Source organism: Drosophila montana, unplaced genomic scaffold, assembly GCF_035044405.1.
Source record: "Drosophila montana isolate Dmon_TW-CO22-7 unplaced genomic scaffold, ASM3504440v1 contig_1624_1, whole genome shotgun sequence".
In the NCBI taxonomy this organism is placed as follows: Eukaryota; Metazoa; Arthropoda; class Insecta; order Diptera; family Drosophilidae; genus Drosophila; species Drosophila montana.
The window spans coordinates 4,215,381-4,266,960 of record NW_026996559.1 but is presented as its reverse complement, the minus strand read 5'-3'; the positions used below and the strand labels follow the sequence as shown (position 1 = coordinate 4,266,960).

Here is a 51,580-nt window from a genome sequence, read left to right as displayed (position 1 = left end):
ATTGCCGGCCAGCAAAATTCTGTGCAGTCGATCCATTGAATGAGGGCCAGACATCTGCACCCATTAGGCCAATGCTGCAGCTTTGCATGAAATTTTCGTTTCATTTGAAATGAACGAAAATAATGAAAATAAATAATATCCGTTGCATTGATATGCAAATGTATCGGTCGCGGCAAGGTGAAGACGCGCACCACGGAAATGAAATGTATTGAAAGCAAGAGCGAAAGGTGGGGCAAGGTAAGCAGACATAGGTAAGAAAAGGGAAATCAACCCTCAGGCAATTCAGATTATGATTATGCAAATTCTCTACAACTGGCGGCTGCAAGATCCTCAAATCGTCAGTTTGTCGCAACGATCTCAACAGAACGCGGAAAGGGTTGCTTCAGTCAGCCTGAAAGGGTTTATCTTTAACCCAAATTTGCCAAAAATTGAATCGATTGTGCGCTTTGTGCGATTTGCGACATTTGAAGTGGCATTTGCGGTAATTGATAGGAGTTGTGAATCTCTCTCTCTCTCTCTCTCCCCATATATAAGTATATATACATATATCAGTGACTCGCATCGATTTGCCAGCGATCGATTGCAGTGGCTCTAATAAAAGGCATTTTCGCCCATTGTCCTTGCCAGCGATTTGTGCGAAAATATGCCAGGCAAAATAATGCAAAGTTGGCAAAACAACGAAATTTCAATACTCTCGCTTGGCGAAAGGGGTGAAAGTTGAGCCCTGTCGCGAGGTCAAATTGCAACTGCAAACTCGCACGTGCTTTACCAAAAGAAAGGATCAAAGAAAGGATTCAACTCTTCCTTATACATGCTTTGTTTGCATCTGTTAACGCTTCTTAAGCTTATTGTTCATATATTGTTCACAGCAAGAGATCGGGGCATATATACAATAATTAGAGGTTGACCGCGACTAAGGAGGAGGGCACAGTGAAAAATATGGTATATTCGATTAATTTATATTAGTATCTGTATTCCTACCCCTATCTATATGTATATCTATATCTATATCTATATCTATATCTATATCTATATCTATATCTATATCTATATCTATATCTATATCTATATCTATATCTATATCTATATCTATATCTATATCTATATCTATATCTATATCTATATCTATATCTATATCTATATCTATATCTATATCTATATCTATATCTATATCTATATCTATATCTATATCTATATCTATATCTATATCTATATCTATATCTATATCTACATCTATATCTATATCTATATCTATATCTATATCTATATCTATATCTATATCTATATCTATATCTATATCTATATCTATATCTATATCTATATCTATATCTATATCTATATCTATATCTATATCTATATCTATATCTATATCTATATCTATATCTATATCTATATCTATATCTATATCTATATCTATATCTATATCTATATCTATATCTATATCTATATCTATATCTATATCTATATCTATATCTATATCTATATCTATATCTATATCTATATCTATATCTATATCTATATCTATATCTATATCTATATCTATATCTATATCTATATCTATATCTATATCTATATCTATATCTATATCTATATCTATATCTATATCTATATCTATATCTATATCTATATCTATATCTATATCTATATCTATATCTATATCTATATCTATATCTATATCTATATCTATATCTATATCTATATCTATATCTATATCTATATCTATATCTATATCTATATCTATATCTATATCTATATCTATATCTATATCTATATCTATATCTATATCTATATCTATATCTATATCTATATCTATATCTATATCTATATCTATATCTATATCTATATCTATATCTATATCTATATCTATATCTATATCTATATCTATATCTATATCTATATCTATATCTATATCTATATCTATATCTATATCTATATCTATATCTATATCTATATCTATATCTATATCTATAATTATTAAAAACTATTGGTATATTTAAAATTCCGAGTTTTTCTATAATACGTGAGCTATTTCATATTAATGCGAGCAGCCGATGTACTAATTTAAGTCACCCCAAAACGTAAGTCTGCATAAAAAACCGCCACCAAGTCATTTAGTTGCCACACTTGACCACGTCAAGTCAGCAGAAGGCTAATACAAACACACGCTAGCATACACACACCTCTGCTTATATAAAATGCTAATTTATAACTAAAACCGATCTATTAACTTGAATGTCAAAATAAACGCAAGCAACCCTCGTGAACGAAATTCATGGCCAGTTGCCAGTTGGTAGTTGGTAATAGCCAAGAGTCCAGTGAGAGTTCCAGGCAATTGGCGGGTTGGCTGTGTGTGTGTATATGCCACCATTGGGTGTCATTTGATTAGCATAATGCAACTATAAACGTGCCATAGCTTATTTTTACCAATAGCGAGCCTATGTGAGAGGCATGGGGCAGGGGCTCGCGACTTCGGCTGGGGGCAGCGGGCGGTATAAGGCGACTCGCTTCAGTTGGCAGTTGACATTGCCTGATATACACATTAAGCGTATTTTATTAGTGTAAATGTTGACGTTCGGTTATTTGTTTGAGCCATGAACTGGCCGCTCGGCCGGGCCGAGCCGGGTCAGGCCAGAGCCAGGTGAAAATGCCAATAGAAATTGAAATGGAAATGGATATGGAAATGGAAATGGGCAATGGAAATGGCTGCCGGCGACGTCACTCGCACGGCGCATAAAGAACTATAATTTGAATATTTATTACATTATTAGAGCACGTTCTGTTTTTTTTTTTACATACACATATGTAGTATTAGGGCGGATTTTCATTAATGTAAAAACCTGCGAGCTCAAAAACCAATCCCAATTCCTTGTAGACATGGTCATGCCCATTGGCTTTATTGAGCCCCGTATTAGGCGCTAGTCATTAAGGCCAAAAACAACTTGGCCGTTAATTGCGGCCCAGGGCTTGGCTTGACTGTTTGGCTCCCCCCCCCAACACACACACACGTACCCCAGGCAGCCCCTCAGTTACCCTCAGCTGCCTACCCCCGCCGACTGGCTTATCACTCGTTTTGCATCTTTGTCATCTTTTCAGCTGCGTCTGCGACAGTTGCTGCTGTTGTTATAGTTGTTGTTGTTGTTGTTGTTTTTGTCATCAGATCATTTGTTGTGCTCTTCTAGAGAAATTTATTGGCTGCTCGACTGCTCGACTGGCTTGTTCGCCAGCTACGTGATCACCCATAAAGGTGTAATAATTTTTATTAAGTTCACTTTACTGTCCTCTCTCTCTCTCTCGCTCCCTCCCCTCGAATACTATGCCACATTCAGTCCCTGCTCGGACCCCTTATGACTTATGCGTGCGCTGCATTCGTACAGATGACGATGGGAATCTTTACGCAGAATTTCTGTCTTTTCTGACTTCAACTTCAACTTCAATTTCAGCTTTAGCTGATGCTGTTGCTGTTGCTGCTGCTGTTGGTGGTTCACGAGCTTTGGCGATGATACAAGTCAAGACGTTGGCACGTGTCGGCATTTTGTTGGCCTTTGTAAACGTCTCGATCCACACAATTGTTTGGCTATCGATTTGACTCCATGTGCCCAGCCAAGTTGCGATCAACGTGCCGCCGATAACGTCAACTTGCTCAACTTTTGCTCCACAAGCAACACAATAATCATTTGTATACTCTGTAATGCCTTGAGTAACTGGGCATGTTCGTTGTAAGCACTTAAGTTAGCCTAGCGTATGTACGGGACTCGGAAAGTTGCCAAAATCTCCGTATCGCATACAATTTCCAAACACACTTTCAAACAATCTTGCCACGCCCATTACGGCCACATATATATTTATATTTTTTCTAACACAATATTAAAGGTAATGTCAAATATAATTGATTGACTAATTCATTGATTGATTGATTGGCGTTCATTGACAGTTAGAAGCTTGTTTTTTGTTTTTAACTGAAATGTAGCCAAAATGGATATCAATTGTTCTTGCTTACATATATATATACTAGCGGGTATAACCCGGCCTTGCCCGTGGCATGTATGTTATAAAATCAATGTTTTTAAAAAGCTTTGAAAATGATTTTGAAACTGATCGGACTTAAAATTCACCAAAAAAATCTTTGAAATGCATTTTCCACCGAAGGAGTTTAGATTTTGCGAAAAACACGTCGTTTGAAACACGTCTCAAATGCTTTTTCTTATGGATCTTTGGAAATTAATTTGAACACAAAACGTCATCCACCATCTTCGACCCCCATTTGCACCAAGAAGGCACGGATTTTTCAAAAAGTGTGATACACCCCTCAAATGAATTTGAACATAGATCTTTGAAAATAAGTTTGGGGCCGATCGGATGGTAAGCAAAAAACTTTTATACAACCGTTTTCCGCCAATTTACCACTGTTGCGGGTAGAATTTCCCAAATCGCTGATATACGTATTCATTAAGTTCTTATGTAGAGCTTTGAAAATAAGTTTGAAGCAAATCGGACACAACCAAAAACTTCGCACAAAAAATTATTAAGTCGCATTCCACCCGAAAAAGTTTGGATTCTGCGAAAAGTGTGAAAGACGTCTCAAATGATTTTTTTTATAGATCTTTGGAAACGAATTTGAGCACGAAACGTCCTCACCAAATCTTTGACCTCCATTTCCACCAAGGAGGAACGGATTTTTCGAAAAGTGTGAAACACCCCTCAAATGAATTTGAACAAAGATCTTTGATCGTAAACAAAAAACTTTCATACAACCGTTTTCCGCCAATTTACCACTGTTTCGGGTGGAATTTCCCAAATCGCTGAAATACGTATTCAATAAGTTCTTATGTAGAGCTTTGAAAATAAGTTTGAAGCAAATCGGACAAGGAGGAATGGATTTTCCTAAAAGTGTGAAACACCCCTCAAATGAATTTGAACAAAGATCTATGAAAATAAGTTTGAGGCCGATCCGATGGTAAACAAAAAAGTTACATACAAAAGTTTTTCGCGATTTTTCCACACTTGCGGGTGGAATTTACCGAAAACCCGTCTTAACGTGCACCTACATCACATAAGGTAGCTACAGTGAAAATATCAGCTTCCTAGCTCTTACGGTTTGGGCTGTGCGTTGATCACCAATCAGTCAGTCAGTCAGTCAGTCAGGACAAACAGTTTTATATATAGAGATATATATATATAGCTCAAGTCTTGGGTCACTAGAATTCTGGTGCATATGTATTAAAAATCCAAGTGTATATATATATATATGCACCAGTATTCTAGTGACCTAAGACTTGAGCTATATATATATATATATATATATGTAAGAAAGAACAATTGATATCCATTTTTATATGTATTTACACTTGGATTTATAATATATGTATATGCACCAGTATTCTAGTGACCCAAGACTTGAGCTTCAAGAGTCGCCAAAAATTGTATTCATACGGACTATAGATTTATGGAAGGAGTTTAAGTTTTTGCAAGAAAGAAAATTTGTATTTCCTACGTTTCATAGTTCCAATAGTTTCTTTCACAGTGCATTCAAGCTTTAATTGCAGGGATTTATTGACCTATTTTTTATATTTATACAAGCTTTTATGACTTGCTGGCTCCAGGTCTTGGATATCTTGTGATTTTATTGAAATATAATATATCACATAATTATACAATATATTTCGACTCATCTCGAGAATCATTAGAGGGGAACATAGCGTTCGCTTTGTGTGGTGTTTGAAACAAAAAACCCAAGACTTATGGCTATATGAATAAAAGATCTTTTATAAAATCTCGCACATTCTTCAAGCAAGTGTCTCTAAAGTTGGCGAGTAAGCGACTCTTAATCACAGGTAACAATCGAGCCAAGTCAAAATTTCCTATATCAAATGTTTAAATCGTACACATGTTTTAGGCTGTCTGTCTAACTATTTTAGATACCCTATGAACTAAAGCTATTCTATTTGTTATGTATTCGCTTTTATAGCCAAATGTGATCCGGGTTTTTGGTGTTAATATCAAATACACCCCCTTACACCTCAGCACGCATTCAAGGCACTAAATAGATAAAGTTAACTGGCATTCAAAATTCTTGACATGAGTCGAACAGCAACAGCAACAGCAACAGCAATAAACACCAATTGGCAACATGAACAACGCACCTTTAAGTTAACCCCATTTAACACTTGTGGCCAGCACACAGCACACCCCGCCCCGGCCCGACGGCCTGGGCAAAAGGGGGTTGCTTGTTATCACCTTTCAATACCAAAAGGCACATGACCAATTGGTGGTAACGGCCAGCGTGGAGTTGGCCAAGTCAAGTAGATGGCCAAACGAGCGCTAGAAAAATGACTTCAATTAACTGTTCGGCTGACCAGTGACTAACCAAAATGGTTGGCAGCTCGAACGGGACACGGGACACGCACACAGAGGTCGCCGGTCGTGACCGGGGGTTGAAGGGTTGATCGCTCGAAGGGTTGACACACGAAGCGGAATCGAAGCGAGGGCGCCATCTAGCGGCCGCTCAAGCAACTAGGGTGTACTAAAACTAAATACTCACACGACAAGCGCTGTGTGTGTGTGGTGTGTGTGCGGTTGGTGTGTGTGTGGTGTGTGTGTGTGTGGTGTGTGTGTGTGTGGTGTGTGTGTGTGTGTGGTGTGTGTGTGGCCTTATCGATTCGCATAAATTAATTTTCATTTAAAACGAATACGAATGCGAATACAACGAATAAAGTCAACGACGGCTGTGCGGCATTTTTATACTAACAATAACAACAACAAATGCTAACGATAATGGGCAGGTACATAGTTACACACACACACACACGCACACTCACACACACACGCACACACATATGTTTGCATACAGCGCCAATATATGACGAAAGCGCCGCCGTTGCCGCTGCCCGTCGCACATTGCATGTGAAAACTCATTCGTTACCTTTGTTAAAAAGGCCAAATTTAGCGGCGACGGGCAACGACAACGACAACAACAAGAAGAAGAACGGCAGCAACAACAACGACAACAACCACAGCGGCAACGTTAGCGAAGCTGCTTGCCACAGTGGCGCATCCATCGACAACAAACTGCAGAAAAACTATCTTGAAATTACGTGAAGTAGAAGCTGAGCAACGGTTGAAAGTGTTATCGATATGACTATCGATTATTTCGGTGGCTGTGCTGTTAATGTCGACAATAGCTAAAAATAGTTTGGAGATGAACATAAACAAAGTAATCGATTGCGTTGCGATAATCATCAATGATATCGATAATTAACGATAACAGCTCTCAAATAACCCATATGCAGGATGTGTGGAATTGTTCGTAGGAGGATAGCCTATGATTGGATAACTTCTTTTCTATTGATCAACATTGGAAATTGATGAGTAAGATTTTCTAGAGAGAAGTTTATAAATAGCATTCACGATGCGAGCAGTTAATCGATTATGTATCAATAGTATGTATGTTAACTTAGCAGAAGTATGAAATTAAATAATATCCCATGGCCAATCAATAATGTTTTCGATTGTATAATAATAATAAGGTAACCAACATCCAAATTAAAGTTATTTAATTAACGATGAAAGTCTAAAGTTAGTCGGTTGAACTTCCTAATATGGCAAGCATAGATTGTCATATGCGTTTTTTCTCTTAAACTCTCAAATGAATTGGGTTATTGATATTCTTATACCAACCGATTGATACTCTCACATATCTTAACGAGATACACATCAATTGTTGCTGATCATTTTTCATTGATAAACATCGTAATTTGCCCACTGTGAGACGCTGGGCAACGGCATGTGAAACGCATACAATTCATATGCAAAGCTACACAGACACTCATGGGACACACATATACATACATATGTATGTATAACTTTGTATATGGTATAAACTTGACTAAAAGGACTCGAGGGAGATATTAATCTACTTTTTTTTCCTTCGGTACGCGCCAGCAAACAGCCAAAGCCAAAGCCAAAAACGTTTCATTCGCTTCGTTCATTATTATTACCAACTATTCGCGGTTTTTGTTGTTGTTGTTGTCGTTTTAACCTGATACCGAAACCGAAAACTGAACGGAACCCAAACCCACACACATGCGCACACACACATACACACACACACCAGTCGCCAGCCGTCGTCATTTTCACTAGTTTTCAGCTGCTTTTCATTTTCATGGCACGAGCTTTTCTCAGTTTAGCCTTTTGTTTTCAGGCAGCGCTCTTAACTTTTATTGTTAACATGCAATTCATTTATTAATAATATTCATATGTCAGTGGTGCATGTGTACAGCCACTACGACCACCGATAGCACCACCCGACCCAACACCTCCCTATTGTTTCGTAACAAATAAGTATACAGAAGTGTGTGCATTCTAGGGGTTGCCGTTGACCACCTTTGTAAGAAGTTATAGGAAAATGCCATGGCTTAATAAGTACAATACTATGTGCATATAATAGGAAACAGGCATAATCTTTGTCATGCGAACATGTTTTATAGCGTTTCTTTCTGATATATGCATAAGACTCACTCACACTCTTCTGTACATGCGTACCCAAGAAACTCATCCTCCACCTGCAGAGCATGCGATATGCATTTTTAGAATAACTTCGATATGATACGAGACACATACTACCACATACCCAATTTGGAGTCTCTGGCTCATATAATTCTCGAGACATGATCGATATGATATTTGTTTATATTATTGAATAAAATACAAGGTCTAAAGGTCTCTAGCTCCTATAGTCCCTGAGATCATATAGGCTGACAGACATACTCACATAGCTAGATCAACTTGACTGACCAAGAATACTATATATAAACCTCAAAAATATTTCTGTATGAACACATCTTCTGATTTATTCGTTGTGCCAAAAAATCGGACAAATGCCATTTAAACTTTTTGTTAAGGTTTTTAAGATTTGATTATAAGTACAAAGTTTCGGACTCTTGGTCCGTGTGAACAAATATAATATTTTGTAATAAACGTGTACTGAGATTTAATTAACTTCACACGTTATATATGCAATGGCCCCAAAAAAGCGCAGACCCTATAGAGAAGTCAGCCCCCACCCCCCGTGCTGGCCATAGCTGTGAACGGTGGTTGGGCTGTCGCCGTCCCGCTTCAACACACAACATTAATAATTTAACGAGTTTAATTTGAAAAACCTTTAAAGGTAATTAACGTATATTTTTGGCAGTTTTATTGCATGTATTGTTGTTATTTTTGTATTTGCCGTCTCTCTCCCTCTCTGTGTTTTCTTGCCTTGCATTGGTTGAGTAATAAGACAGGTAAGTACATACAAGTACACGTGTGTGTGTGTGGGGGGTATATAGACGTGTACATAAGATTCATATTTAGCGGCTGTATTTGCTTTATTTCGTGTGTTGCCAAGCGTTAGTCAGTCAGCCAGCTCGAAGAGTATTTAAAAAATTACTTAATTGTTGTCTTAAACTGTCGACGACGACGACGACGACGAGCAAGTTAAAGCTAAAGCGGCTAAGCGCACTTACTACAGTCCGTACAAAAAGTAAGCAGTCAGGGAAAAAAAATGCATATACAAATATATCCAACAGAAGTTTGTTGAAATTAAATGCCAATGTGGTGAAAATTGAAAACAATGTTAGCTCAGGAAACTAGAATAAAAAACCCAGAAGATGCCCAAAAAAAAAAAATCACCAGTACTCCATCATATGATATCTTATCATGAAAGCCCAGATAAAGTTTTAGAAAATATATGAATATATTCACATTTATTTTTGCCTCATATTCCTATAATTTCTTAAGGTTTAATAAAATTTGAAAACTTGTCCGAAATCTTCTGACATAGACTGTAATTTTTGGATTATACATTTTAGTTCAAAACTCAGGCGCACAGAGAAAGAAACATAAACAAAGAAGAAGAAGAAGAAGGAAAAAACCAAAAACAAACAACATCAACTCCAAAGTTGACAGCTAACAAAACAGTAATCATAATAATAACTGAAAACTGGTTGTTAATAATAATATTTTATTATTATTGCATTACTTGGTAATGATTAATTTTAAGACTTGCTTCAGTTTCACACACTCACACAGAGCCTCAGACAAGGGGGACAAGAGTAAAAGAGAAGGCACCGCTTATCGTTTGTATATTAAAACTAAGCACTATAAATTTCGGGATGATAAACATGTATACTTACTTGGATGAATGTACAGACGAGCTTTCTCCCTTCGAACATAAGAGCTTGTGCATGTTTTTAGGCGAAAAGGAAGTTGCAGGTTCAAACTCAAAAGCTTTAAAGCGAGCACTTTTAGTGAATATATAAGTCTGTACAATATATTACATAGATGTACATATGTTTTAAAATTTATTTTGACTATAAAATGTGGTGGTATTTTTCTATACAATTTTGAAGCTTATTTTCTGATTTAAAAAATGGTTTTTCGAATATTCTAGACAAATATGGGGGTACGATCTTTTGAAGGTTGCACAAACCTTAAAAGCAAATTGCATTATGTTAGAGAATTGATAGCTATCGATAGGTTTTTATATTTTTGTAGCTGATAACTAATCAAAGATAATTTTCTAGTTTAATTCGTATATCAAAGATCATTTTCTAGTTTCTAATTCCCATTCATATGGCTTGTGGCTTGGCTTTAGTTACGCTTCATTAGATCAAGTCTTAACCTAGTTTCTTTTTCTGGATGCTTTGTCTGATAATACTTATCATGCCACATTGTTCATTTGTGCCACTGCACAACATTCAGCGTAGTTTCAATTAGTTGCTGCCGTTGCAGGAATGCGGGATTCTGGATGCAGTTAGTCGCGTTATTTTTGTGTCGTTTTATTGTATATTTATATATTTTCTGTTAAATAGGGGGCACAGGGGGTGGGTTGGGCACTTTAAATTGCATCATAAATTCAATTCAAATGAAGTTGAATTCACATACACTTACTCAGCCAGCTGGTCGAGTCGTGCTTGGGCTGATCTTAATTGAAATTTTGTGATCTTGCCTTTCAAAAATTATTATCGTATGTGTATTCGACACAATTCCGTGCGGTTCAGTTCTGTTTGTTTTGCGTTTTAATCAGGAAGTTTTTAATTGCGTCGTATATTTCAACTGGCAGCTAACCATATCATCAAGACTACAATCCGCCTCGCCGCCCCTCCGCCCCTCCACCCCTGGCAAAACCCCCAACCCACCCCACCATCGACACAAATGGCAAAACCCGAAACCCGAGAGGAAACCCATTCCGTTTCGTTCCGACCTCTGCGTGTGGCGTCATTTAATTGAATTATTTCGAACGACTATAATAATAACGACAACAACAACAACAACAGCGACAACAACAACAAAAGGCAATGGAAAAAAGTCGTCAAAAAATCAAAAGATTTTTTGCTCAGTGTTTGTTTTTGTTGTATTGTTGCTGCCTGTCGTGTATATAATTAATTTTTAATTTGACTCGCAGAAATTGGGTAATAAAAATTGTAAATTGTAGCAGCAGCCCGCCCCCACCCCCCTCCCATGCCCTCGCAGACCTACCCCTCCACCAAGTCGATTCCCTGGTCAGCCACAAGGCAAAGAAAGCACACTCACACAAGCAAAAAGAACTAAGAAAAAGAGAAAAAGGCAAGAAAAAAATAAACAGTTGCCGTCTTTGTTTGATTTGTCTTTTGCACCCTTTTCTCCTTCGCTGCTCTGCATTGCGGCGCTCTTACTCGCACACACAAACACACAGATTGTAACTCCTTCTGTTCAATTTTACCGTTTCGCCTTCTTCGATTTCTTTGCCTTGGCAATTTTTCTTTTGTCGCCGTTTTGCATTATTAAAAAAAGTAAACAAGGCAATGCCCCGCCTCCCGCCTTTAGAGCTTTGGACAAACGCCAGCTGCTGCTGTCCAGCACGCAAAAATTATTATAATTTCCCTTTGGCTGTTACCCGGTTCGAATCCGGGCTCGGCTTCGGCTACATATGTATATGTATGTACATATATTTTTTTCGCGTTCGGCTCGTCTTGTTGCTTACGCCTTTGGCTTTGCTGGGTAATCGCCTTCGATATGCCTCGACTTCGACTTCGACTTTGGCGGAAACGGAAACGTAGCCAAAATGCGACGCCCTGCAGCCGTCATCGCCGCCGTTGACTGCCTCTGCTCCTGCCTCTGCCTCTCGGGCCGGGCCCTGTCTCTGCGCCAGTCCTCAAGCTGTTGTTATTTTTCTGGTGTAACAATAAAATTGTTGTATCCTTTTTTTTCTTTTCTGCAAGACGTAACGAAAATCAAAGGCTGCAACATGCCGCCCAACAATGTTGACGCCGTCGTCCGATACACCCTTTCCCTTCCACCCCCACCCCTGCCTTGCGACTGTTGCTGTTGTTAAAAACTGCGGCCGCAGCCAAACACCGGCAACCATTTACTGTAATTCCTTTTATTGTTGCTGGCTCGTGTTTTTATTTTCATAAACTTTCAATAATTTTTTACTTTTACCCATTGGCTGTGGCGCTACAATATTAAACGCACGGCATATGCGTTCGCATGAAAGAATTTCTCTGAGCTTCTTTGTGTTTGCTTTTGATTACTTGTTCTCGTGAATTTTTTAGTCTTTGTTCTACGATTTGGAAATATTGATAATAAGATCCATTTATCTAGCAGATTTTCAAAACTATGGGATTTTTCTATGACCAAGCCAAAGTCTGCAAGGATTGCCAGTTCGATGTATTTTAACTATTGGGAAAATATTGAAAAGAGCGGGCTGATTTGATTGATTACTATATTCAAAATTATCTTAAATAATAAACCCCGAAAGTAATTATTCTTCGACGATTTGTTTTCATAATTAAGCCGACTTTTAACCCTTTAAACATAGTTTTCTCATGAGCTAAGCTTGTTTGGGGATATGGTCCTTAAAGGTCTTTTACTCGGTAAACAGACAAAAATGTCATCTATATTTTATTAAGTCTAAACAATTTTTCCTATTTTGTTGATCTTACCTTCTGATTGTAGGGCTCTACGAAGTCGCCTTAATCTTTGTTTAATGTTGTCTTAGATTTGCTTATTCACGTATTCGCATTTTTTTCTTTATTAATTTTGGTGCAATTTTTCGCCCCTTTCGCTGGCTTTCTTCGGGACTTTTGCTGCTGCTGCTGCTGCTGCTGCTGCTGCTGCTGCCACCACTTGCCCCTTGGTCCAAGCCAACTGACGCCATTGTGGTCCGCCTTCTTTGTTGTTGTTGTTGTTGTTTATTACTGTTGCTGCCTGCAGCTTATCGTAATTCATTTGGCGTTTTTCCTTTCTTATTTGATTTTTCCTTTGCATATCTGTGGGGCCTGCATTAATTTCTATATTGAATCCTTTTATAGACTTCTTAAGAGACACTTTGAAGACGGCTGAAGAATGCCTACTTTTTTTGAAAAAAAAAACAAACAAATTTAACAGAAAAATCTTAATTGTTATTGAAACATTTAGTTAAAGTCATTGTTTAACACTGCTTATTCTATGTGCTTATAACAAATGAAACAAAGCCTTGTCTGAATTGTTCTTCTATCTTGAGGTTAAATGTTCAAGTTCTAATTTTTGTTCCAAAAGGAAGCTTTAAAAAAAATTACAGCTTCGTAGCTCTTGCTCCAGTCCAATCTGTCAGTCAGGACCAACTTTTTTGTATATATCTACATCTATATAAATCTACAAGTATTTATTCATTTTATTTTCTGCGATGTCTGGTTGGATTAAGGGTGGAGGGGGGGGGGGGGGGGGCAGAGGAAGAGGTCGTTGCAACTCGAAGCCGGCTGCATTGCGTGATGGCTTTTTTAGCTTTGTTTTCTTTAAGTGTTTTCCGCTGCTGGTTCCTCTAAAATTGTCAGTTAAGCAACACACGAATTACTCGCACAATACAAAAACGAACTTCGGTTCCCAGAAACAAACTGCAACCTTAAAAAAAAAAAACAAAATAAAGTGCTGAAAAGTAATTATATGCCACACATATTGAATCTTTCTATCGTGCCCTTTTCTTCATACCCTCTGCCATAGCATATATTGAACAAATCACAGATCCGTAGGCTACAGAAAGAAAGAAGAAATGCTCCGGAAGTTGACATTAAACGGACTGAAAAACTGAAAAGAAAAACCAAAAAGAAAACAATGCTCGACAAACAAACGACAAGAGGCGGCCAAAGTGGCGAGAAAATAAGTTAAATACATGAAAATTACAACAGCAGCAACAAATAAATAAATAAAATTAAATAAATTGAGTAAAATAAGAAAGCAAGGGCATGAAGACGAAGAAGAAGCAAGAGAAATGTGACGAAGATAAAATGCTCTCATAGGAACAATGCAAATATATAATGTATATGTAAATAATATAATTATATATGTGATGTAATATGTAATGTAATGCATTTAATAATAAATAATATTATGTGATATATTATATGATAAAGTAGCTGGATGTGGATAAGCTTTTGTCAATTTTGGTTTTGGCTATGATATTTCGATTAAAGTAAGAGTTTCTTAGCCAATAATTCCGTACTTTCGCATATACATATGTATACTAACTGCACATCGATATATATTATACTGCCTGACGATAGTCTATAGAGATAGAAGGAGGAACGACCCAAATGTTAATACTGACCAAGAATATATATATTCATATACGATATACGTGTTACACATTACATCACGAAGCCTTCACATACTCTGAAAGAGTATCACAAATATAAGACGCATTCATTGCACCATCTCAAGAGTATAGTATTCTGCTCGGAGTCCATGTCAAGCTCGGCATACCAAACCATATCGGAGCAGAGCTCACGCCTTTTTAATTGTGATACAAATGGTGTTATGATGGGCTAAGTTTGGATACCGAAAACCCAGTTGTCCATGTTGGCTTCGGCTGCGTCTACAACATTGGGCATTCGGAAGTGGGCATTTTTTACATAGTATTTTATACTATTATTGTTATTATTTTAGTGCTGTCGCCGCTGCGGCGGCGGTCTTAAACAAACAGAAAGTTGCACGTTTGAACAGTAATGGGGCAAGCAGGGCGAAGAGCGGCGAGGGGGAGGGACGTAAGACTTCTGTGGGCATGCCAAAGGTAGCTTGGGGCCACCTTTCTACGCAACCACATCCGGCATTTGTGTGAGTGCAAGATTTACGCTCCCACACACGAAAATGCTTTTAAAAAAAATAGTAGCAGACTTTGACTCTGACTAGGGCCGAGGCACTAACCGAGGCTGAGAGAGCGCGAGAAAGTTCAGTGGGTCAACTTGGTAGCTGTGGGCTCGGCTCCAGCTCCAGCTTCAGCTTCAGCTCCAGCTCTGGCTGTCCTGTGCTTGCGTTGATGTTCATCTGTCAAAAGCTGAAAGGGTTCCAGCTCAAGTAGCTGAAAATAATAAGGAAACTTGCAACATTCACTTGCCACTTACCGCTGCGTGGGCTGCACAAAATTTGAATCAAAAAACCATTGGCCACATAGACCTTTCTTGGGTCTCCAATTCTTCCCATCCGTGTTCACCTGTCATAGTCATCCAGCGACGATTGCTCCACTCACGTGTTTTTCATATGACTTTTCATGCGATTTAGTACCACGTATCAATGCTCGTCGTCCTCCATGGCCACTTTTTGTATTCCTGCCGCAAGACCCACATGTCTGCATTTTTTTCTTCTGGGGTAGCTTTCACATTTCCTCACCCAATTTCTGTTGTTACTGTTAAAATTTGCATGTCGTCGAATTTGACGTGCGCCTGTCAGGTCCTGGAAATTACTTTTTATTTTCATTTGGCTCTTAGTTGAATTAGTCGGTCCTAATAATAATACAACAACACATTTTTATTCGCCTCGCTTGCATAACATTTACGTATCAGTTTTTTCAGAATTTTTTTCTTTTTGGCTGCGTTTTTTTAATATTTTTTTTTTGTTAGCACCTTGGCGAAAGCGAGTTCGAGGGTCACGCTGGCTGCCCACCGGTACAGGGTACATTGAACAGGGCAGGGCGCCGAGGGTTGAGGGAGCAACTGTGACTTGGTCTTAAGACCATCAATCATCAGTCACATTCCGAGCAGCGCTGCCAGCGTCGCGCACTCAACGTAACATTCAAATCAATCAAAATGACGACGAGCCAGCGACGACGACTTCTAACTGCTAAAACGAATTGGCAGCCCAACCAGCCGATGGGACTGCCCATTCCACATATGCAAAGCAAAACAACAGAAAAACATAGAAAAAAAGCCAAACGTATAAATAATTTTTCATCGAATATGTGAAAATAGCGAAAATGTGGTGCATGCTGATGAAGTTGTTCGGGCTCAAACTTCCCCCTCTGCAGCTCTCCACCCAGCTGTTGTATGATGAATAATGTGCAGGATCGCTGCCGCTCGCAGGGGGTGGGCAGTGGGGAGTGGGGCTGGCGAAATAATGTTCATATGGCGTGCCAGCAGGCACGAACAATTCCGCACTGGCCCATATGGCTGAAACTCCACTAAATGATCAATAATAAATTTCTGAATCTCGTTTAATTGGATTATATAGAGAGCATAACAAACATATGGAATATGTAGAACAAGCGGAAATTTAATGAGTTTGCCTTGGCTAATTGTTTTCATACACATTTTCCAAGACCTTAAGCTGTTCCCTACGGAATGCTTAGGTAAAGAGTTTACAGCCAATCAGGGGCAAAAACAGATACTTTTGACCGTTCAATCCTATTCATTTAACCCTATTTTTACACATATTTTCCAGCCAGAAAGCTTTCAAAAATACGTTTTTTTTTGTTTACCACCCATGTTTCACGCATAACCGTGAAACCTAATGTCTTCCATCATTCAGTTAATCAATCAATCAGCATATAGAAATAATTTATATAGTAGGCCATGCGAGTCTCCAGATAGTATCTAAAATTTGTACTTTCTGTTCAATGCAGCAGGCCTTGGATTTAGATTTTAGCAGGCCATGGAATTCGAAAAGTTTTCCTTTTGAGTAGACCCAGACATATTTTCAGTTCGTCTGCTACACTTAGTATGAATCGCAACTCCGCATTTCAACGTGTATAATTTATTTATTAGTTTTTGTGTTCGTGTTTGTGTTTTTTTTTTCTTTCGAAATTTGATGTGCATTCTTTTTATTCATTGATCGTGCTGAGTTGAGCTACAAAATTTCACTTGGTTTCAAAATGATATCGGTCATGAAATTTCTGCAGTCCTGGGTGCAACCAATGCGTCTTACTTACAAGGCCGCGACATGTATTTCCGTGCGTCGGTACAGTGACGATGAAGCACCGTCCAGAAAGTCGAAGACCTCGGCATCAGCACAGCTGGCCCAGGCCATGGAGTGCGATACCATGCTGGAGTCGCCGGAACCAGTGCAGCGCATGGTCGAACTGGACAATGTGCGCTCGAGGATAAACGAGTTGGATCAACGGAAGCTGCGCCACAAGGAATATGTACAGATGCTGAAGCAGCTGATCATCAAGCCGACGAACTACGCCCTCGAGCCGAAGTTGCCCTTCAAGCAGCCAGTGCCAGCCAATAACATGCGCCAGTCACTCCGCAACTGCTCCAGCATGGAGGAGGTACTGCAGCTGACAAACAATCCCGAGCAGCTGGCCAGCGAGCTGGTCCGGCTGTCCTGGGAGCTGGCCACCGAGAAGCGCAAAAACGATGTCGTTTTGGAAAGCTATCTGGAACTGAAGCAAGAAATGCTCAACACCAAGGTCAAGGCCAACTAGGACCGCGGGGTATTATATATTGATCCATACCATAGGCAATCTATTAATCCAATCGCATTTCACAGGTGTAATTTGGCAAATTAGACGGGCTCGACTTGTAACATCACTCAATTCCCGGCGATCATCATTCATGGACTCGTCTGTTCAAATGTTATATATAATGTTGATTTCTTTTTTGGCAAATATGTAAGTTATGTGGAAATTAGAATTGAGATTGTTTTCTTTGTAAAGTGGGAACAGAGTCCAAAATTGGAATGCGGTTCGTAGTAATTCTATAGTTGCAGGTTTCCGAGAAAGCCCTCGAATAGTAATTTTGCATTACGTCGTGTCTAGCTGAAATTTCTTTTATTTATTTTCACTCGGCTTTGCCAATCAGCGCATATCCAATTCTAGACCAATCTGTGAGTAGCCTCCAGCTGGACTTTACTTGTAACAGGATGTCATCAATAAGGCATAAGATCAGCACAATAACGAGCTCTGCTGCATTCTCATCATCACGATCATCATGATCATTATTATCATGATAGAGCGCCGTGTGCGATTTTTTCATATATTTTTTTTTATTTTTATTCTGTGTAAGCAATAAAATTTAGTTTTATTAAAGAAAAACGAAACAGATTCTAAAGAATTTTTCGCGAGTTGTTTCGGTGTCGGCGACAACGACGACATAAATTTAAAACCACCTACACATAAATTTTTGTACGAGCAACAAAAAAAAATACAAAAAATGAACTGCAATAATCACAACAACCACAAGAGCAACAGCAACAAGCAGCAAGTGCAACTGTCAACTATTAAATGACATTTAACATGCCTACGAGGGAGCTGCACGGACTGAAGGAGGCGTAGGACGCCAGAGGGGGCACATGGCAGCGTCGTCTGTCGTCGAGCTATGGCTGCATTAGTTTCTTAAAATATCATTTCAAATTTCAAATCAAGTCATCAGCAGTGCGCCAGGCGGCAACGGATCCAGCCCAAGACACCAGATCGTCGGACCAAGAGACCGGCAGATCGGGAGCTCGGGAGATCGGCAGACCGAGTGACTAGAGGAGAACATTCTCTCTGTATCTCTGACGGAATTTTATTTATCAGCTGTTGTTGTTTTTGTTGTAGCTGAGATTGCATGCACAAGTACACGTATATGGATATTTTCAATTATAATTTATATGCGATCATATTCGTATTTTTAGACAAATTAAATCTGTTGTGAGCGCGTCTTGACTATACTTAAGAGCAGCCAGTTTTGCCAAGTGCCAAGTGATTGCAACTAGCTCGAATCGATATAGATTTATATATTTATATATTTATCTCAGATCCTGAACAAGAAGCAGGTCTACAACAATTTATTTCAGTTTATTTCAAGAATTTTTCATTAAATGTATTCATTTTATCACTTTTTCATTTTTTTTGTTTAACAATTTTTATATAATTAAGTTTATATATTTGACTTCACAGACAACAAAAAATTTCCATCAACGAAAGGAAATTCTTTATAATCCATTTATGTTTGGAAATGTAATTTTAAAAGAAATAATTTATCAAGCTATTGAAATTAGCTGAAATCTATATACATATATTATATACTAGCGGGTATAACCCGGCCTTGCCCGTGGCACGTATGTTATAAAATCAAAAAAGCTTTGAAAATGATTTTAAAACTGATCGGACGGGATTCAAACAACTTTTATGCAAATCGAAAAACTCTTAAAATTCACCAAAAAAATCTTTGAAATGCATTTTCCACCGAAGGAGTTTAGATTTTGCGAGAAATGTGAAACACGTCTCTAATGAAAATAAATTTGAACACAAAACGTCATCCACCAAATCTTCGACCCCCATTTGCACCAAGAAGGGATGGATTTTTCAAAAAGTGTGAAACACCCCTCAAATGAATTTGAATATAGATCTTTGAAAATTAGTTTGGGGCCGATCGGATGGTAAACAAAAAACTTTCATACAACCGTTTTGCGCCAATTTACCACTGTTACGGGTGGAATTTTCCAAATCGTCGAAATACGTATTCATTAAGTTCTTATTGAGAGCTTTGAAAATAAGTTTGAAGCAAATCGGACACAACTTAAAACTTTGCAGAAAAAATCTTTAAATCGCATTCCCTACGAAGAAGTTTGAATTCTGCGAAAAGTGTGAAACACGTCTCAAATGATTTTTCTAATAGATCTCTGGAAATGAATTTGAGTGCGAAAAGTCACCCACAAAATCTTTGACCTCCATTTCCACCAAGGAGGAATGGATTTTTCAAAAAGTGTGAAACACCCCATAAATGAATTTAAACATAGATCTTGAAATATGAATTTGGGGCCGATCGGATGGTAAACAAAAAACTTTCATACAACCTTTTTCCGCCAATTTACCACTGTTGCGGGTAGAATTTTCCAAATCGCTGAAATACGTACTTATTAAGTTCTTATAAAGAGCTTTAAAAATAAGTTTGAAGCAAATCGGACACAACTTAAAACGCCGCCCAAAAAATCTTTAAATCGCATTCCCCCCGAAGAAGTTTGAATTCTGCGAAAAGTGAGAAACACGTCTCAAATGATTTTTCATATAGATCTCTGGAAATGAATTTGAGTGCGAAACGTCACCCACCAAATCTTTGACCTCCATTTCCACCAAGGAGGAATGGGTTTTCCGAAAAGTGCGAAACACCCCTCAAATGAATTTGAACAAAGATCTTTGAAAATAAGTTTGAGGCCGATCGGATGGTAAACAAAAAAGTTACATACAAACGTTTTTCGCGATTTTTCCACACTTGCGAGTGGAATTTCCCGAAACCCCGTCTTAACGTGCACCTTCATCACATAAGGTAACTACAGTGAAAATTTCAGCTTCCTAGCTCTTACGGTTTGGGCTGTGCGTTGATCACCAATCAGTCAGTCAGTCAGTCAGTCAGTCAGTCAGTCAGGACAAACAGTTTTATATATATAGATATATATATATTTTAGATCCTTCATATAGGTATAATTTCAATATAATTTCAAAAATTTCTTTTACAAAATAAAATAATTTCTAGAAACTAAGTTAAAAATTGCCTTAAAAGAATTAATAATTCTTCGGAGAGAATTTTGTTTAATCCGAAAAGCAGATCTGCCATGTCTTAACAATGGAATTGTATGCGTAAAAGAATTAATTCATTATTATAAAGTTAAAAAAATATATTTAAAAAGTTTTTTCTAGCATTAATATTGCTTGTTTTATGAACATTTTACAGATATATCGCAACATATAATTAAAATGCAATTCAATTTAGCTGGTAGCTTGTGGGAAAATACTTTTAGCATTCCTTTAACTTGGTTTGAGCTGAGCTGGTAGCACGCTGTTGCCACGCTGCTGGTCACACTGTTTTCTGGCTTTTTTCTGAACTGGCAGCGCCTGCGCATGCAAATGACTTTGCGAATTTTCCATTTTGCTGGCAGCTCTTGAACTCGATCTTTGACTTTTGGCTTTCTGCTGCGGCGCTCTTTAGAAAGTTTTGGCAAATCATAAACGCGACTATCAAAAATGGCGCCAGCAACGCCAGAGACACCGCCGGCGCCGCCGCCGCCGCCTCCGCCACCGCCTCCGCTACCGCATCATGGTCATGGATCACAGCACAGCCCGGCGCAGAGTTCGGTTTACTTGGGCTGAAGTGAGTTTGGCTTCGAATTTAAATATGCCAAACGAAGTCGTCGTACAGTTGCCTCGATGTCGGATAAGCTGACTCAGTCAGACATTCAGTCAGCCAGTCAGTCAGCCAGCCAAGCGCGTAGGGCTTTACACCCGCTCCCCCTTGCTCTGGATAGTGTGTCCCGGCCACGCATTAGGTGCGCACAAGTCTTGGGTTTTTGGGTCTTATCTAGGTGGCGATGGTGCGGCTCGCAAGTCTCCAGCCCGGGTCCGCATTCCACCTGCTTTTGGGCACCAGACGGTGCGCCATTTTGGAATTTCGTTTTCTGGACGAATGCCCCTAATATGAATTAACAAAAATATATATCTACGCGTATAAAAATAAGCATAAAAATTTCAAATTTCAAATTTCAAACGTTATGCTCATTGTTAAATTTTGGGTGTACGCAAGTTATTCCAATGCTTTTTGGGTTTTTGTATTTGGCTAATTAGCGTGGCTCATGGGAAACACATGGGGAAATGGCTCTTGGTTCAGGCTCGTTTCCACCCGCGGCCCATAACCTAAATTTCTTTTGAAGCATTTATAATACGAACTTGCTTATTCATATTAGGTTTTTTATTCGTTTAATTTCGTTTTCTGATTATTACTATTCATTTTTTTAAATATTTTTTTGCATAAATTAAACCTTTTTTGTACATCAGCAGACATGCGTTTTGGGCTTGGAGTCCAACCAAAAGTTGAAGCCGCTTAAGAGCTAAATAATTAGGGATCTGAAAGTATGCAAAAATACTTTTAAAGCGTATCAAATTATCAAATAAGAAGAAATTAATTAAATAAGCATTTTTTTTTTAATTTATGCCGTAAAAAATAGCTTAAATATGGGACTCAGTTGACAGTTACAAAATACATTATAATATAATATAAAAAAATTTAAAATAATATTATATAAGAAAATATAAAATAATTTTGACATTTGTATAAATTTATTCAGGTCTGTGAAAAATTCTTAAAAATATATTATAAATAGTTTCTTGATATATTTCCAAAGATATTCTAATTCAAATATTGTTTAATTATCTGTCACATATGTATTATATGACAAACTATATATACATATATATTTATATTTGTTTTTTTGTTTATATCAAATTGCAAATTATGTCGCAGATAGGTTCCAAAATATTGAAATTATTGGAATATGAAACCAAAAATGATCAATAGTATGATTAATTATTATTAAATTATTTTATATATTACAAAAAGTGTTCGACCAGTTATTCAAACCTATAAATAAATATATAATTTAAATTACTTTCATTTATATATACTTATTTTCATTTTAATTTATCTATGGATATCAAATAATTCGATATGTAACACACCGCTGGAAATGTGTTGCAATATGCCCCAGAGAAAAGCGTGTAGCGCTTATGGCAAAGTTATTAAAGCGTAAATTCGAGACTATTATGATTATGTAGATCTCCCAGTACCCTATGCGTATATTGTTTTAAGCTTTGGTGCGAGGTTCACACAATAACAAAAAAATTAGTAATGTCTGCTGCTGCTGTTGTTGTTGTTGTTGTTGTTTATAGTGTTGCTCGCATTTAGTTTATTGTTGCTATTTCGCCAGCTGGCTGAGTTCAATGACTAATTTATGAAAGTTAGCCTGACTTGGCTTTTATTGGGCATGAGCCGGAAATTCCAAACGCGCCTCTCCGCCTCTCTCAGACACCGCACCACGCAGGGCACCACGCTCGAGGAGAGCGCTTGGGCAAATATCAAATAGTTAGCATCAATTGCCGGTTATCTGAAAATTGTAACAAGAAGTTGCAACTGCTCGGCTGCAAGAAATTCAAAAGCAGCCGACAAGGACTTTTCCGGGAAAGGCGGACGATGGCTTATCTGCGGTCGGATTTTCATGTTGACATGTGAAATTTCGCACGCACTTGTTGCGCGTTGCACGTTGCACGTTGCCTGCGGCTCACCAGGACGCTAATCAGCCCGAAACTAGGTGCCGCCTGTGCCGTTGGCTTTGGGCGTGTGCCGACACAAGCCGTGCCCAGGATATCCTGTGCTTCTGCACCTTATCCAAAACCCGAATGCCGCCTAATGTCTCGCCCACTCCTCACCCTTCTGCTGCCCGCCGAAGTCGTGTGGCAATTGAACGCCCCTAATTGAGCCATAATGTCCGCATCCCAAAAATGATATAGATGTCTATTTGCTGCTCTGCTTTGGCATTTGCCGACTCGTCCGACTCGCCGACTAAATCAATTTTTATGTCGCACTTTGCAGTTAATGTGGAGCGCCGACACCGGTCACATGCGCCACACTTTGGGGCAGGCAACAGCCAACAGCCAACAGGCAACAGCTTCGACTCGTCCACGTACATTAAATATGCATCAAAAATTGATGATGATGCATTTTTAACGATTCGACAAAGATTTTTATGTTGTGCATTTGACAAGATTCGACAGTCGCACAATGCGACCGGACTGACGGATTGCCGCGATGATCCATGAATGCCCATACACGATCCATGCCAGCCCCTGCCCCTGGTTGTTATTGTTTTTGTTGCTGTTGTTGCTTGTCTGGAGCCTCAATTGGATTTTGATGGCCTTTTGATAAATTCCCTTTATCGTCTTGAATTATTCGATTGTTAAAGGTTTCTGTTTTATTCTGATTTGTTTTCAATGAGAACGCCCCCACAACAAGAACAACACACACACACACACACACACACACACACCCACACACACACACACAAACACACACACACACAGACAGACAGTTGTGTGTGTGTGCTTAGTACATGTCAACGCCGCTGGATGGCGCTATACAAGCAGTTAGCCGCGTCGCGATGGCTCACACGCTGCGCGTCGCCATGGACAGGTCGTAATTATTTTTGTGGCCAAATTGAATTGAATTAAATTGTGAATGTGAAGCAGAAGCAGTTGCAGAAGAGGAAGAAACAGCAGCAGCAGCAGTAGATGAAGCCAAAGCAGCGCACAAATGAACAACGAACTTTTTGGCCACAGTTGAGCGATTCTTGGGTGTCGTTGTCGTAGTTGTTGTTGTTGTTGTTGTTGTTACTGTTTTGTGCTCATCGTCACTAGCCAGTGACGCCGCGGCTCACTTGCACCTGCACAATGACGACGATGACGCTCCACACCGAGACGTCGTCGCCTAAGTATCTTTCCCAGTTGCTGTTGTTGCTCTTGCTGTTGCTGCTTGGTGTTGCTGCTTGCCATGCCCAACTACACACTTCCAGCCAACAGGCAAGAGCCATCAGCATTCGTGGCCACTGTCACTGTCAAGCGTAATCATAATTTATTGTAATTATTTTGTATTATTTTTTAAAATTGTTTTAATGAGTCGTCGCCATCGTCGACTTCTCCTTCGCCTTCGCCTGCGCCGATGCCAGCGTCTCCGTTGACGCTTCTTCGACTGTCGCTGCGATCGTTTTGGATTTTTACCTGATTTTTTGTATATTTTTTTTTTTTATTTCAACAGCATGAATCCAACAACGTTGTTCAGTTAATTTTACCGCAGTCACCTCGATCTGCCAGTAATTACATTATAGATACCAGTACGTATTTCCATGTTATGATTACCGTTGTTTGCCAGCAGCAACAACAACAATAACAACAACAACAACAATTGCTGTAACGACACTTTTCTGGCATTTTGTCAAACGAAATTTCATAATCGGAAGTGTTGGCTCCGTCGACTGACTGTGCGTGTGTGTGCGTGCGTCTTTTTGAATGTATACCTTATTCGACTGCGATTACCGAGTACTTTTAATGAGGCTCAATTATTGAAATTTCTCAAATGCAACGGTGCTGTAAGAAATTAACTTCCCTACAAGTTGCTTTAAGCTGTGGTTTCCATGCCGCTTGCGTGCCTTACTGTTGTGGATGCTATGTGGACTGTAATGAAAAGACAAGGGAAATGATTATCTTTCAATAAAACGCTCAGATTCGACATAAGTTCCACGGTTGCGAGATCCTTTCAACTATTTGTGGCTCTTACTGTTGTGCTTCTATGTGGAATGTGAGAAAAAGACAAGGGAATCAAAATCTTCCTAATTTGGCTGATGCTATGTGGGAATAAATAGTGTTTTATTAATAATAATTAATAAAGGAGAACCATTTGTGTACTTTGCTTTTGTGGATGCTATGTGGTAAATAAAAAGACAAGCTAAAAAATTTGCTCTAATAAAACGCTAAAGTCCACATATGATCCACAGTTGCAAAATCCTATCCGCCATCTGCAGCGGAAATTTCGTTTGCTGCGCATGGAACCTATGTGGCTGCTAAAATACTTTTAAATATAAATTCCAAACATAATATTATATTCGGTTATTCTTACTGATCAGTGTGCACAAGTTAAGAGGGCACACGATCGTACAAGCTATACTTTTCAATTAAGTTCTTGTGCACTGTGAAGTCCTTGTGGAACTTATGTGGAACTAGTTTCAATGCAAAATATATATTATTTACTAATATATTATTTACTAATTGTGATTGATCTGAAAGGTATACTTGATCACCTGAGAAATATTCTTACAACAAATTCTTTTTTGTTGTAAAATCTTGGTGGAACTTATACGGAACTAGTTTGATATTAATGTAAAGAATTGTTAATAACACAAAAATAAACCGTCCTCAATTAAAATACGGCAATTGACGGCAAGAGAAAGTCATACACAGCATGTCCGCCCTATGGGTATTATGTACCCAGATAAACTATCGTATGTGTGTGTACACACACACACACACGCTCACAGACATATCCGCATCCCTGTTGCCATTGAGCAAGTGCTGACAGTTTTAGATGCTGACGTTGTCGCATTGCTCAAATGCCTCCGACATTGCTGCACGTTGCTGGGCGGGCACCTGTTGATCTTATGCAAATATCAAATAGTTCTACGCTGAACAATAAGATCCCTTACAAAATCCACAAAGCAAGTACACATGTTCTTTTTGATAAGCGCGAGTATTTTGTTGTTTTCTTTTTTCTCGAATCTTTTGTTTGAACTTTATCAGACGAGGCTTGCGTGTATAGCGGCTGCCGCAGGGCGGGGGTGTCTCCGTGTTTGTGTGTGTGTGTTTTGTGTTGTGCTGTTAAAGATTTCTGGCTTTGATGTGGGCTGTGACGATAAGATAGTATTGTGCTCGGAAAGCAACGCATGCCGTACCAGTGGGGGCGATGATTGTTAGGCGCAGGCTCAGCCTCGGTCGCAGTCTCGGTCGCAGTCGCAGTCGCGGAGTCAGTGTCAGGGCTAGTGGCAGTGCATGCCAAAGCCATGAGGCTGATTTCCAAGAATAAATTGTGATTTCGTTCAAATAGTTGGTAAGTTGCCCGCCCGCTCGACCAAATAACAAATATCTCAGACAGAACGCACAACAGTCACAATCAAACAAAATCCAAAAAAACATGTAAACAGTGCTGATAATGGAGTCTGTCAAATGTCCAAAAGCCACAAGATTTGGCCTGAAGTAAAGTCAATAAGGGGGTGACTCGGGGGCAGCATCACCAACTCCATCTACATCGGCCACTAGGCATAGCTTGAAAGCTGTAACCGTATCTATGGTTTTCAATCAATAATTTTATAAAAAATAATCCACTTTTGCTAAACATAGATTCAAAATCTGCAACTGCACATAGTTAGCAAGTCGCATCTGTATCTGTAATTTTGTATCTATCTGTATTATCTATCTGTATTTATATATATGTGTATTGTATCTGTAGCATTTTAAGAATCTGTATTTGCATCTATATCTGTAATTAATGTGTACTTGTATGTTAATATGAACCTGTATCTGAATCAATGTCTTCAAATGTATATGTATTGGTTCTTTATGAATAAATTTGTATCTGTATATCCTGTGTATATTCTATGGATTTATAATAAACTTGAATATGCATATGTATGCATATGCATATATATATATATATATATATATCTGTATATGTAAATGTATCTGTATCAATATCTGTGTTTGCCTATGTTTGCTTGTGAACTAATATGTGTATCTATATCTATATATCTATATAAGTATCTGCATCTTGCAATACCCCTATATGTGTGTTTGTATCTGTTACTGTAAAAGTTGGGCAAGTTGTATATGTAAATATAATTGTATCTATATTTATAACCCTAATTCCACCTGTATCTATGTTTGTATTTGTATCGGCAGCTATCTATAATTGTGTCTGTTTATTAAGCTGTATCTGAATCTGTTCCTGTATCTATGATAGCAAATGTATTCTTAGCAGTAGTTGGTAGTAGTTGATATTCCACTTAAATATTACTTACAATGGACTGAAATACTTCTGTCTTTATTTCTTGGCTTTTTTGCAGCTATTGTTATCTCTGTTTCCTCCACATTTTTGCTTTATTTACTCATGATTGTCGCCATCGTCGTGCTGGGCTCATTATTTTTATGGCTCTTTGTGCCCAGCGTTTCCACTAAAAGTGATCTAAATCTATTGACTGAACTCCCAGAGAGCCCCCAGTCCCCGCTGCCAACCCAAAGCACTTGTAGTCGTAGCTGCTGCTGCTGCTGCTGCTTCTGCTGCCGCTGCTGTTGCTGCAGCTTCTGCTGGTGCTGGCCGCCACCTGAGAACCTGGCAACAAGCGAATGGCTTGCTATAATTTTTATGACGCTTTATGCTGCCGCATTTCTGGCTAACTATTTATGCCAGCAACAACAGCCGCAGCAGCAGCAGCATTCACTTATATTTTTATTGTTATTCATGCATAATGCCAAAAAGATAAATAACAAATAAATTTCTTACTATGAGTATGTACTCTGAGCCCACTTCTAGCTCTCCCAGTTCAGTTCCACATCCACTCCGCCCAACACTCTGCGGTAATTATTAATAAATGCTGCTGCTTTTGGCTTTCGTCTGCGCCTCCTCCGCTCTCTAATAATATTCACGCTTGGCTAAACATTGAAGAAAACTTAAAGACTCTGGCGACGGCGACGGCGACTCGAACTGGAACTAGAACTTAGACTGAGTCTTAAACTGAGACACAGTGAATAGACCTCGGTCTGGGTCTAGGCCTGGGCCTGGGCCATGCCCTTAACGTTGCGACCGACAACCAACAACCGACAACCAACAACCAACAACCGACGACCAATTGTCTTTTGGCATATTTTCAAGTTGAACGCTCGGCAATTTTTTTTTTTGTTTTTATTTTTTTTTCTCTCTCTCTCTCTCTCTGCTTCCTTCTGCCATTTCTAGAGATTTTCTAGTGCGATTAAGCGAAAAACGAAACAGTCTCATAAAAAATATCGCTGTGGCTCAGCGCCTGCCTCTAACTCTGTGTGTGTGTGTGTGTTTGTGTGTGTGTGTGTGTATTTGTGGATAACAATCAAAACTCAGCACATACATAAAAATTAAAAAAATGGTGGCTGTTATTGCGTTGTCGTTAGGCTTGGGCTCAGATCTCAGAGCAAATTGGAGTTACCTGATGTTATATGTGCCCGCAAAGTTCAATGGCAAATTGCATGTGGACTCTATTGCGTGATCAGCTTTGTTGCATTTAAATTCAACAGTGGCTCGTATTCGTATTTTGTTGCAAACTGGTCGATAATGCTATTTGGATTGCAGTTTGGCGCGGATTGGAGTGTATATGTAAGTATAATATATATTTATTGATTTTATTCAACAGATCCATAAGGGATTATACGTGGAACACATGGTGGCAGCTTATAGCTAACGGATATTACCTGGCGTTATCGGACTCCAGTATTTTTTTTCAAATGTTAGAGTTTTCACCCATTTTCCGCCTGCGGTAATATTAAAGTGAGTTGCCATTTCCACCTCTCTATCGGTAAATCGTTTCAACTTGTAATTCACACAGAAATAATCGATCGGATAAAAAATATATATCTATATAAAAAATATATTAACAGTTGTGCTGATGCCCAGAGGCGCGGATTGTTCGAAAAGCGTGAAACACGTATACAATACACTTGCCCAAGCAAGTGGATTATTGCAAGCCCTCTTAGTCTTAGCGGGCACTTCAGGAAAAAAACACGTATTTTATGAATAATGTGAATATGTGGATTCTAACGAAATGAATGTGGAATAAACTCAAGATATTTCAGCCTGCTGACCTGCAGTAAATATGGGGTTTTCCGCATGAACTGAGTGCTTGAATTGCCAGCTGATGCCCTGTTGCATATGAAACCCACATTGATCAGTTCAAGAACCTTTGAGGATAACTCTGGCACATATCAAAGCTAGCCTGTCAGCTGCCAAGAGCGAGCAACGCTTCAATAACTCATCCGGAATCGTGTTCACCCCTTTGTGCGTGCCACATACCAAATGCAAATTCATGGGGCACGCTCTCTGGGCCATGGCTGCTTTGACTGCTTTGCATATTGACATCATCATTTTGCCGAGACGACAAACTGTCAAACAAAACAATTGCTGTCAAATTTACTACAATGAGCCGGGCGCTGAAAGCGGCCAAAGGAAGTGAGATGAACAAAAAGCCAAAATATGGGAGAAATAAAAATGCTCGATAGAAAAAAATTGAGCTGTCAGTGTTTTTTTTTTTATTTCTCCCCCTCTTTATGGGGGAGCAGGCCAAGAAGCAATTTCGACATATCAATAAATTTTTGACAATTTCTGTAAGGCAAGACAGAGACACATAGGAAACCGAAAACGAAGAAACACCTTTTCAATAAATTTGCTACAACTGTCAGGCGAAACAATGTCATTGTCACGGCGCTGCCGACTTGCAGGCGAACTGAGTCGACCTATAAACCTGTCACTGGCTGCGGCCCGCACTGGAATTGAAGGCATGCGACGGCCCCTGGGTCGGGCCCGGCGATGACAACGACAACGACGACATTATTGTCGCTAAACAAACGATCAAATGGCAATTTAAAAGTTTTTATTTAACACTAAATCACCCACACTCCGGCACAAATGAGACGCCATCAACCGGTGAAGTCCCACCACCCTACCATCCCACCAGCCCCTGAGCCCACTTCACCCTTTTGGCGGGTGGCCACCTGACGCGAGCGCTTTCTTTTTCAATTTCGAACCCTTTCGACTCCGGCGGGCTGGCAACCCTTGCGCGATTTTCAATAACTTGTAGTGAAAGCAGCCGAACAAAAGGCGCAAAAGTTTACCGAGTTAAATTATGAGGTTGTTTCTGTTTCTGTTTCTTTATTATTTCGTATTATTTTTTTTTTTATTTTTTTTTTGCTTTCCACTTGTTTGGCTGGGCTTTCGTTCTTCTTTTTTGTACCCCTTACCCATTGACAGTCTGACTTTTGACTCTCCATGGGGAATTTAACGCTGTTGTTTCGTTGCATGCATGAAAAAATGTTGTGCCACAAGCAGCAAGGATGCGGAGTGCGCCGAGAGCGGGGACGAGCAGTACTCGGCAATGTATTGGTATTGACAACATTGCAGAGCTTCAACTTGGGCACAAGCTATGCTAATGCCTCCAAAGATTTCTTAAAATTGCCCGCATTGTGACCTTTTTCAAGTAACTGGCTTTACATTCAGCTTGTGTCAAAATTTGGGCGATGTTATTGAAAGGCATTAGCATGAGATTTAGTAAAGAAAACCCTTTCAACTGTAAAGCTTAAGATATTACATTTGATTTGTCTTTAAATTATAGAAAATAATAATAATTAATAAGAGTAATAAAAATTACTTATAAATAATAATACAAATTGTAATAAAAACAATAATAATAATAATACTAATAAGGCTTTAGATATTACATTTGATTTTTATTTAAATTATTGAACATAATAATAAATTATAGAAATAAAAATTTAAAAAATAAATTGTAATAATAAGAATGTCAATAATTACAATAAATAATAGATAATCAGATTAATAATCGTTATACATATTTTTGTATTGTTTTCTTAATATTTACTTATTTTTTTGTTTTATAAATTTTTACTAAATATTTATATAAATATTTTATGAATAATAAATAAATAATTAAATGAATAGATAACTCTTTTTTAAATAACTGTCTAAATTATAATTTATTTTTTTGGATTTACTAATTTATCTAAAATATCTAATTTATTAATAGTTATCCTCGAGGAATAGCACATCTATCTGACCTACCTATATCATTTATATTTCTATGCATTTGTGCCTAATGAATAAAAAATAGAATTTGTGAACTGAGTGCTGCCAATGCATAGGATCTGTCAGACTTAACTTAAACTAGATCAAGCCGCCTATTTAAATATAAATTATAGTATTTAATCATAAATAAGCAATCAACAGTATCTTGGCTAATAGACTTTCAAACAAATGAGAAACAATTTAACCATCTACTAGTTTTTCTTAAAGAGTTATTAGTTAAACCGAAAAGTGTTTTTAATTTTGCTCGTTTTAACCATGTGTATATGACAAAGTATATGGTATATTTATTAAATGCGCATCTATGAAATCATGTTTTTGTGTCCACATCAACTGCTGAAATTTGCATCACGGGCCATGCAGGAGAGAGGTGTCATATAAAATGCGGCATACATATGGTTAGCTACAACTAGTCTGATAGAGAGGACTATTCAGACCGAACTTCTAACATCTAAAAAAAGAAATGAAGCCAATCGACCAGCCAAAGGTTCTATTGTTATTGAAATTGTTGTAGTTATTGTTGTGCTGATGATCTGCATTACCAGCATATGTATATACTTAGGTGGGATACATGCATATATGTATAACATATATGGCTATTCATCCTGCCAGCGCTGCTGCTGCTGCTGCTGTTGATGTTGATGTTGTTGCTGTTGCTGTTGCGGCTGCAACAATTGTTGTCACACTTCGTTGAACGGCGGCGGCAGCAGCAACAACTGTGAGGCTGATGACGACGTCGCTCTATAGGGCTGATTGAAAGATTATTTTGCACTGATAACGCTAAAAACGTATGGTTGGATGGTTGACCACAAACCACCACCACCAGCACCACCAAGAGCAGTAGCAACAACAACAAAAGTCAAATAGAGCGAAGCAGCTCGGCGCTGCACAAAAATTGCAGTTCGAAAATTGTTGCGCTTTCGGTTTGCGTGTTTGCATTTTGCATTTAGCATTTTATATTCATTGCGTTGTCCGTTGTCGGTTGTCCATTGTCGGTTGTCCATTGTCGGTTGTCCATTGTCGGTTGTTGGTTGTCTGCAGCGCCGTCGGGGTCATCATCAATTCGCTATGCATTTCCCACATATTCAGCGGCGTTCCGAGCGACCATCATCATTAATAATATTGAAAAGCCCTAATTACAGTTAAGTGGCCCAAACGAGTCTTATATGATGGGCAGCAGGAGAAAAAGAGTAAGAGTGAGAGCGAGAGCGAGAGCGATAGAGCGGGGGGAGAGCTTGGACAGGGCATGTCATAGACAGGCCTGGGCTACTGCAAGACGTATTGAACTTGGTTAAAGGGTGCCAGTTCGACTTCCACTTTGACTCATCAGAAACTGGGCAACTTTAGGAGCCTGTCCCGCTCATTGCGTAAATCATTTTTCCCACCCCTGAAAAAGGGCGAGCGTGCTGCGCGTTTTGCCTTCACCTGCCCAAGGTGCCACAGGTTGTGCAGGTGCATGTTGCAAGTGCACAGACAGGCAGGCAGGCGGGCCCCTACCCTGACCCAGACACAGTCAGAGACCCCGGCTGCTGATGACCCTCGAATTGCTATAATGAAATCATTTATAACTTTTCTTCCTTATGACCACTTTGTGCATGTGTGCATGTGTGTGTGTGTGTTGTTTTTGTTTGGTGTCCATGTGGGCTTGTTTGTAAGTAGTTTTCTTTGTAGCCAGGATCAGTTCCGTCCTTTCTATCTGAGTCCTGAGCCCATTGATAACAGCACAGAGGTCGATCCGCACGTGGCTATTGCGCAGCTGCGACAGCTGAGACAGCAGAGAGAGAGAGAGAGAGTGGGTGATGAGAGAGGGAGAGGGAGAGAGAGAGAGAGAGACAGAAGCAGAAGGACTTCTTGTTTTACCTAACAAGCCAGCTATTTTTTATTTGGGTCAATATTCTCTGAAATATATTAGAATATAAATTACTCATTGAAAATAAAAAAGTTAAACTTAATCTAACATTTGGATAATTATATCAATTAAGCTACCTAGTGGTAACTATAACCATATCCTAGTCCTTCGTTTGCTAAAGATCAGAAGGCAGTGATCGATTCCAGCGCAAAAAAAAATGTATATAAAAAAGATATTTTTATTGTATGGGTAACCCATTAACGCGAACGCATCCAAATAATTATTATATTAATTATCATGTTATATTAACTATAATTATCATACTAATAATAAGTGAAGTGAATATAAATTAAACTCGATATTTAATTGGTATTTAATCAGAAATGAGCAGATATGTTGATTTCTTTTCATTTATTGTTATAATTATTAATTTACTTACTGCTAATTATAGTATAGTAGCCTCTTGATATTTATTGTTTAGCAAATCGTACCGCCTCCCTCCCTCGGGCAAGCTTGCAATCAAAGTAGGCGTAGTTTTGCACAAAAGTCATTTGTGTTGAAGCCTTTTTAACAGGAATTCTAGGCACATTTATTTTCAGCTTATTATTATGTCACACCAAAAAAATAGATAAAAATTGCTAGTAGTATTATTAAAGTATTTTGGGATTGAAAGCAAATTTCACTTTGGGTTTTTCACATAACGCGCAGATAAAATAGCCAAATTCACAGAAACTAAGAAAATGAACACGAATATATGGAGTTCATCTCAAATGGCTGGCACTGGAGGCGCTCTGAAGGCACTGGCCAAGAATCTGGCCAATCAATTGTCCCTAAATCGAACGGAAATGAAACGCGTGGTAGCTCGCGTCATATCGGAGTGCCATGGCCAGGGCCATGTTGGTGACTACAATGGACACATGTTCTACGTGAAGCCAGAACGCATTGATATGACCAAGCAGATCACACACTCCAAAGAAGCATTCGACGAGATGCTACGCCAGAAGCGCATGCGGGCCAAGAATAAAATGCAGCGCTCTCCCTCCGGTTCCCGCTCCCTCACATACAAGCTGGCGGTGGGCGATAAGCCGGAGAAGAGCCTCACTGGCGTCAGCATTGACAAGAATCATCTGCGACCAGGCGGCCGTCCCAGAGACATTGTGGTCGAAATGTCCAAGCCGATTATTCAAATCAAGAGCAAGCAGCTGATCAAAAGCAAGCCTCCGCCTCCACCCAAGAGTCAGTTGAAAAGGAAAAGCCCAGCGAAAGTCCGTCCCGCAACCCTGAGCAAACCCAAATCCTTGAACAAGTTCCAAGGCCAGGTCAAACCCAAGCTCGCACAACTTACCAAGAAGAAATCGATTGTCAAGGCCGAAAGGAAGACTGTCAAGGCCAAATTGTCGGCTGCCAAGAGTCAGCAATCCCGTCAGACGCTGCAACCAGCCAAACCACGGCTACCTGCTGGCGATGCAGTACGTTCAACGGTGCCAGTCATTAAAGAGGCGCCCAAATCAAAGAGCGATCCATCTAGTCGCCCACGGACCCCACCATCCAGTGCTGGCACCACGCTGAAAAAGCCGGGCATCTTGAAGAACAAGAAGAGCGTCAAGCTGACGAAAACGAAGAGCGTCAACAGCTGCAAAAACACCTTGGAGGAGAAGGGCAAAAAAAAACCAAAGCGCCTCACCGCCGGCGGCGGCTTTCCAAAAACCAGTCGCAGCGTGACCTCGCCGGCCAAAAGGCGCGAGCTCCCACCTCGGCGCAATTCCTGCCAGTTCCAACCCAGCGCAGGCGCTATCTATCGACCAAATCCAGTGATCGCCAAGCTGAAAGGCAAGCCTTGGACTCGCCCAATGCCAACTGGTAAAAACCAAAAACCGGTCCTGTCCGCAAATAGCGCCCGGCGGATACGCAACATGCGCTCGCAGGCGCGTCTAGCCAAGGATCTGGAGCGGAAGGAGGCCATAGACGATCCGGAGCGCTTGGAAGCAGGCAGCATGAACCTCTTTAGAGCCAATGAGAGTGATCCCTCGGTCAAGCGGCCCAAGCGCGTCTATAAGATTAGCGCACGCCTTCTGGAGCTGGCTCAGCCGCCGCCACATCGCAGATTCAACCCGGAGTCGGCACCCATTCGCTCCCGTTCTCCGATCTTTAGGCCTAAGCCGAAGCTGAGGTCACGTCGCCGCAGACGCCGCGTTCTTGTGGACAGCAGCCTGGGCAGCATTGAGGGCCTAAAGGCCACCTCACGCTCAGGCCTGTCCCCGGCCAAGCGCAACCTGACGCTAGCCTTCAGGAACAAAGAAGAATCACGCAGACCCCGCAGTCCACGCCAAAAGCAGAGCTTGCTCTGGCGGTAATTGGTAAACGTAACGAGACCGAGATGGTAGCCGGCAGCCGGAAACGGTCGTCGGTTTCCTTCATTTTGGCCCGCGGAAGTTCCCTGTTCTTCTTATTAAAGTGTCCTTATAGTGCGTCCTGACTTTTGTCCTGTAACTTTTCGCGGGCACCCTAATAAATTTTCAAGTTATAACATATGTGATGTGTTCCATTTCGGTTTTAGAAGCTGACTAATAAACAATTACACAGCAATTCTATCTCCTTTTCCATTTATTATACCCTGAACCCATTACAAATGGGAATAATGTAATTGTGCAAATGTATGTAACAGGCAGAACGAAGAATCTCCGACCCTATAATGTGTATGTATTCTTGAACAGCGTCAATAACCGAGTCGATCTAGCCATATCCGTCTGTTTGTCCGTCTGTCCGTTTGTCCGTATGTGTGAGCCTGCCGATCTCAAATCTAGAACGCCGTATGAGCTCGATAACTTGCCCCGTTTCCAAGCAATCGATAAAAATCGATATCGAAATCTCATTTTTTGAGCAAATCTCTTTGGTTTAAATGGCTATAGCCACCAAATTGACCAAAATTGACATGTAGCTTCTAGAATAGTATATACAGCTCAAGTATCTTTAATTTTATAGCTACCGCCATCCCCCTCTCCACTACACCAGCCAGCGTGAGCTGCATTTGGTGTTGGTAGATGAAGCTTTAGGGTATCCCCTAGGCAGGCACTCTTTCTTCTTTTTCTTAATGGAGATGACATAGAGATTGCCTGAATATTGTATGCATAAATATGTATGATGCAAACATTTTTGATCCAAATATCTCTTTTTCTCTCTCTATCTTTCTCTCCCTCTGGTTCAATTTATTTAATCTTGATCTCAAAATAAATAAAAATAAAAAATGCACAAAAAACCTGAACGTAGTTCACAGATCTCAACGTGAATGCAGAAATTTTAGAGGATCTTCAAGCAAAAGCTTATAAAGCTTTAACAACTTTACATTGGAAAATTTTTAGCATCTAAATCTTAATTAAGTATATTAGTTAAATACATTCATGAATATGATTTAAGTTAGAAAGAAAGATTCTTATTTTTTATAAAAATATCAGATAATATTCGTTGTATATAAGCTTTGTGAGTTCGGAACCAGCTCAAATTTTCCCATAGAAATGAATAAACGTAATTGGTGTACGGTATATAAACAAACGGTCCACTTTTTCGGTTTGAATGAATGCAGTTAGGCGGGGATATGTGTACATTTAAAATGTATCTTCTAAGCTGTGAATATTAACATAAACTATTAAACAATATTATAGGCTAAATATAAGTATATTTAATTGAAGGTGAATTGAAAAGAAAAATAAACAATCAAAAATAAAATAGATTACAATAGAAACTCTATTTTATCAAAGCTTATAAACGAAACATGATCGGACTTAATTTGGCTCAATGTTGTTTGATTAGGTGAGCTGAAAAAAGCTGGGATTATGAAAAGTTATGTTAGGTTAAATGGGGGAAGCTTGAGTTGGTTTAGATTTGTTAAGGGATACATAATTGTATAGAAATTATATTTTCACGTAAGGTCGCTCACCGAATCGAGACTTATCTATAAATGTATTAAAGATATTTTACCTCCATCATTATATACAAAATACATTAATTTTTGTAGTAATAAATGATTGCCTTAATTCATGTTTTTACTAAGATTAGATATTGCTCATTTTCCAAAACTAAGCTAGTTAATAATATTATATTCAATACATTTCGTTGCTGACTCGCGAGCCAAAAAACTCATTGGCTTGAACGGCCGAAAGGGTGTTTGGAATCATTTAAGCATTGCGGTGTGAAATTTCACACCGATTGCAATAAAAAATTCAAGCGGCCAACAATAAAACGGGCTGTGGCAAGAGAAAGGCGCTACATTGAAACAGAATCAATCAAACTGAGAAACGATCGCGGCTGGGCTCGCAGCCGAGCAGGGACCCAGCTCTGTCGACATCTGCGCATGCGCATGCGCTGGCAGGCCGGATGTGAATGTGTCTGGTAGCTGGGGCAACCGACCCGGGCCGTGTTGAGTCGGCGTTAATGGTGTCACTAAGTACGCCGCAAACGGACAAACCAGACAATCGACCGACCGGACGCGCGGTGGCCCTCAGCTCAGCGTCTGATCATCGAATGGAACCAATAAAAGTTGCCTTCATTGTCTTTATTTGCGCGGGTCGCGCGTCTGTGCGCAGCCTGCACTCAATGTACTCATACTCGCACTCATTTCCATTAGCATTTCATTCAATTTGCATTCGGCTGGCCGCGGGTCGCCGTCCCGACCGCGGACAGTGTTTGGTTGAATGGTCTTGTGTGGGTACACAGCAACCAAAACAATTCAATTGTCCGGCTGGTTGGGTTTTTTGGTGTTGGTTTTCTTGTTTTTTAGCTGTCAGTTACGGTACATTGCATATCACACATTAGCGATGTGACGAATCCAATAACGATAACGATAACGATCACAATGACAATGTATCGTGTTAAGATGTATTGAGCGTCTTACACATACATTCTAGTCTTTAGACTTATGTCTGTTTGAGCGAACTAGTAACTAATCGCATCTGTTGACGTCCCTGGCCCCAGCGTGAGTAATGCATATCTCTTATTTGTCGTGTGGTTGTGTGATAACACAATAGAAAAATGAAATTTGATTCACATTGTGTGAAGCTTCGTGTATCTTACAGCTTATTGCACTTAATTTAGCTGATATATTCTAGGAAAATTTTCAATTTAATTTAGCTGAGATCCACTTCAATTTCAACTAATTTAATCTATTACCTGACTTTGACTCTTGAACTTGTTCTTTAATATTATCACGACGATAACGATATCAATATCAGCATTAAATTGATATAAGGCCCTAATGGCTGATAATGCTCAGAATCACGTGTCTTACATGCCCCAAGCTTATGTAGTCGAGGCTGGGCAAGTCTGCCTCTTAAATCAAATGTCTATCAAAGCAAAGACTAAGCAACTGCCTTCTTAACGTGGTAAATATTTCAATCGATCAAATATCGATAATAGAAATGAGATCAAAACTCAATTCAAGTACTCGGAGCTGCCTAACCAACTCCCTAGAAGAGGTACAAAATTGGCGTACAACAAGAAAGTATAACTCTTCCGAAAGGAGAAGTCTTAAGTCTTATCGAATTCAATAATAATCATTATTACGATAATACTTAGAATATCGAAATGAGATGTTAACTTAATTCAGCTGGAAATTGCATGTGTCTGACTTGTTGCACGCAGAAGTGCAGCTAATCGAACCAAGTGCACACCTCGGCGCAGCACTCTCTTCCTCTTCCTCTTTATCTACAACTCGGACCATCTGAGTGCCCGCATTTCGAAACTGGGAACCGCAGTCGAAGTCGGAGTCGCTGGCGAAGTCGCACTCGCACTCGCACTCGCATCGAGTAAATGTTAATTGTGTCTGCAATATTTTTTCCAATGAAACATTTTTATGTTAATTCGAAAAATTGTTTTACAACCAATTAACTTAGCCAATGCACCAAAAAGATCAACGGACAAGATCGCTGGCTCAGCAACAGCAAAACGGGGAGGGGGAAAATGGGAACTAACAAGTGAGGGCGAGGGTCATCGCTAGGCTGTGAAGGGTGAGGGATAAAAAGAGCAGCGGATCGCATTGCGTTGCATGCCGCACGCCGCTTGGAATTTCATTACGCGACTGTCAGTTAGGTTCAACCAGAAGTCAGCCAGCGGGCAGGCAGGTGTACAGGCAGGCAGGCTGGTGGTGCTAGTGGTAGTGGTGCTGGTGGTGGTGGTTGTTAGGGGCTCTCTTTGCTGCGGGTCCTCAGCGGCTCGCTCTAAATCAATCAAGCGCAGCAAACGCCAAAGACACAAACAATTTCAATTAAAATGCCAGCGTAGCCGCCACCGCCAGAACCCTTACCCCTCCCCCGCTGCTTGTAAATAGCGCGCGCGCGGCAGCTACAGGTGCGATTGTCAGCCACCGCCTGACCTGCCACTGCCACTGCCACTGCCACTGCGGTCGTGTAATGTAATTAGGAAGTTATGTGAGGGTCGCCGCCGCATCAATCGAACCATCGATCGCGGCGACGATCGCTCGATCGTTTCAAATTTAAATGCTGTGTCGAGGTCTAGCGAATAAAGTCATGTCAGCAGCTGCTAGCTGGGGAGATTGGGCTGGTTTTGGGCAAGGCTGGTCTACTGCCAAGTGGTCATTTATGATGTTGCAGGTTTTGCGGCTGATCAAATTTTCCCAGGCCCAAGATCTTCATTAGTTGCGTGGCTTGCCTATCGAGCTGGCAGATCAGCTGTGCAACTGCTCGACATCCTTAGAGAATTATGATTTTTGTTAGGTTTCGCCATCTTTGGACTCCTGACTGCTGACTGCTGACTGCTGACTACCAGCCCCCTCCCAGTGACTACCCCTATCCAGATGATATACGAGGCTCTGGCACTCGAATGCTTTTCAGCTAATCTAGCGCTAAGCATCGCAGTCACGTTGTTCTCAGGCGGTGTTGTTGTTGGGTTGTTTGCTTGGCTGCTTGCTTCGTGGTGTCTGTGTGCCATTTTGAGGCGGCGTCCACCACGACGACGACGACGACGACCACGCACTGGAGTTGGCTCTTCTATGAATCTATGGAAACTAGGCAAGCTAATTGCGTTGCGTCAACGTATAGGTGAATTATTATAAAGAAGCCATAAAAAAATTATTATAGCCAACTGACGGCTTTGCTCCACTCGCTGATCGCGGTGACGATAAACGTGGCAACAGCAACAACAACAACAACAACACGAAATCAGAGCTCGTTAAAAAAAACTCTCAAGTTGAACCAATCAAAAGACGCGCTGTCGGCGTCGTCATAAAAGCAGCGGCAACAACAAGAAATTATTAAAGATCAGATACGTATTTACAATACATGCACACACACATACATATGTATAAGCAAGTATATAGCCATATCAGTCAAAAGGCAGGGTATCATTTGACAATTGAATACCAAATGGATGGAAATGTGTATATAAAAATTGTGCATCATTTAATATAATATAATAAATATATACATATATTTTTCTGAACATATATATGCTTAGGTACATTTAGTATATATGTATGTATGTAAAAAATGTGCGAACACTTTTGGGACGCTTTTTTTTGGGGAGCAGTCGGCAACTCGTATTGAAAGTTCATTGTACGGCAAAAACGATGTTGGCGTCCACATTAAAACTTGATCTATGACCCATTGTTCTGGCCGCGTTTCGGAAGTTGCGTTCCATTGGTTGTCTTTGGGTCCGACTTCTTTTTATAATGTGGCCTGCCGAGACAAAGAGACAACAGAAAAAGCAGAACGAAAGAACGCAGAAATGGGCAGTGTTCATACGGAAAATAGATTTCGCAAGCTCTGTTCGCCGTACGCCCTGGCATTTATCGACAATCGATCAAGCTGTAATAGTGCTGGAAAACTATCGATGACAGATCGATAACTTGAAAGTTGACATCTTATTGAGGTTGAAGTTTGGAATATTAATTATTATTATTAATTTTAAAATTATGAGCCATCTATACATTAGCCTGAGACTCGAGCTGGAGCTTGTCCTTGTTGTGATTAATTTTATTCTATCGATATCTATGGATTGGGTCGCAGATATCGATGAATTAACTTTTATCGATTGTAGTGAAAAGGGTCAAGTGAAGAAGCAGCTCAAAAAAAGTTTTTTATTCACAAGATTTCTGTTTAGCTTAAAATAATATATTTGCTTCTGCATAATGCTATAAATAAGTATTTTTCCAATGCAATTTATCTGCAATGCACAAATTTTGCTCCCGAACTTTCAGCATGACTTCGCCCAGCCCAAAGAACGGCTTACGGTTGAGTCGAGTCCAGTCTGTGGGCGTCTGAGGCGCCCATTAAAGCGAACCACTCAAGCAAATCAGGAGGGTTGGCAAACCACGTTTTTCTGAGCCACATCGTAAGCTTATCTTTATGGGAGGGATTTATAGCTTAATCTATAACTTGGTTTCGCCGGCAGCAAGCTACCAATCCCGATCTCAGCTTGGACTGCTGTGGTAGCATTTCTATTGGATCGCCTTTTCCTACTGTCTTATCAATTATTTCGTGTACATAGATTTTGCCCCCCTCTCCTACCCAAAGGCACATGCATATGTATATATTATTTATGGGCGGCAGCAAATTTTTGCCCATATTTTACACGTTCATAATTTTTACATTGTTCTATCACGCGAATCGCCGTTCGCGTTTACGGCTTCCTTGAAGTATGACCATACCCCAATACCTGAACACCCTCTGCCCTCTGCCTATCCGCCACCTGCCAGTCTTCATTTCGCATTCTCCATTCCCTGTTCTCAATCCCCATTGCAATGGACTTGTATGTAATGCATACTCCATTGCTTCCAGTCATTATGCCTCCGGACATAAATCAGCGGCAAAAAATTATGACGCCGCTTGTTGAGCCAGCACGAGGAGGAAGAAGTCTAAGAAGTCGCTGCAATTCTCTCTCCCAACCTCAACCTGCACCTCTACTAACTGGTGCTATCTCTTTCGCACTGCTTTAGAGAAGCAGCCGAGTCGTCGCATGTGTTACAATTTGAATTAGTAGTTGTTGTTTTTGTTCTTGTTGCTGGTTCGGCTCTTTGATTGCCACCTCTTAAGCCAAGCGCCACACATAGGTATATAGAGGTATACACATATATGTATATATAGACATACATATAGTATATCGTCTGGCTTGTCGTCGTCTTTGGCTTTATAGATTGGCGTTTGTTTGGTTTGCTCGCATCGTGTAATGTGTGTGGTAAATAGCGGCAATTGGCCCTGGTCTTTACAGGGACCGGGAGTCTCAATTGGGGCACTGACTGATTGCCTCTGGTCTAGAAAGCCATTTTGCCAAGCTGAGTAGATAATAAGTTAGCAAGAGTTGCTGTGTTCTCTTGGGGCAGGTGAAAGTGGTTCAAAGTTGACAAATCAAGAGATCGTATTATTTGTTATTAATAGACCGTCTTATATATATTTATAGGAATAAAAAGATTGGTTTTCCACATGGATATTACATACTATAATACATAACTAGCTTGAGCTGCCAATGTTAGGTATCAGTATTTTCGAGTATAATACGATATATAGATACATTATAAAATATATAAAAACATGGATATTGATTTAGCATTCATCGAGGTTCTCAATTAACACTCGTCCCTTTTTATACCTAGAATGCACTTTCTTTTATATTCGAACTAACGCCCACGCGCTTATCTATGTGGATCTGCTCTTTTATAGTTTACCTATTATTTAAGTAGTTCCCAGCAATAGTTGGTAATAAGCATGGCCTCAGTTCAACTAATTTCCCATGGCTCAGCTGGAGGTTTGCTCAATGCAAATCAGTTCATTGCTCAACACACACACACACACATGCAGATGAGGACAGCGTAGTGGACCATTAATTAAAGCCACTAATATTACCATCTAACTGAACTAAAGCGGCGACCAAGTGGAATTTAAAGCGCAGCAAAAGTTCAAACAAAAGCCAAAAGCGTAACTCAGTTGGTAAGTCGAGGGTTGCTTGCAAGCGTGGGGAGGGGGGGGCGAGTTGGGGGCTTACGTTTTGGGGTCTCAAAGCGCAATCAGCGCATTGGCCGCAGTTGTTGTTGTTGTTTTTTTTTCTTTCGGTATTGTTGCTGTTGTAGTTGCTGGTTTGTTTTTGCATAATAAAACACTTAATTTTCATGCGCATTTCCAAAACTCCTAAAACTCAACTGAAGCGTCTGTCCGGGCCGGCAACAGTTACTCAGTTTCTGAGTTTCGTCTCGCATGTAGGTAATTTTCAAATGGAAAATTTATACAGCGAGTTGTAGAAAATCATTAAACAAATCGCACTTTAATAGGCAACAACAACAACTCAGGCCTAAAGAAATTTACGACCAGGTCCACACCCCCCCTTCACCCGAATAAAATAAAAAATAAAAATAAACCCCAAAGCAAACCAACTTGAACTGAGCCCAACTGAAGCCGAGTCAAGCTGCGCTGCGCTGAGCTGAACTGAGCTGAGCTGAGCGAAGAAGCATCCAAGCGATGCAAAATTCAAGTGAAGTGAAGTGCAAAAGACAAACAACAACAACAACAACAACAACAGCAGCAGCAACAATAACAACAACAATAACTACTTGACTTTGGGTTCAAAAACGAGACGAGCTCCCAAACACCTGCCAGCAGCAGCAGCAGCAGCAGCGGCGGCGGCAGCAGCAGCAACAACAACAGTTGAGATTGTGCCCAACGCCAAAAGCGCAGCCGAAAAGCATTCGCAGGCGCGTGTGTGGGCGTCAGACAGAGATGGCACTAACTAAAAAGGCAGCGCTGCGACTGCGCAGTTGCGCGCTACGCAATCTGCCAAACGAGACGCAGGCGGCAGCTAAGTTATAGCCCCGATTCCGTATGAAGATGCGTCGTTCATTACGTTTGAGCGCGCCAGCCAACCAAGCAAAGAAGCACCTCACACCCCCCAAAGCCCACGCTCCGCCTGCCCTGCTGCCACCCAAAAAGTAACCTCATAAAAAGAGCAGACCCCCTTTCGATATGTATGCGATTTTTATGTGTGAACGTAGACAAGTTTTGGTAGTTAAATAGATGCACACTCACAGAGAGAGGGAGAGAGAGAGGGAGAGCGCGAGTGAGAGGGACGATAATATATAAATATATATATAAAAGCAAGCCAAAGAAAAACCCCAAAGTTAACCAACATTAACATTTAATCGAACCTCATGTTCAGTAGAGCATGTCTCCTGTTACATACGAGCTATCAACGCAATTCCCCCTTGAGCCAGACAGAGACAGCAGCTGCATAAATATACATATATATGTGTATGTGTGAGTGTGATGAGACGCATAGGGGAAGGTCCCACACAATAGACAACATCAAATGAGGGAACTACTGAAGCTCTGCAAAAAGGCCTTACCACACTTGACTCCACACACATAGCATACATACAATGCCCATGCTCTATATATATGTATATATCTATATATATATATACACCTGTACCTGTATAATACTTACCTATACCCATGTAGAGCTTATGTGTTGGTTCCCGCCGCTTGCTGATGATCGCTCAACGTAACAACCTCGCGACGTCTTTTGTTTTCGCATGTGACGGTTTCCTTTCCGTCATCGTCATCGTCATAGTCAGCGTCAGCGTCAGCGTCGGCGTCAGCGTCACCTGCCTGTTACCATTTCCAATTTCCATTTTCAGTATTTTAATTTAATTTTCATTCGCGTTTTGTTTACTTTTTCGCTATTGTTGGGGTGTTGCCCAGCGAACGATCAGCCTATCGCCAATCGCAACGACTCTTGTGTAAAAAATCACATAAAACGTACCCTCAATGGCGCCTCTGGAACGCAGATAGTGCTGCCAGATCTTTGATTGTTGTGGCAGCTTGATATATGTATGTACGCCTAGGGTTTTGCACAAAGGGTCGACTTTGATCTCAACATCTTTTTATTGGCTTTAACATTTGCGATGGTACTTGCTGCACATAGCGCCCTTCTATGCGATGTTCATTGCCTCACTTATTTATAATATTTAATTTCAATTATAGTAGATTTGCGACTCTCTTAACCTCCCGCCTTTTAATTGCCCGCTTCCCTCTTTCTCTTTCACACCCTCCTACTCATTCTCTCCCTTTCTCACCCTTTACTCCCTTTCAATTTATCTCTCTCTCTGTCTCCCACTTTTCTGAATATCGCCTATCTATGTGATTTTCATAAATATTGTTTTCCTTGTTTTAAGATTTCTCTTTTTAACTTTCATTCTCTCTTACACTGAGCTCACTTTGAGCTCTCTCATTCGATCTCTCCCTTATGGCTATTTGAAAGAATATTGATTTAAGAAAGACAACCGAAGCCAAAGTTTATACTGAGCATTGGTTCTATCTTGTACATATCTCTGATATGCTTCTAGTAAAAGGTCTATTGTTATAAAAAATGATTAAATTAGAATTGTTTCAATTTAAAATAGGTTGATAGAAAATTTCTTCAGCTAGCAATTCTATCTAATTCCGGAGAAATTTTGGCTCAAAGTTGAAGATTATATTGCTTAAGCTTTCCCCGAGCAATTAATATGAGCAACAACTTTTCACCTTTCCACCATAAAAAAGAGCTCGCGAATGTCCAAATTGTTTTTTATTTTTATATTTAATAAAACATCTGGACCAGGTAGCAAATTGAGTTGGCCGGAAAGCAGCTAAAGTGGAACGATCTTTGAACTGGTCCAACAGCTAACACCTAACATCCAACGCCTAAGACCCCCAAGACCGGTAGCGATCATTATAAGGTCTGGGCAGAGCTGGCGCCGGGGTCGGCGCAAAAAAGAAGAGTATAAATGATAAACATAATTCCAAAGATGAGCTTAATACTGACTATATACATAAGTAAATATAATCTAAAATGAAGAAATGCTTGCCGCAATCACGATATTCTGCGGTTTCTCGGCGGCTTCCGAAATGAGGCAGATGCCCCAAAAGACCGTAAGCCCCACCTTAGAGCAAATCATTCAACGCGAACGTGGCACAATTATGCGTCGTCGTCTCACAAATTGCTCAATTGCCTGACCAGAGTGGAGTCGAGTTGGATGTTGAATGTTAAATGTTGACTGTTGAACGTGGACTCGGACCGTGGACCCACCGGAGATATTTGCATTTTGCGAGTAGATGACGTTTATACAATTTATTTGCAATTTTCAATCAAAAACGCGAGCAAAATGCCGCAAAAGTCGTGGCCATAACAAAAAATTGATTACCTCTGTTTGCATTTCTGCGGTTTAAAGGTTCACTCGCAGTCGCAATGCCCAGCTCTCGGGTGGGCCAGCACAGGTAACAACGACAACAATTCGAACACGTTTCAATATTTTGAGGTTTTTCCATTTTGCGGCCCATAATTTATAGCGAAATTATATTTGCTCAATTCGAATTGACCCGTTGGGTGGCCCACTTCCAATTCAATTACAATGAGCCCCCCCCACCACACCCACTCTCTGCCCGGCGAGCCCCTTGCCTGCGCCGGCGCCCGCGCCCGATCTGTAGTTTTTCCTATCGTTACGATTTTCACGCATCAACAAAATTAGCCCATGAACGCAGGAAGCATAGCGCATTTCAAAAGATCTTTGCGCCGGCTTTTAACAAATCTTTACGATATGTCATTAAAAAACAAAATACAAAAAATACCGAAAAACAAACCTAAAAAGAACACACGCACAACAGCAACAACAACAAGAGCAATGCTCGAAGACGACGCCGACGGCATCGTTTATCGCTGTCGGAAAATCGGAAGTTTAATGGGTTAATGATGGGCTCTCACTCACTCACTCACTCCCTCTCTCTCCCTCTCTTTCTCGCTTACTCACTCACTCACTCGCTGGCAGGCACAACAAATAAACATATAAAAATGAACAAAAATCATAAAAATTGCAGCCGACACGACACACCACAATGCACCCGGTGCCAGCTTGGACCACCTTGATGGTATCTGGCGCATTAGATCTGACCCGATCTCTATTCGAGTACTATTTTTGGGCCACTGGACAGCAAGGCGGCTAAATGGTTGGTAAACAGGCCAAATGGTACTAGCAGTAGAACATGCATTGACATAAGGTATACGCGAAATCTAGTTTTGTGCCTACGTTTGTCAAGATCTTATAAATATACTAAGAAAGGCTGCAAGGCTGCTACAAACCGATTCGATTCGAGCTAGATCCAGCAGCAAAGCTTGTATAACTCGGTCCGGAAACATTGCATTTATCCAACCAGATTTGGTAGATGCAAATTTTGGGCAGAAATCAAATTATGCTCGCAACTTCTATAAGAAAATACTTAAGGCTTAACATACTTTGTTTTACAACTGGCAATAAACAATTAAAAACTAAATAGTGTTTCTTTACAATTTTAAAAATTAATGACGAGCAAAATGTTGAACCGAAACCTTTATTAATGGATGTGGCTTACGAACCGATCCACATGCCTGCCTTGTTCGAACCACCGTCTATTTATATTCTTTCTTTTTTCTTTGGGCTTGTAAGCCTCATACTAAATATATACTCAAGTAATAAACATATTTTCGATACCAGGATAAAGCTTAATTTAAATGTTTTTATTAAGCCAGCTTACAAGCTTGCATTTCATTATTCTAAATTTCATAGAATCTAATATACTCTTTACTCCGGAAATATTTATTAACTAGAGCAGGATGAAATAATTTGTCCAAATATAAAATGTTATATAAATACATACAAAGCAAATACTACACAAATTTAAAACATATTATTCATAATATAATATTGCGGTACCATGTAAACCTTAAGAAATTTCACAAGTCGAATGATCAGAGATCAGAGTTTGGAATAGATAACTTAATCAGAATGCTCTATAATACTTGTTGTAATCATCACAGAGGACCCGGAACGGTTCATGCAAGGCATAGTTGAACAAAAAGTAGGAATACTTCACATACATTTTGCGTTCAATAACCAATTTAACCTAATACTTAAACTTTGCCTTCGATTATAAAATGATCATGCGAGGAATGTTCGTTAACGTTGGATTTTACTAATTAGCTGATCGTATAGTGATCAATGCTCCTGCGATAATGATCATTAAATAAAACATTTAAAACTCCTTTTGATCTTAACAGCTCATTATGACACCCTGATGAGTGTGTTGAACTCGAAGCTTCTTTCATTCTTTTTTAAGTGATCGACTGATCATTGAAATTGCTTTACATGCAACTACTTGACTTGCAATGGAAATTAAAATGATGGAAACTTGAAAAGCCAGCATTTTCAATTTCAATTAACTAAAATGCTGTTGTCTCCGCAATTGAAACACACTCGCACTCACACTCGCACTCACACTCACACTGGCACTCACAATCATATTCATATTCACACGCTCTTTTGCCATGCGATCAGCGATGATCAGCGCCGCTCATTGGCAGCGACAAATAAAAAACGGAATATAAAAAATGAAAAGACAAGAGGAGAGAAAGACAACAACAACAACAACAACAACAGAAGAAAAAAAAGTGATAATTGAAAACGAGCCGAAGCAAAGCTGAGATGCTGATGAGCTGCCGTTGATCATATTAACACCAAAAGCGGATGGAAGTCGTGGAGTGAGGAGCGTGGAGTGAGGAGCGTGGAGTGTGGAGCGTGGAGTGTGGAGTGTGGAGTGTGGAGTACGGCACGAGATCTCGCATACGCGAGAGACATTAATGATCGTTGGCCAAGAGATCAGACAGGAGACAGTGCAGCGAGTGCAGCGGGGCTTATCAATTTATTGAAATGTCACGTTCAATTAAAACTAACTGCTGAGCAAACATCACACACACATATACACACTCGCACACACACGAACACACTCGCACACACTCACACACACTCACACACACGGACACAGTCGTAATTCATGCGTCGATCAGTGGTCGCAGCCCCTTCCCCGCTGGAGCAACGATCTTTGCATTAATTGATCATATCAAAATGAAGCGTTCGCATTGGCACATTATTATCGTCGAGCGCAGCTGCCGTCGAACCCATAAAGTTGACCCGCCGCCTCGGCCGGGAGACAATGCTCCGGCTACGGAGACTGGGGCTCATTAAGCAAGTGTCGCGAGCCAGAGCCCGGGTTACACACTGGAGTTAGCCGGCGGGCGTGCTGCTGGCCCGGGGTAGGGTGCACGTCGGGTTCCTGATATTGACTTATGGCATTTTTATTATGCGACATTACAATGCAGACAGCGGGTTAACAACAGGGTGGAGCGGAGGCGATGGCACGTTGCATTCCGGGAATTTTTAATGCTTGCATGCGAATGTGGCATGTGTTCGGTGTGGTCAGAAGCCGGCCACAAGGACATCATTATCATCATCAATAAAGCATAATTCTTGGCAAACAATTCTATTGAACAACAACAACGACAAAAGCTTCGCTTTACCTTTACCCGAAAGCCAACAAAGTCGCCGTCGTGCCTTGGGCCCACCAGTGTGCCATTATGGTATAAGTTGGCTCGTGTTACACAACGCGCGGCCCAGGGTCCAGTCTCCGTTCAGACTCCGACACCGACATCGACTCAGTCTCAGACTCAGAGTCAGAGTCAGAGTCAGAGTCACAGTCTGAGCCTGCTCTATGATCACTGATCAGTGGCAGTGGCAGTGGCAGCCACACGGCACACAATAGGGGTCACAATGAATCGCAATTTTTTCAAACTGTCAAAAATTTATAGTGCGAGGCGCAACATCTAGTAGCTGGCACCAGAAGCGCCTCTCGCTTGTACGGGCATTGGGCGCCAATTAGCAGGACCGACTACTTAACTAGTCAATTTACATCTAGAGAAACTTTTCTCATCCCTAAAAAGAAAGAAAATAAATAATTGTAAAGTCTTATTAGGATTTTACGTACATTTCGCGTTAAAAATGATATATTTCTTAACTTTTAAATAAACACTTTTAATTATGTGCATATCATTTATTAACATATTTTAAACATTGCATTTTTTTTAAATTCATATATATGTTTTATAATATTAATTTATTTTAAAGTATATCTTTACTATTATAGACTTTTTTTTAACCATGTTTTAAAATTATAATATTCATTTATTTTTAATTTTTTTAGACAACTCATCAGTTACACATTAATATTATTATATTTATTTATTTATACTTTCATATAGATTAATAGTATATTATTTATTTATTGTTAGTTATTGTTTTTTTTACCTTAGACAATCATAAAAAAATATTGCCGAAATAATGCGCTAAAGATATGTTTTAGTCCGAATAAACCTTTTTTCGAGCATACCTACGTTTATTTTTGGGAACTGGTTGTTTTTGCTTTGAGGCCTAGTGGATCCAAAAAGAAAAGCTGCCACACTTTTATGGACTACCCCCAAAACCATAACTGAAATTTTGAGGCGCCCCACCTTGGGCGCTACTTGGCACCTCTGTGGGCTTGCAGCCGTCCCTCTGATCGCACCGCTACGCTCGATCGGAGCGTGGCCATCGGTAGTCGGCGGTGTCGTTGCCATCGCCCACCTACTGAGGGCGTTTCTCGCATTGCACACAGACGAACGAATCCATCGCACCACACTGCACCGCTCCGGAGGCTGGTCCTCGGGTTGGCAATAGACAAATAGTCGCATAACCTGACCAGAAAAAAGCCATCGCATTGCTGTTTGTGCTTGTTTTTGTTGCTGTTGTTGTTGTTGTTGTTGTTTCTTTGGTCATTCTCTGGTCGATTTATAAAGGTGGCTTATTATTGCAATTTAGCCACTGGTTTTGATTTTACCAAGGCATAAAAACACAGCAAGAGGTCGCCCAGTCTACGCGTGCGTGTGTGTGCGTCGAGACAAATGTCATTTGGCAGCATTCGAGCGACTATATAGACTGTCATGATCATTATCACAATCCACTATATTCTACTACTAAGAAACGGCACGCACAGCCAGCCGCTGTGGTTGGTCTACCATTTGGGTGCTACTTGTCGAGGCGATCGCAGAAAGAGAGGGGAGATCGAAAGAGCGCGTCTGATCGCAAAGGGCGTAAGAGTTATATGGCTGGCCGTAGTGGGCCAATGTCCTGCGGCGCAAGCATCGAACTGGCTCAAACTGGCCAGCGTTGCCATATCTCACTCAGCCACGATCGCCGCCTCGCCTCGCCCCGCCTCGCCTCGCCTCGTCTCGCCGCGCGTGGCGATCGTCCACTCATTCGTAATTTATACTTTCAAGCAGTGCAGTCAATAAATGTCATGTTTGGTTGTTGATTGTCCACACCACACCAGGTTGCAGGCCACAGTCCACGGGCAACAACCGTCTACAGTCTGCTCCAGTATTCGAAATCGCAGGCATTCCTCTT

General features: G+C 40.1%; 2 protein-coding genes and 1 long non-coding RNA gene across 4 annotated transcripts; all 3 read left to right on the top strand.

Annotated features, from left to right (window-relative positions):
- The first annotated feature begins 17,071 nt into the window (after nucleotides 1-17,071).
- LOC135440653 (uncharacterized) lies at nucleotides 17,072-17,897 on the top strand. Its single transcript, XM_064699938.1, has 2 exons — nucleotides 17,072-17,698; nucleotides 17,755-17,897. The coding sequence occupies exon 1, from the start codon at nucleotides 17,135-17,137 to the stop codon at nucleotides 17,687-17,689; it is 555 nt and encodes a 184-aa protein (XP_064556008.1). The 5' UTR covers nucleotides 17,072-17,134; the 3' UTR covers nucleotides 17,690-17,698; nucleotides 17,755-17,897.
- An 8,651-nt stretch (nucleotides 17,898-26,548) lies between these two features.
- On the top strand, nucleotides 26,549-29,868 carry LOC135440665 (uncharacterized). Of its 2 annotated transcripts, none has more exons than XR_010438344.1 (4): nucleotides 26,549-26,666; nucleotides 28,996-29,129; nucleotides 29,240-29,380; nucleotides 29,435-29,868. It is a non-coding gene; the product is annotated as an uncharacterized LOC135440665 (long non-coding RNA). The 2 variants fall into 2 exon arrangements; XR_010438343.1 differs by having other exon boundaries at nucleotides 29,188-29,380.
- A 4,006-nt stretch (nucleotides 29,869-33,874) lies between these two features.
- Nucleotides 33,875-35,889, top strand: LOC135440602 (translation initiation factor IF-2). Its single transcript, XM_064699867.1, has one exon. The coding sequence runs from the start codon at nucleotides 34,044-34,046 to the stop codon at nucleotides 35,655-35,657; it is 1,614 nt and encodes a 537-aa protein (XP_064555937.1). The 5' UTR covers nucleotides 33,875-34,043; the 3' UTR covers nucleotides 35,658-35,889.
- The last annotated feature ends 15,691 nt before the right edge of the window (nucleotides 35,890-51,580 follow it).

What these genes read in the sequence shown, in the direction of transcription:
- LOC135440602 (XM_064699867.1), top strand. Translation starts at nt 34,044, where the DNA reads ATGAACACGAATATATGGAGTTCATCTCAAATGGCTGGCACTGGAGGC.
- LOC135440653 (XM_064699938.1), top strand. Translation starts at nt 17,135, where the DNA reads ATGATATCGGTCATGAAATTTCTGCAGTCCTGGGTGCAACCAATGCGT.